General features: G+C 46.4%; 1 protein-coding gene across 1 annotated transcript; it reads right to left on the bottom strand.

Annotated features, from left to right (window-relative positions):
* Positions 1-39,640: 39,640 nt before the first annotated feature.
* Positions 39,641-64,767, bottom strand: LOC147698334 (uncharacterized). The gene is made up of 2 exons (XM_086936226.1): positions 64,275-64,767; positions 39,641-39,915 (listed from the first exon to the last, which is right to left on the bottom strand). Exons 1-2 carry the CDS (start codon positions 64,765-64,767, stop codon positions 39,641-39,643), a joined length of 768 nt encoding a protein of 255 aa, XP_086792352.1.
* Between the last annotated feature and the right edge of the window lie 7,322 nt (positions 64,768-72,089).

Raw genomic sequence — 72,089 nt, 5'->3', positions numbered from 1 at the left:
TACTTATTTGCCTATTTTATTATCCTTTGCTGGATGCGACTCCATGATTTTCTTAAGCACACAATGCTAGTTAGTTATCTTGATTTAGACCACGCCCCTACTCGGATAGGCCACACCCCTTTAAGAAATTTGTCACACCCCTTTTAGAGCACCCCCAGTTTTTTCCCCACTTAAAGCCCTGCAAGCATCATAAATGCTGTGCTGCGTGAGAGGAGCAGCCTACAGGGATTACATCATTGGGTGGCGGGTATCATTGCAGGAAGGCCAAGCTGAACCTTAGAGGCATGCCCTGCCTGTTCAGAAGATTAGAGCATGACACGCAACGGTGAATGACTGGCTGTGACCAGTCCAGCCAACCTTATATAATTTTATTTACACCACACATTGTACATGGTGCGTGGCGAGCACAGATGCGTGGTCTTCCGGGTGGGGCAGGCCGGCAGTGGTGAGACTGTATTGTGTCATGCACAGTGTAAACTGCATGTGCGCCGTCTCGTGCAGTAGGATAGGACCAATGTGCCAACGTCTGCACCTGTACGGGCCACCGAAGCTGCAGGTCAGAGTTAAGACGAGTAGTTGGTAGTCACTTTAATATACTGATAATGTTTTGTTCTCTGCGGTGAGGCCAGGCTGCTGTATCCAGGCCACACAGCAGGGGTTATGAAACTTGAGCCATCATGATATTGCAACTGACTGTGAGCCTGCGGCTTTGTGAGTGAATTGCATGCCATTGATGCTTTTTAATAACTTATTGGAGGGTCCAGAAGCTGCACAGGAGAGGTAAGACTGGCTAGGTGTTCTAAAAATGTCTGTGCACTAGAGTAAATGTCCCATGTGGTGAAACAAAATCGTATGTGGAAGTAGTATGATCAAAGTCCCACAGGGCCAAGGACCATGTGATCAATGTCCCTCTGGTAAAGGTCTCGTGGAAAGACACGTGTGATATAACAAGCTGACACATACCAGTTTAGTAAAGTTTCCAGTGTAAGGAGTAAGTTCCATCTGTGTGGTAAAAAGCCTGATGTGGCAAATATCTGTATGGTTAAGTAAGTCACTGGGTTTGGGTTAAGATCCTGCCTCGTGATTGTATGTTAAACGGCAGAGTACCAAGGCATGTATTCAAAAAATGTCTTGTATGATGCATGTTACCTTCCATGTGGTAAATGTTTGTGTGGATAAAAGGCCCCTTGTGCTGTAGGGTCCCACTTGGTAAAAGTGTGTTTTGAGTATTGTGAAGTGTTACTGCCCATCAGACAGACTGGTGTTGAAGCACTGCATGCACCATGAGGCACTGGGACCCACTGTATCTGTTTGGTGACACTGACAGTGCACCCATTGTTCCTCAGAGACCAGCCTCAAAGCACTATGTGCTAGGTGAGGCTTTATCTGTGATGTGACACACATCCATTGTTCCTGGCACAACCTAGATCTGTAGTAGACACATTTAAGGTGCTTACTAAACCTGTATGCAAAAACCACAGTTGATGGACAGAATGCAGAACAATGTCATACATTCACCCCAGTACAGAGATCTGGGCCTAAATCCATCCTTTTTTTCACTCCACACCACCCCAGTTCAGACATGGCCATATGCAAATCAGCCTTGACCCTGTGCCTCATGGGAACAGTCCAGCCCGAACTGCTAAGCCATGTCTTTCCTGGACCGGAATCAAGCATCCTTGGACCGGTTTCTGGCTATCAGCCGTCTTCAGCCAGGATAGCCTGACTCCAGTGGTGTGGAGAGCATGGGACTCACGTCTGAGCATACCCATCCCACTCGGGGTGACAAATGCAACAAGCATTTGCAATGCAATAGGTCTCGTATTAGGAAAGTTTGAGGTATTGGTATTGTAAATGACACATTTTTTATTTTGGTTTTGTTTTTGAAAATAGCTAAATTAATAGCTTTGTCATTTACCATGCCAATAGTTATAACTTTCGCAAATGTGACACCTATCGCATTTGTAATGCAATATGTGTTGTATTTACGTGACTTACATGTATTGATATTACAAATAACAATGGTTTTTAATTTTTTTTAATAATTAATACTTAAATAAAAGTTATTGTAATTTATAATGGCAATAGCTTAAACTTTTGTAAATAACATTTGTGAAGATTATGTTCAGTGTATTTTATTGTGACGAAAATCCAAGAACATATGTCAAATATTAACATCTTTTTGTTACATTTGTAATAAAGCTTGAAACATTGAGATAACATATTTGAACCAGTTGTTGTTGAATGGTTGCACAGATTGATGCTGTGGTGGAGCTCAGTGATGTTGTGGTGCCACTGAGTGATGCTGTGGTGGTGCTGAGTGATGCTGTATGCTATGCTATGTTTTGTTTTGCTATCCTATGTTTTGTTTTGTTATGCTATGCTATGCTGTTTTGTTATGCTATGCTATGTTTTGATATGCTATGCTATGCTATGTTTTGCTATGCTATGCTATGTTATGCTATGCTATGTTTTGTTATGCTATGCTATGCTTTGTTATGCTATGCTATGTTTTTCTCTGCTATGCATTGTTATGCTATGCCATGTGTTGTTGTGTTTTATTTTGCTATGCTTTGTTTTCCTATGCTATGTTTTGTTATGCTATGCTATGTTTTGTTGTGTTGGTATGCTATGCTGTGTTTTGCTATGCTATTATGTTTTGTTATGTTTTGTTCAGCCATGCTATGTTTTGTTTTGTTAAGCTATGCTGATTTGTTGTGTTTTGTTATGCTATGTCTTGTTATGTTATGCTATGTTTTGGTATGCTATGCTATGTTTTGTTTTGCTATCCTATGCTTTGTTTTGTTATGCTATGCTATGTTTAGTTTTGCTATCCTATGCTTTGTTTTGTTATGCTATGCTATGTTTTGTTGTGTTTTGTTATGCTATGCTATGTTTTGTTGTGTTTTGCTAGGCTATGCTTTGTTATGCTATGCTATGTTTTGTTATGCTATGCTATGTTTTGCTCTGCTATGCTTTGTTATGCTATGTTTTGTTATGCTATGCTATGCTTTGTTGTGTTTTATTATGCTATGCTTTGTTTTGCTATGCTATGTTTTGTTAAGCCATGCTATGTTTTGTTGTGTTTTGTTAAGCTATACTGTTTTGTTATGCTATGTGTTGTTGTGTTTTGTTATGCTATGTTTTGTTATGATATGCTATGTTTTGATATGCTATGCTATGTTTTGTTATGCTATGCTATGCTTTGTTTTGTTATGCTTTGTTTTGTTATGCTATGCTATGTTTTGTTGTGTTTTGCTATGCTATGTTTTTATGCTATGCTGTTTTGCTCTGCTATGCTTTGTTATGCTCTGCTATGTTTTGTTGTGTTTTATTATGCTATGCTATGTTTTGTTATGCTATGTTTTGTTATGCTATTCTAAGCTTTGTTTTGTTATGCTATGTTGTGTTGTGTTTTGTTCTGCTATGCTAAGCTTTGTTTTGTTATGCTATGTTGTGTTGTGTTTTGTTATGCTATGCTATGTTGTGTTTTGTTATGCTATGCTATGTTTTGCTATGCTATATTTTGTTATGTATGCTATGTTTTGTTATGCTATGGTTTGTTGTGTTTTGCTATGTTTTGTTATGCTATGTTTTGTTATGCTATGCTTTGTTATACTATGCTATGTTTTGTGTTGCTATGCTTTGTTTTGATATGCTATCCTATGCTTTGTTTTTTTATGCTCTGCTATGCTTTGTTTTGTTATGCTATGCTATGTTTTGTTGTATTTTGTTATGCTATGTTTTGTTGTGTTTTGCTATATTTTGTTATGCTATGTGTTATTGTGTTTTGTTATGCTATGTTTTGTTATGTTATGTTATGCTATGGTTTGTTTTGCTATCCTATGCTTTTTTTGTGAAGCTATGCTATGTTTAGTTTTGCTATCCTATGCTTTGTTTTGTTATGCTATGCTATGTTTTGTTATGCTATGTTTTGTTGTGTTTTGCTATGCTATGCTTTGTTATGCAATGCAATGTTTTGTTGTGTTTTATTATGCTATGCTTTGTTATGCAATGCAATGTTTTGTTGTGTTTTATTATGCTATGCTTAGTTTTGCTATGCTATGTTTTGTTATGCTATGTTTTGTTATGCTATGTTTTGTTGTGCTATGCTAAGCTTTGTTTTGTTATGCTATGTTTTGTTGTGTTGTGTTTTGTTATGCTAAGTTATGTTATGTTTTGATATGCTTTGTTATGCTATGTTTTGTTGTGTTTTGCTATGCTATGCTTTGTTATGCAATGCAATGTTTTGTTGTGTTTTATTATGCAATGCTTAGTTTTGCTATGCTATGTTTTGTTATGCTATGTTTTGTTGTGCTATGCTAAGCTTTGTTTTGTTATGCTATGCTAAGCTTTGTTTTGTTATGCTATGTTTTGTTGTGTTGTGTTTTGTTATGCTAAGTTATGTTATGTTTTGATATGCTTTGTTATGCTATGTTTTGTTATGTATGCTGTGTTTTGTTATACTATGCTTTGTGTTTTGCTATGTTTTGTTATGCAATGCTTTGTTTTGTTATGCTATGTTTTATCTTATGATATGTTTTATTTGTGTATTGTTATGCTATGTTTTGTTTTGCTATGCTTTGTTATGTTTTGTTATGCTATGTTTTGTTGTGTTTTGTTATGCTATGCTTTGTTGTGTTTTGCTATGCTATTTCTTGTTTTGTTTTGTTATGCTAGGTTTGGTTTTGCTATCCTATGCTAGGTTGTGTTATGCTATGCTGGTGAGGGTGTGTAAGGGTGAGTGAGGTGTGTGAGGGTTAGGGAGTGTGAGGGTGAGGGTGTGTGAGGGTGAGGGGTGTGAGGGTGAGAAGTGTGAGGGTGGGTGGGTGAGGGTGGGTGAGGGGGTGTGAGGGTGAGTGAGGGGGTGTGAGGGTGAGTGAGGGTGAGGGTGAGGGTGAGTGAGGGTGAGAGGGTCGTGAGGGTGAGTGAGGGTGGGTGAGGGTGAGGGGGGGTGAGGGGTGTGAGGGTGAGGGGGTGTGAAGGTGTTTGAGGGTGGGTGAGGGTGAGTGAGGGGGTGTGAGGGTGAGTGAGGGGGTGTGAGGGTGAGGGTGACTGAGGGTGAGGGTGTGAGGGTAAGGGTGTGTGAGGGTGAGGGTGTGAGGGTGAGGGGGTGTGAGGGTGAGCGTGGGTGAGGGTGAGGGTGGGTGAGGGTGAGAGGGTTGTGAGGGGGGTGAGGGTGTGAGTGTGAGTGAGGGTGTGTGAGGATGAGGGGGTGAGGATGAGTGAGGGTGAGGGGGTGTGAGGGTGTGAGAGTGAGGGGGTGTGAGGGTGAGGGTGAGGGGGTGTGAGGGTGGGTGAGGGTGTGTGAGGGTGAGAGGATGTGAGGGTATGTGATGGTGAGGAGGTGTGAGGGTGAGGGTGGGTGAGGGTGAGGGGGTGTGAGGGGTGTGAGGGTGAGGGGGGGGTGAGGGTGACGATGAGTGGGTGTTTGAGGGGGTGTGCGGGTGAGGGTGAGTGAGGGGGTTTGAGGGTGAGGGTGTGTGAGGGTGTGTGAGGGTGAGTGAGGGTGTGTGAGGGTTAGGGAGTGTGAGGGTGAGGGTGTGTGAGGGTGAGAGGGTCGTGAGGGTGAGTGAGGGTGTGAGGGTGAGGGGGTGTGAGGGTGAGGGGGTGTGAGGGTGAGGGGTGTGAGGGTGAGTGAGGGTGTGTGAGGGTTAGGGAGTGTGAGGGTGAGGGTGTGTGAGGGTGAGAGGGTCGTGAGGGTGAGTGAGGGTGAGGGTGTGAGGGTGAGGGGGTGTGAGGGTGAGGGGGTGTGAGGGTGAGGGGTGTGAGGGTGAGAAGTGTGAGGGTGTGTGAGGGTGAGTGGGTGTGTGAGGGTGGGTGAGGCTGGGTGAGGGGGTGTGAGGGTGAGTGAGGGGGTGTGAGGGTGAGTGAGGGTGAGGGGGTGTGAGGGTGAGAGGGTCCTGAGGGTGAGTGAGGGTGGGTGAGGGTGAGGGGGGGTGAGGGGTGTGAGGGTGAGGGGGTGTGAAGGTGTGTGAGAGTGGGTGAGGGTGAGTGAGGGGGTGTGAGGGTGAGTGAGGGGGTGTGAGGGTGAGTGAGGGGGTGTGAGGGTGAGGGTGACTGAGGGTGAGGGTGTGAGGGTAAGGGTGTGTGAGGGTGAGGGTGTGAGGGTGTGAGGGTGAGGGGGTGTGAGGGTGAGGGTGGGTGAGGGTGAGAGGGTTGTGAGGGGGGTGAGGGTGTGAGTGTGAGTGAGGGTGTGTGAGGATGAGGGGGTGAGGGTGAGTGAGGGTGAGGGGGTCTGAGGGTGTGAGAGTGAGGGGGTGTGAGGGTGAGGGGGTGTGAGGGTGGGTGAGGGTGTGTGAGGGTGAGAGGATGTGAGGGTATGTGATGGTGAGGAGGTGTGAGGGTGAGAGTGGGTGAGGGTGAGGGGGTGTGAGGGTGAGGGGTGTGAGGGTGAGGGGGGTGAGGGGTGTGAGGGTGACGATGAGTGGGTGTGTGAGGGGGTGTGCGGGTGAGGGTGAGTGAGGGTGTGTGAGGGTGAGGGTGTGTGAGGGGGTGTGAGGGTGAGGGTGTGTGGGGGTGAGGGGGAGGGGGTGAGGGTTAGGGGGTGTGAGGGTGACTGAGGGTGTGTGAGGGCGAGGGGGTGAGGGTAAGGGTATGTGAGGGTGAGTGGGTGTGTGAGGGTGTGTGAAGGTGTGTGAGGGTGAGTGAGGGGTGTGAGGGTGAGTGAGGGGGTGTGAGGGTGAGTGAGGGTGCATAAGGGGGTGTGAGGGTGATGGTGTGAGGTGATGGGGTATGTCAGGGTGTGGGTAAGGGTGTGTGAGGGTGAGGGGGTGAGGGTGAGGGGGTGTGAGGGTGAGTGAGGGGGTGTGAGGATGAGGGGGTGAGGGGGTGAGGGTGAGTGAGGGTGCGAGGGTGAGGGGTGTGAGGGTGGGTGAGGGTGTGAGGGTGGGTGAGGGTGAGGGTGTGAGGGTGAGTGGATGTGAGGGTGTGTGATGGTGAGGAGGGGTGACCAGAGACAGACAGAGGCCACTGGAGACAGTCAGAGAGCAGCCTAGACAGGGGAGAGAGAGCGGAGAGAGGGAAGAGAGAGCGGAGAGTGAGAGGGAAGAGAGAGTGGAGAGTGAGAGGGGAGAGAGAGTGGAAAGTGAGAGGGGAGAGAGAACGGAGAGTGAGAGGGGAGAGAGAGTGGAGAGAGAGCGGAGATTGAGAGGGGAGAGAGAGGGGAGGAGAGAGTGGAGAGTGAGAGGGGAGAGAGCGTGGAGAGTGAGAGGGGAGAAAGAGTGGAGAGTGAGAGGGGAGAGAGAGTGGAGAGTGAGAGGGGAGAGAGAGCGGAGAGAGGGAAGAGAGAGCGGAGAGTGAGAGGGAAGAGAGAGTGGAGAGTGAGAGGGGAGACAGAGCGGAGAGTGAGAGGTAAGAGAGAGCAGAGAGTGAGAGGGGAGAGAGGTCTGACACCGAGATGAGAGCGGAGAGTAAGGGGGGAGGTCTGACACACACTGAGACGAGAGTGAGAGAGGTCTGACACTGAGACGAGCATAAGAGAGGTCTGACACTGAGACGAGAGTGCAGGGACGGTGACAGCAGAGTGCGCTCTGACTCAGAGGTGACAAGCGGGTGAGTGCGCCGGAGGTCGAGTCTCCGGCGATGGTCGGGGTCCGAGATGAGACAGAGGCCGGGACTCAGTAGTGCTGCGCTCTACCTGTTGCCATCTTCATATGAAAATGCCAATAAAGCGATTTAAACTGTAACATCAAATCCAAAGTATTACAAAGAAAGGCTGAGGATGATCACATTTTTTCCCCAAATAAAGGCAGCAAGAATCATTACCAGTCTTATCAGTCTGATTATATAGTTGTGGCAAGAAGACATTGGGCTCATGTAGTTATTATGATGCCATGATTAATTACAAAAACACTTACTTTCACTAGCGGTTGATGTGGGGGAGAGAGATCAAAGCAAGCCTCGATCTCGTTTTTTTTTTTCTGGGAGGGAGCATGAGCAGTATGGCTGCTTCATATGAAATGGACTATACAGGAACACGTGACTACTGCTATTATGACTGAGATGAATCTGTATGGCATCTTCTGTCAATGGCCACATTCCTTAACAGTTTAATAGTCCTGAAGGCAAGCCACTGAATCAAAGAACATAATTAGAAAAAGCATCAAAGCAGCTCTTCTAACAGACGGTCCTAGAAAACTATGTGCTGGTAAAAATCACATGGGAAATGTATTTCTAGTAAAACCTACATCACTAAGCAGGGGCAGAAGTGTCACGTGTTCTTCCTAAGTGAGTGGGGGGGGGGGAAACACAAGCTGCTTCACTGCATGATGGGAGTGAGCAACGTGCGGAGTTCTTAAGTGTCAGGGTCGAAGTTCATTGTTTTAGCAAAAAGTACTGAAACACCACACCACGTTTCCTTTTTTCTTTTACAATCCTGTTGTCAAAGTGGTGTTTTCAGTAACATGTATCCCAGAACGACTCATCTGGTAGACTGGACTCTGCATAATAAAGGATGAAATGAAACCATGCATATTTAAAAATGTATTCCGTGAGAACACGCATGGCAGGAAACACTACCATTTATGAATTCAGATACAATTCCACTATGACAAACTAAACCTGCTGGCTTTACAGCTCTCTGAGCAGGATTCGCTGGCCAACATGTATCTAAACAGACAGCTCGCAGGTGTGAACGGTTGACAGCAGAAAACCACAGAAGTGAAGCTAGTGGGAGAGAAAAGGAGATAAGGAGAGAGGTGAGAAAGGCTCAATAGACAGGACAAGCGGCAGGGGGGGGAGGCGGGAGGCGGGGAGCGGATCCCTTTGAAGTAGCTCATGGCCTCGCGGCCGTGATAAGGGAAAGCAATTAGGGGGGAGGTGGGAGGGAGGCTGAAGGCTTTGTGTGAAGCAGGCTCGGGAAGCAAATGGAGAGCGCGTGCACGGACACACATGCACTCGGCAAAATCCGCCTTGGTTCAACGGCAATACGTCTCTCTACGAGCCCTAAACAGTTGATGGACAGAATGCAGAACAATGTCATACATTCACCCCAGTACAGAGATCTGGGCCTAAATACATCGTTTTTTTGCACTCCACACCACCCCAGTTCAGACATGGCCATATCCAAATCAGCCTTGACCCTCATGGGAACAGTCCAGCCCGAACTGCTAAGCCATGTCTTTCCTGGACTGGAATCAAGCATCCTAGGATCGGTTTCTGGCTATCAGCCGTCTTCAGCCAGGATAGCTTGACTCCAGTGGTGTGGAGAGCATGCGACTCACGTCTGAGCATACCAATCCCACTTGGAGTGACCAATGCAAAAACCACAGTTGATGGACAGAATACAGAACAATGTCATAAATTCAACCCAGTACAGAGATCTCGGCTTAAATCCATCGTTTTTTTGCACTCCACACCACCCCAGTTTAGACATGGCCATATGCAAATCAGCCTTGACCCTGTGCCTCATGGGAACAGTCCAGCCCGAACTGCTCAGCCATGTCTTTCCTGGACCGGAATCAAGCATCCTAGGATCGGTTTCTGGCTATCAGCCGTCTTCAGCCATGATAGCTTGACTCCAGTGGTGTGGAGAGCATGGGACTGACGTCTGAGCATACCCAGCCCACTCGGGGTGACAAATGCAAAAACCAGTTGATGGACAGAATGCAGAACAATGTCACACATTCACCCCGGTACAGAGATCTGGGCCTAAATACATCGTTTTTTTGCACTCCACACCACCCCTGTTCAGACATGGCCATATGCAAATCAGCCTTGACCCTGTGCCTCATGAGAACAGTCCAGCCCGAACTGCTAAGCCATGTCTTTCCTGGACCGGAATCAAGCATCCTAGGACTGTAAAGGAGACAATAGAAATGATGGGGCTTGGTTATTAAGCCTGGATGGAAAACAATCGAAAACTTTATTTATTGGGGCCACAACTATTGATATGATGAATGCCATTAGGAGCGTGATCGCTCATTACTGAACTGCAAGTGTGCTTATATACATCCGGGCTACCTTCCATCCGCAAGAGAAACGCATTTCATGAAAATTTCACAATCTCAGGTCTTGGAGTTACCATCAAAAGCCTTGAGAAAGCTCTGTGGGCGAAACGCTCGTCGGCTGCTGTGGTGCTTCTTGTGAATTGTGGAAATTAAAAACAGACCTCAACATAGGAGATCTGATTGGACTACTTGATTTTTTTTTTCTTTTTTTGAGACATTACGGATCTATAATATACAGGGCATTGAGACACTGTTGGAACGCTTGGAGAAATACCTATACGTCCTTTTTTTTTGGAAATAATGATATTATTGTGCTCAGGTGTTTCATGTTTATATGTATGACCTGGGTTCGGCTGAATCCTAGGACTGATTGACACTTTGGTGGGTAGGTGTCATACACCTTTAGAGCACCCCGGCCATAGGCGTTTTTGATATTAACAGATTTTTTCATCAAAACTGGCATGACACTGAGATGTGCGGCTCAACATAAGCAAACCCATACTCTGTAAACGTTAATGACTTGTTGTATATAGCAGCGGTGGCCGGCATGCTCGAGGGAGGGAGGGGGCCTGCAGATGGGGAATTATAAACAATTAAAATAACACTTACTTGAGTGCCGGGACACCGCCTCTGCTCCAGGCCAGTCAAGCTCTACTAGTGGGTCCGCATGTTCCTGCTGCAGGAAGCAGCCAGCAGGCAACTTCCCTCCCGTTGGGCAAGCCAATCATAACGCTGGTAGGCGAGGAGGAGAGCGCCCCAGACGGGACATTTTCTCCGCACAGAGAACAAGGAAAAGTGGGCGGTCCCGCGTGAGGGCAGGGGGGGAGTGGCTTACCCACTGTTGTGGGTACTGACTGTTTGGTCGGCTCCTGGGCCGACCAAACAGTCAGTACCCACAACAGTGGGCAAGCCAATCCCCCCCTGCCCTCGGGCTGGACTGCCCGCCCACCCGCCCACAACCAGGCACAGAGGCACTTAAGGCAGAAACATAAATGGTAGTTTTTACCGTTTATGTTTCTGTCTTCTCCCAGCGCGAGAAAGCAGTAGGGCAACGCCCCCACGCCCCAATGGGGGAGCCGCCACTGCCAACCAGCCCGGGTGTAAGTTGGTCAGGTAATATTCTCAAGAGCACCGGGAAGGTGACGGCAGATGGCATTGTTGCTGGCCAGCTTCATGGAATACCCTACCCCCCCCCCAGCTTACAACCGGTGTGTACAAGGCATGATAGAGAGGCAAGGTGGCAGAGCAACATGTGTGTAAAGAAAGCATGGCATTAACTATTTGTCTCTCAGTTTCAGAATCAACTAGCACACCGATATAACACGGAAACAAGGGGAGCAGCCACAGAGACAAGGCACCTTAGGTAAGAGCAAGATTTGCGCCAGTGCAGATCAAAAAGCTGTATTGTCATTCAGTGAAATAACTTCAACTGCATAGAGAAAAGTCCCGACTGGGCACACAAGGGTGGGGCTCTGGAACCCTTGGCCAACCCAGGGCCTTCTTTCGGCATGACAGCTTTATGATTTGCTTTCTAATTTCAGACAAACTGTAACAGTTTTGGAGGGCGATGGCACCCCTTCAAGAGGTATTGCAGGCAAGCTCACACTATCCAAGTAGTAAGTACCGGATAAGGGGAAGATGGTAAATTTTGTAACAAGCAAGGTTAGGGGCCCCAACAAAGCACTTGGCCAGCCAGATAACGGGGCAGCTTTGGGGCAGCTTGGGGGGCAACCAACGCACAAGTGGTGCAGTTAGAATAGAGGTATATGAAGTAATTATGACAATTACATTGTTTATTTCAGACAAGTGGCAGTGAAGCAAAAGGATACCCTAACCATCGCGACACTGAGCCAAGGCAAGAACGAAGGATCAAAGCTCTCCTACCCTATTCTCAATTGAAGACACCCTGAACCTAGGGGTCGAAACCAGCGTAGCTCCTGACGCAGCTTTCTGGGCCGAATTCACTGCATTGTCGCAGGCAGGGGTGGCCAACTGGGCCATACGGCTTTGGCTGATCAAGGGACAGTAGTGTCCGAAGCACCACAAAACACAGCTACATCTCATGACTCTTCTATGCAGCACCACAGAGAATCAGGGATGGCTTTCTTGAGTCAGGACGCACCTACCATTCTGAAGAGGAAAAAGGTGGCAGGATCAAGCAATGCCCCCAAGCAGAGGAAAGCGAGGAAGGCATCTCTAGCCATCCCTGATTCTAGCACGGAGAATCAGGGATGGCTTTCTTGAGTCAGGACGCACCTACCATTCTGAAGAGGAAAAAGGTGGCAGGATCAAGCAATGCCCCCAAGCAGAGGAAAGCGAGGAAGGCCTCTCTAGCCATCCCTGATTCTAGCACGGAGAATCAGGGATGGCTTTCTTGAGTCAGGACGCACCTACCATTCTGAAGAGGAAAAAGGTGGCAGGATCAAGCAATGCCCCCAAGCAGAGGAAAGCGAGGAAGGCATCTCTAGCCATCCCTGATTCTAGCACGGAGAATCAGGGATGGCTTTCTTGAGTCAGGACGCACCTACCATTCTGAAGAGGAAAAAGGTGGCAGGATCAAGCAATGCCCCCAAGCAGAGGAAAGCGAGGAAGGCATCTCTAGATTCAGCTCCCTCAGCAGTCCCATCACCAGAGCCCAGCACAGCGAGCCAACCCATCACGAGACTGCTCGCCACCTGAAGCAAGTGCCCAGGTGAAGAAGCCCAAGGACCTAAATAAATCCATGATACAGTGGCAGTTGGGTAAGATGATGGACGTGATGCAAGGGCTCATGGACAAGGTAACAACCCTGGTGGAGTCTAGACCTTTGGCAGTGAGAAAAAGTGACACAGGGGGGCAAGGCCTGAACACAGTGTGGGAGCAAGGCAAGACACCACTGCTGTCGAACCCCGATAGGATGGACATACCTCCAATCAATACCGCAGGCACCACAGTAGACAGCGGCTTAGGGACAACTGAAATAGGCCTGGGAGGGAATAAACAAAGTTGCCCCAGCACTAGAATGCACACCACCAGCCCCCATCTTATCTGCCGGGACATTGTTCACATAGAGGATTCCCTTAGCCGCAAAAGAAAGGATTTTGAAAAGAGAATTTATAGATATCTTCTCGCGATTGGTGCACAGCAAGGAGGGCACTGACCCAACCTTGCTGACAGGAAAGGAAACCAAAGCAGAGAACCAGGCCTGAGCATAACATGGACAACTGGCTTTAGGCGTTCTCTTTTTTATTAAAGACAAACTTGGACATGACAGACATCATACAATCAAGTACATGTGGAGGTACACACTTTACAAAAGACGCACGACTATTACAAGGTCACATATATTTTCATACAGATTAACATTTAAATATCTTAAGGAAGATTGTCTGGCTCAGTATCGCGTCTGGGCTGCAGGGGATCACAGAGTCCTCCCCTGTAGTCATTCCATTTCCCTCAGATATGCATCCATTTGGTAGGGCAACCCCTGGATTCATACATCGTTCTTTCTGACACCATGCACCAGTCCATGTCTTTTCCCCACTCGTTCAAAGATGGTGGTTCCTGCGCCCTCCATTTCCTTGCAATGTTCCTTTTAGCTATCATCATTCCGAGTGTCACCCATATTCTCTCTTTAGTATTGAAGTTTATGAGACTTAATTTGATATTGCAGTCAATTTTATAGCCCATTATTTGTTCCATTTGATGCGTTACCGCGGACCAATATCTCTGGATAACCGGGCATTCCCAGAGAATATGTATAAAGGTGCCCTCTTGCCCACACATTCTAATTTCTAATTTCTAATTTCTAGGTTTGGTGAAGCGCAACAGCTACCCCAGCAATGGGGCGTCCCGGCGCTGAGAGACATGCTCACACCTACAAGACGGGGGAGTGGATAAGGGCCCTAGAGAGCAGGAAAGAGGTGGGTCTTGATTCTAAGGCAATCAGTTTCATTACTGAACCTCATCCTTACCAACGTCGGTCCCACTAGGTATATTCTATGAGGTATTTTTAACTGTACAACTCTGAGCCTAGCGGAAATTGCAGTCTCTCTAGGAGGCTTGAGGCTTTCTCAATCCTCTCAACTATAATTATGGAAAAGTTCCCAGAGCATCGCCCAGCACTATGTAATTCTAATAGGACCATCTATGATGAAGGCAAGCTTAATGGGGGACACCGTGGTTAACCTACGATAGGGAATTCAGACAGATAATGGAATACACCCACACATTGACACTGGGCACAGCAAATCCGTCGAGCTCTGGATGCAGCACGTGGGGGCCAGAAATGCGCTTGCAACCAGGGATTGGGTATACAAGGCCCATGCATCCAGGCCAGGATTCGACAAGGGCATCTACTATAGAAGGATTTCAAGCAGCTCTTTCGAGGGAGCAAAGGGGGTTTTGGTGCGGGCAGACAAAAATGTTCCCAACATACTGGTGATACACCTAGGGGGAAATAACCTTACCACACTTGGGAGGGGTCAGCTGCACGATGACATGTAGGCTAAAATGGTTAGATTGGCAGATGGGCTAGTCCCCTGCGACGTAATTTTGGCAGAGGTAATCCCCAATGGCGAATGGCGGGGGCGCGGTCACACTAAGCAGTGGACACTTCAAAGAGAAGGGTGAATGCAACAATGCAGAAGTTCATGGGGAACTCTGGATTCAGCATTGTATGACAAGGCCTGCTTTGCACCATGGCACTTCGCACAGAATGGGGTGCACTGTCAGACTTGGGCAATGAAGTATTTGTAAGGAGTATTTGGGATCAGTTGATTGAGTTGAATGAGCCCTACAGCTACAGAGGTGGGGGGCTCAGAATCCGAGTAGGCCATCCTGAGCCATGGCAGGATTTTCGTGTGATCCTCATGCAAAAAGTGAATAATACTTCATAAGATGGAAATGGGGCCACTAACTATGATATCCTCAAGCCATAGGGGGCTGTGAGAAGAATCTGACGAAGAACCGTTATCCAGCAAGGGAGAGTTAGTATCTTGTCAGTTAGGGGTTGGCCTTACTTCGCAAGTATAAATTGTATTCGGCTGCACCTCCAATGCAAAATACAGAGCACTAGATGGTTAAGAAGGTATCACTGTAATTCCCGGTGTCTTGATATTGGTTCGGGAGGTTGATCACCTGTAAGTTAACCCTACCTGTAATCTGCATAAAGAAAATATTAATAAACTGGCTACATATTTTCCCCTAAATAGAGTGTGGTCTGTTTTTTGGGACGGAACCTGTGTGTCTGTCACAGAAAGTATGCATGCCAAATGACAGTTGGGATGTTCAGTTGGGGGAGGTCCACGCAGCTTAGTCAGTTGGTGTAATGCCTGCACTGCCACCTGTTGCTATAAAGGAGTTACTTCTTATTGTGTGTGAGTATTCACTACAAAGGGCTTAGCCATAATTTATACCACCCTTGTGGGGTGGGATCATGTCATGGCCACTCCTGCTTTCTGGTTTTGGTCCTTTGCATGATGTGAGATCACCTCACAAGAAAATGACTGGAATGAGGACATTAGGACGTAGGGATATAGTGCTTTATCCTACTAGGAAACCTGAAGACTGCACTATATGTTACCTTTTCAAAATCCCTGGATTTTAACCACCAAAAATAAATAGCCTGGAATAACAATTAACAGCAGCATAATCACTTGTGTCAGCTGACCCGAAGATAACAAGCTCTGTTCAAGTGGTCGTAGTGCATTAAAAAAAGTAAGGGAATTATGATGCTGCCCACAAAAGAAGTGGGGTGAGTGAGCGTGGGGGTGGGGTCAAAGGCATAGCTAAAAATATTCCTTAACTCTTTTTGGTCTTTCACCTTCAGGTAACTACATACAAAATAACACACAGATTAAGTGAAAACTAAATTCAAGTTAATTTATTTATTGGGAAATGCACAATCATACATTATGAAACGTCTATCCGTTAATGCACTGCAGAGGTCTGTGTGTGTAACCAGAGACCCACAGAATTGGATCCTGGTTGGTGCAGTGGAGAATAGTGACTTGTGTATGCTTAGTGCTACGAGGGCCCAGTCTACGACAGAAAGCACTGTGAACATATAAGTCATTATTTTAGACTTGCATTACACACAGTAGAAGATAGGCTGCTACGAAATTCACAAAAAGGTTTAAGATAAAAAATAGCTTCTAACATATACATTTCATTAATACCCAGATGGCACGTAGTGCATTTGTTTTCTGTCCTTTAAAAGCACACTCTTCACTGCTCAGTTGGTAAGTCTCTTGCAATATCACTCAAAAAGAATAAATCTGTGTCACCAAGAAGCTTTAAGTGATTCCATTAGTTCAGTTCAAAAGACTTTATTCGGTTTATGGCAAGCCATAAAAGCACATATATAAAATACAAAACAGTTAAAATAGTGAAAACAGAGCATAAAAAGGAGAATTTCTTTTAAAAAACAGTATCAATCATGCAAATAGTCTAGTGGGATGCCGTATAATTATTTAATAAACTGACTTTTTACAAGAAAGGGATAAAATCTAACAGTATAGATCATTTTTAAATAATATCTTACAATACGTTCGAATGAATTGCCTTACAATCACATAATAAAATTGCTTAGTACTCGGCAGGGTTAAAATCAAAGAACACAGTTACAGTTTGGGCCGCTCATTGGCACGCCTCTATTTCCCAATTAGTCTCATGTGTTTAACCACAGCAGCAATTAATCTATAAACAGTTTGGCATTCCACGTCAGTTTGGAACAACTGCACTGCAGATGCTCCAAACCAGCTTTACATTTCCTGATGTTTAAATACCTCAGGAGAGGTCTCAATATTTGTATTCTCTGTTCTTTATACTGCTCGCAAAAGAAGAACATATGCAATTTAGACGGAGGCTCTACTGAATTTTAGGGGCTCATTGTCAGGTCTTTCCCGGATACAAATTGGAAGTTTAGGACACCAGAAAATGGTCCGGGCCAGGCCGAGCCTAAATCTTAAGAGATGATGTCTCTGTTGGCCAGGGACCTTAAGCAGGTATGGCGCAATGCTGGGTGTGTGCACAGGGGGAGATATAAATCCACCAACCTTTTCCTCAATTCGCCCACCAGTCTCTTTCCATTAAAAGACCCAAGTAGTTCACTTTTAATCAATGATTTGGTCAGTTGATCAATACAGGGTGGGTTTTGAAACAATTCCAGATGATTAATTACTCGTAGATCATCTTTTACCAACGTGAACCAGTTAATTTTATGGGCCAGACAGACTTAAACTAAACAGTCTGTGATCACCGTTAGTCTGAACCCTGCTTCAGGCCTCGACTAGACAGACATCAACAGCATAGTAGAATCCAGTCTTATTACATTTCCCAGATGCTGTGGTCCTAGTTCCTCATGAGCTATGTGTTACACATGTGTGTGCGCATTTTCTGATTGTGTTTATCTTCTAGCTGTGAGGGTGACACGAGAGCGATTCTCCATGTGTGTGTGCCATCCTAATAGCTGCAGCAAGTGGTTGCTATGCCGGTTTGTATGATGCCTTTTTAGGTCTCGCGTCAGCGAAAGACCTATTGCTGCCCGTATTTGGGAATGTGGACACGAGAGGGGCACGAGCGCAGAACGCAGATTTCACCTCGTGGGCGCGCACGGGGCCGCGCCATGCCCCTCTCGTGCCTCATATTCCCATGCGCAAACACACTCACACAGCCACACTCACGCATGCGCACATACACAGCCATACACAGGCACACACACACCGCATACACACACGCACCCCCCCTTAAACAGACACACGCGCACACAGACAGACGCACGCACAGACACACTCGAACAGACATACGCAGACACACGCGCATACACCCCCACCCTCACCCACCGGGCTCCTCTCCCCTTAGGCATGTTCGCCCCTTTCCGATGTTCTTCACGACGGGAGCTGCCGGACCTGGTAGAGCGGGGGCTTCCCGCCGATGTTCTTCACGAAGGGAGCTGCCGGACCTGGTGGAGCGGGGGCTGCCACGCATGCGCGGCATTTCGCGTTCGCGGGCTTCCAGAGACGGAAGTCCCACCCCACGGAAGGTTTCGGTTTTATATTCACTGGTGTTCCCTGGTCACACTGCACGGGGTCGGTCATTAGTTACTCTGCATCATTACGGGCTGCTGTGCATTCATTGAGTGTACTCTGAGGCACTAATGCCTGTTGTGCATTGAAGGAGGAAAGCTAAGTTGATGGTGGGAACTAACATTATCTTTCTATTTGCGTTTAGCACGTTATTAACTGCTTGCACATCACCTATGAGGAACCTGCTTGTTAATTTTAGGCGTTCAGTTAGCCTGTTGGGTCACATTTTTTGTTAGCGCTGAAGGTTGCCATGAATTGGTAATGAGGCTCCGCTTTGCTCATGAATTTTGCCCCCGCGCCAAAACCAACTTCCCAATGGCGAGCTTTCTGTAAGAGAACCCGAAGCTTTTTTTTTCTTTTTTCTTTGTGTGTGATTTGGAATTCTGTCTGAAAGCTGCCTCGGCTAGTTCTGTAGGCATGTCAAAATGACTCTATGCAGCGCTCGGGGAGCCATTCGCTTTCTCTGGATTTTGTCCTGTTGCACAGAACTTTTGCCGCGCTCTTTGGCCACTGTCGAAAGCGTCTCTGCAAGTCCGGGCGTTGTGTGAGCAGCATGGTCGGACCGTGCTCTATGCGGCGCACACTCATACGTCCACTCTTCCGCAGAAATACAATGGGGCATATTACCAAGGGCACTATCGCCGCTTTAGCGGGGAAAATCCCCGCTAAAGCGGCGAAAAGATTATCGCCCTATTACGAAGCTGCCGCTAACTACTGTTAGCGACAGTTCCCATGCATTAGCAGGAAGTCTGCGCTCTGCGCTCGTGCCCCTCTCGTGTCCACATTCCCAAATACGGGCAGCAATAGGTCTTTCGCTGAGCAGGGGAAAAAAATATCGCAATGCGCGGAAGCGATAAATATCGCTAATGATATGCGAGGTAGGCGTACCCTCGCTAAATTCCACTAAAAAAGTTGCTAACACGCTAGCGCACTATTATCAACTATCGCCTAGACATGCTTAGCGGCAAATAAATTCCCGCTAAGGCCCCTTAGCTGGAGATAAATAAGAACTGCTAAAACCAGTTTTAAAAAAGCAAAACTGGAGATAAAAAGACCATATAAAAGGAGACCTAGCCAAGCCCAGCCCCACCACAAATCTGAGGACCTGCAGACGCCATGGAGGCAGTAATCTGTCTGTGTGCGCGTGTGTCTGTTTAAGGGGGGTGCGTGTGTGTATGCAGTGTGTGTGTGCCTGTGTATGGCTGTGTATGTGCGCATGCGTGAGTGTGGCTGTGTGAGTGTGTTTGCGCATGGGAATATGAGGCACGAGAGGGGCATGGCGCGGCGCCGTGCGCGCCCACGAGGTGAAATCTGCGTTCTGCGCTCGTGCCCCTCTCGTGTCCACATTCCCAAATACGGGCAGCAATAGGTCTTTCGCTGACGCGAGACCTAAAAAGGCATCATACAAACCGGCATAGCAACCACTTGCTACAGCTATTAGGATGGCACACACACATGGAGAATCGCTCTCGTGTCACCCTCACAGCTAGAAGATAAACACACAGCTTGGAGTCCCACAAAGGCCACAGCCTCCACCGCCACCACCACCACCGCCTCCACCACCACCGCCTCCAGGACCACCACCAAGGCAGCGCCAAAGACGACGGCGGCCAATGCGCACTCGACCTGTCCTTGGAGATCTACAACCACAGGACATCATAGCCCACTACAGGCTCAAACGGACATCCATTGACTTTATACTGAACCACATAGGCCACAGGCTCACACCACCAACCCAGCGGATAACCAATATCCCCCGCAAACAAAGCTACTGGCTGTGCTGCATTTCCTGGCCTCCGGGACTTTTCAACCCACAACATCCAGAGTGGGTGGTGTCTCACAGGCAGCCTTTTCTAGATTCCTCCCAATTGTGTTGGATGGCATAATCAGCCTGATACCCCAGGAACTTCACTTCCCCAATACTGTGCGTGAACAGCTCCTGGTCAAGCAGGGTTTCTACGCCATAGCTGGAATCCCACAAGTACTGGGTGCAATAGACTGCACACATATCCAATTTGTGCCACCTGCGGACAGGGCACACATATATAGAAACAGAAAGCACACGCACTCAATGAATGTGCAGGCAATAGTGGACCACCGTGGAATGTTCACAAATGTCATAGCAAAGTTCCCAGGGAGTGTGCATGATTCGTATATTTTCCAGCAGTCAGTCATCAACCAGCGCTTCCAGGATGGAACATATGGGAATGCAGTCCTAGTTGGTAAGTAGTAATCCAACATACCACTTGCATCTACAGCACATACATGCAAAACTGAAATCTACCAATATCAATGTCACTGTATCACATACAAGGGGGCACATTTACAATAACTGGCGCATTCCTGCTAATCAGCAAGGATGCGCCAGTTATTGTGCGCCACATCTCCGCCATCATGGATGGGCGCCATTTACAATGCGATGCACCATGGTGCCAAAATGGCACAGATGCGTGATGCATCTGTGCCGTAAAAGTGACGCATTGCTGGAATTGCGTTACAAGTGCAACGCAGATCCAGCAATGCTCTGGGTGCCATATCTAGTTAATGCTGCGTCAATCCTCATGCCTGCTTCAGACAGGCGCAGGGTTTTGACACAGCATGGGCCTAAAAGTGACTGAGTGAAATCTTGTAGATTTCACTCTGCAACTTTTAGGAGGTGTGCCAGCGGCGGAAGGCCCCCCCTGCACAGGAACGCCTACATGTGGTGCAGGCCATTACAACGTGCCGCATCTCCCAGATGCGTCACCTTGTAAGTACCCCTGCACAAAAGTGACGCTACAGCGTTGTAAATGAGATGCAAGGGGCTCGTAAATCTGCCCCAAGATGTCCAAAAACATCACCGCACACCAGACACATTCACACCATGAACTGTGGGCACTGTAGCCAGATACATAGACCAAAATCACTGCAAGTTGTACATCCCTGTCCCCCTCCCCAAAGTTGCAAGATGTGTGAAACATGCATGTGTGACGGAGAAACATCACTCACAAGCAAACTTGCAACACAACTCCCACTGTGCATGTCCTGTGCTGGACAGGCATGATGAATACTACAGGAGAGTCTGACATGTTGCCATTTAGTGTGCTAGTGTAGTACTGCTGCATGCCACTTACCGTCAGTGACCCAGTAGCACACTACAATGTGTGCAAAATTGCTAAGGCTGTATGGAGGACGCCGACACATGTGAGGCAGATGCAGACTACCTGGTAAACCTCTAGGTATATGGAGACTGACCCTCACATATGGAGCTGATACAGGACCGTTCCCTCATTACATTGTTATTTTACCTATTCACAACATAACCCAGTAATACTGCAATCTACGACAGTACATACTTGAAAACAAGAGACGTCAGTGGATAAAACAGCATGGGCATGCACAAAAACAAAAGGTTCATACCTCATATTATTTCTTGCATAATAACATAGGTGTCGCATCAACCACGGTTTACAATTAACTATGGAAAGTATGACGCGTGGAAGAATGTTTGGTGACACTTGCAGGTGAAGGAGGAGAAAGGAAACTCAGCAGTGGACCCCAGTTGTACTTGGGTTGAGATGTCCTCAGCAGTTCTTCAGGATAAGTTGACAGGGCCTTTACAGTAATCCAAGTCATCCAGCCAGCACTCCATACCTGGCTACGCCCTACTATCCCATGTAAATAAGATGTGGCGTATATGCAGTCTGAGACCAATTCTGATCAACCTGGCCACTGTCCCCTTAATGTGCAGAGTATGAGGAAGTATTTTATTTATCGCCCCCGTGGGCATCGCCGGATTTTCCTGACTCATTCCTGAGATTAGCTCAGGATATGCGCTTAAGATATGATAAGGTGATTATCATGGGTGATTTTAATTATCACTGGGAGAAAGTACCAAAGGAAGGACAGGCTCTTCAGATTGATGAGGCATTGATGTCTTTGGAGTTTGTCCAACTAGTGAAGGGTCCCACACACGTCAAGGGTCACACCCTGGACTTGATTTGGACAACGCCTCCTGTACAGGATACGGTGGTGGCCCAGCCATGTGTTTGGTCTGATCACTTTCTGGTGAGAGGCGAGTTCCTGCTGGACAAACAAAAAATGAAGCCTAGGGAAGGATGGAAGGCGGTTAGGAAATGGAAAAACATTAATGGAGATATGGTGTTAGACCATCTCCGAGCCCATCCATCTCCCAACACGAAGACAGAAAACTCTGAGGTCCTCTGTAAAGAATTATTGGACAAATTTAGGAAGACTCTGGACCACGTGGCACCTATACGTAGGCTGAATGTAACAAGTAGAGGACACGGGGCCCCCTGGTACAACGAACTCCTTAGGGAGAGGAAACGAGGACTTCGGAAATTAGAAAGAGCCTGGCGGAAGCATTATGATTCCGACTCACGGATACAGTACATACAGGCACTCGCTCTATATAAACAAGCGATTGTAGCCAGAAAAGCAGAGTTCTTTGAAGAGAGAATAACTACTGCGAATAACCCTCAGAAAGAAGTATTTAAAGTCCTCACGGAACTCAGGAAAAACAAAGAACAAACTCTGGAGTTCATGCAAGAGGACTGCCAAAAATTTCAAGACTTCTTTGTCAATAAAATCTTCAACCTAGTAGCTGAAATTGGCACAACCCCCGAGTTTGACTGTCCCTTGTTGGATACACCCGACAGAACATCGGTGACTAGTCTGTTAATGGCCTTTTCCTTGATTACGAAGGAAAGGCTGCCAGCTCTGTTGAGCCGGGTTAAATCGGGTTCCTCAGCAGACCCGTGCCCACCAGAGGTGTTTAAACTAGCACTGCCAGGTATAGAGGACGAAATGTTGAACTTACTAAATACTTCTTTACTAACAGGCCAAGTCCCGTCCTTCTTAAAGGAAGCCCGGTTGATTCCTCTGCTGAAAAAAGCCGGGGCGGATGTGAAATGCCTAAAAAATTTCAGGCCCATATCTCAGCTGCCGTTTCTGACGAAGGTGGTTGAGCAACACGTACTTACTATCCTGTCGGAACATCTGGAAAATAACAATCTATTTGAGCCAAACCAAGCTGGGTTCCGTGCGAATCACAGCACGGAACTCATTATGCTGTCTATTCTGGATGATTTGAGGAATAGGGCAGATAAGAAAGCTCCAAGTGCCCTGGTGCTGTTAGACCTCTCCGCGGCATTTGATACTGTCTGTCATAAGCAATTATTGTCGCGGATGATGGATTTCGGCATCGTGGGTACAGCACACGCCTGGCTCTCCTCCTTTCTTGAAGGGGGGTCTCAGAGAGTACAGCTTGGTGACCTTCTTTCCACCTCTACACCGATCACCTGCGGAGTGCCACAAGGGTCTGCCTTGTCGCCCCTATTTTTTAACATCTATTTATAACCCCTGATCAGATTGCTCAACCAGATGGACTGCCATGTATATAACTATGCGGATGACACCCAAATAGTGATCCAGCTTGACCAGGGTCCGGGTGGTCTCGTAAGACTACAGAACATCTTGAAGTACACAGCCAACTGGATGTCCAGAAATTCATTAAAAATCAATCCGGATAAGACCGAGGTACTGCCAATCACCATCGCAGGGAACCCATGGATTGAGGATTTCTGGCCAAGAGAATTAGGGCCACCTCCGGAACCAGCTGCTGTGGTCAAGAGTTTAGGCATCCAGGTGGACAGCAGGCTATCTATGCAAAAGCAAGTGAGGACGGTGGTAGGGACCTGCACTGGCTCTCCTTCGACAACTTAGGAAAGTTGCACCTTTGTTGTCCTTTTCCACCATGAGGCGGGCAGTCTCTGCCACGATCTTGGCTAGGCTAGATTATGGCAATTCGCTATATATAGGACTGCCACAGAAACTCTTGTATAACCTGCAGGTTGTCATGAACGACGCTGCTAGGCTTATTTTAAAAAAAACAAGGAATACCCATGCATCTCCCCTTATGCAAGAACTGCACTGGCTGCCGGTTAAGCAGAGGGTGATGTTCAAAGGACTGTGTATTGTTCACAAAGCCCTGTACGGTAAGGCTCCAATGTACATAAAATCTCGGCTTGTTCCCTACAGCCCAGCACGGACACTTCGATTCGCTGACGCCTCTCTATTTATTCAACCACGTTGTAGATTGGCCACAGTAGGTGGACGTGCCTTTTCATTTTTGCTTCCAACAGCCTCGAATAAGCTGCCAATTGAACTACGGAAGGAGACTAATTTGTTGGCCTTCCGAAAGAAACTAAAAACAGTGCTTTTCCAGCAAGCATGGGGTGTTCTGTAACTTTTTATTAACAGTTGTCCTTCACAGTACCTGATGTTTGGACCCTGACCCTGATAAAGCGCTTAGAGACCCCTGGGATATAACACGCTATATAAGTCGAATAAATAAATAAATAAAATAAAGTAGTCAAACCAGAGGTGTACACGGCAACTGCAAACCCAGTGTGCTGTGCAAGTATCTCCCAGTATAGATGACCAGGAATACAGCCCCAGGACAAAGTAATAAAGACTGCCCCGGATTGTTCACAGCACTTGCAATGATCATTTCCCCTGAGACCTAATCTATGGAGCTCAACGGGTGGGTGGCATGTTTGGTGCCCAGTTGGTAAATTTATGAGCACAAAGTTGCGATTGGGGGTGAGGCAGCTCGTCAGCTGGCACACTTTGCCGGTGCTAGCGCATCCGGGCTTGTCATTCCCCATGCTGCCACCCGTGTCACACCGCGCCCTGGATCCCATTGGCTGTCCTCGTCTCACGCCTCCCAGCTGACCCCTCCTCCCCTCCTCCCCTGATATCGCAGCCGCTGCGAAGTGGAGACAGCGACCCTTGACCCTTGGATAAGCCGGTTACCCACTGCTGCTGCTTCACCTGCCCTGTCCACTCTTCCAGCTTTTACCCTATCTCAGATCAACGGTGATTCACCTGTGTCATTGCTGCCTGGCCCCCCTTGACTGCCTGTGCCCCTTGCCTTCTGGGTCCCCTTGTGCCTGCCCTCATCCCTTCTGATTTAGTACCCCGTGTGAGTGTTGAGTGGTATTAATTTTCATACAATATTGCAAGTTTGCTGTTGTGCAGCGGAGGCACCGCTGTAGTGCCGAAGGCGCAACAAAGGTAAGCCCATCTGGGTCCGTCCGCGCATGGACGGCGCACAGCGCCAGGACCCCTGGCCCTCAACGATACCAGGCCACCGGTCTGAACAACGATGCTTCCACCCTCCACGCACTCAACGCCGGCTGGAACACCACCTGCCACCAAGCCAGCCGAAAATGCACACTAAGCATGGGCGAATTTTGCGAATCTCGCGTTCGCGAATTTTGCGGATTTGCGAACTCGCAATCCGCAAAATCCGCGAATTCTCGCGAATTTTTTTTTTTGTGTTCGCGCGGGTTTCTGCCAGTTCGCGAGGGTTTTGTACAATTTCGCAAATGCGAACTTACCTGTGGGGTCGCAAGTTTTGCGAACTTGTTGTTTCTACGTGTCCAGCCTGTTTGGGACACTCTTCTTCATCACTGCCACTCTCTGTCACCACTGCCACTCTCTGACTACTCATGCCACCCTCTGGCCCACCCATGCCACCCTCTGTTTCATCACAGCACCCTCTGGTGTACATTATTGTGGCAAAGCAAAGCACACCTTCCCTGCCTCAAGTGACCTGAATTAATTTGGGGCTGATTAATGTGTCACAGAATATTTTTTTAGCTGGCACCTGCTTCCTTAGTGCTTCCTGATTAGTGATCTTTTGCACTTGCTAAGTGCTTTCATTGTTGCAAAATTAGTTACAACACCTGCTCTGCCCCAACTGACAATAATGAATTAGGGGCTGATTAATGTGTCACTGGATTTGAACTTCCAGCCTGGCTCCTGCTTGTCTGCCTTAGCTGTAATTCAGGGCCTTTGTGTAACTATTCTGAGGGTCAGAGCAGGGTCACATAATAGTTGCAAGTAGGCAACTGAACTCTGGAGGGGCCCCTCAGGAAGCACTACAGGAAATGGCTACTAATGATGAGCTTGAACTTTTGAACCTGGTAAGTAGTTTCAGTTTTGCTAAGATCGTATTTCTGCAATTTAGCTCTTATTCGCGGGGCGCGAAGTTGAACTGGGAAGCCGCGAACTCACGCGAACAGTGCGAGCAAGCCATAAAATCCGCTGCTCGCGGATTTGCGGATTTTGCGGGAAATTTGCAAATCTCGCGGATTGCGAATTTACCGAAAATCCGCAAAATCCGCGAGCGGAACGGATTTTCCGCCCATACTTAATGCACACACAGAACCTTCACCTGCCAACCCTGCAAGTTCACCTGCCTCCGGACCAGCACCGCATCCGCCAGGCCAGGCCCCAGCAACAACCACCTCAAGTGCATCCTGCTCAACACCCGCTCTGTACCCCAGCACACTGTTGAACTCTGGAACCTCTTCGACACAACATCACCAGATGTTGCCATGCTCACATAAAACTGGATGAATGCCTCCTCTGCCCCCCACATCGCCATAGCCATTCTGGATGGCTCCAACACCACCCTAAGAGGCACTCTCATCTACAGAGCCCTGTGACCACGCACACAATTCAGAAAACCCATTGCAGACTTTGTCAGCTCGCAGGGCCTAACCACCTCAGACTACATCCTCCTTGGGGACCTCAACTTCCAACGGGAGAACAATAATGACTAAAACACCACCACCACCCTGCTGGACAACCTCGCCAACCTCGGACTCAAGCAAGTGGTGAACACCCCCACCCACTACGCCGGCCACACGCTTGACCCCGTCTCCTCCTCCAGCAAGCACATCTCCTTCAGCCACTCCACCGTACTACACTGGACAGATCACAGCTGCTTCCACTTCTACTTCAGGAGAACCACGACCCACCACCACCTGCTACAGGTCCCCCATAGAAGCTGGAGCAAGATCACTGCTGACCAGCTCACCACCTCCCGTAGCTAGAACCCTCCACCAACAGGACAGAGACCAACGAAGCTGCCCGCAACCTCACACAGTGGCTCAAAAACTTTGCAAACGAGCTTGCACTGCTGAAGTATCCTCCCAGCAGACCTGGCAGCAACAAATCCTCGTTGTACAACAACATAAAAATCCAAAGAAAACATGCAGCACCCTCGAGAAAGCCTGGCGCAATGACAAGTAAACAGGAAACATGACAGCCCTCAAGAACGCAGTCTGCGAACAACACAAGCTTATTCCAAACACCAAAAGGACAACAGTCAGAGAACCACTAGACAAAAACACCCACAACAGCAAAGAACTCTTCAGCATCGTCAAATAGCTCACCAACCACTACGTCTGCAACAACGACATCACACCCTCACAAGACCTCTGCGACTCACTTGCCTCGTTCTTCCACCGCAAGATCGCCGACATACACAACAGCTTCAGCACACAGACAACGCAGCAAACCACCAAACATGCGCCACCCACCACCACCCTCTGCACCTGGACATCGGTCAGCTCCGAAGACACCACCCGCATGATGAACACCATACACTCCCGCTTGCCAACCAACCCCTGTCCACAACACGTCTTTAACAAAGTCTACTCCATTATCGCACCCCAACTCTGGGACATCATTAACAGCTCCCTCGCATCCGCCACCTTCCCGGAGAACTGGAAACATGCTGAGCTCAGCGCCCTCCTGGAGAAACCCATTGCGGAGCTCACGGACCTCAAGAACTCCCGCACCATCTTGCACCTCCCTTTTACTGCCTAACTCATCGAGAAGACTGTCAACAAACAACTCTCCGCCTTCCTCGAGACTAACGGATCCCTAGACCCCTCGCAGTCCCGTTTCCAAGCTAACCACAGCACAGACAACACCCTCATCGCAGCTACCGATGACATCAGGTCCCTGCTCCACAACGGGGAAACAGCTGCCCCTATCCTCCTGGCCATCTCGGCAGCCTTCCACACCGTATGCCACAGCACACTGATACTGCGCCTCAGCAACACCGGAATCCAAGGGATGGCCTTGGAGTGGATCATCTTGTTCCTCGCCGGAATAACCCAGAGAGTCCGCCTCCCCCCCTTACGATCCGTGGCCAGCAAAGTCATCTGCGGCGTCCATCAAGGATCCTCACTCAACCCCACCCTCTTCAACGTCAACATGAGCCCCCTCGTAGCCATCGCACGCCAACACAACATAAACAGCATCTCCTATGCTGATGTCACCCAGCTGATCCTCTCACTCACCAACGACCACGCCGCTGCCAGAGCCAGGTACCAGGAAGGAATGAAAGACATTGCAGAATGGATGAAGCTTAGCCGTCTCATACTGAACTCAGACAAGACGGGAGTCCACATCCAGGGACACTCCCCCTCTGCCTGGGATGTCTCCTGGTGGCCTCCTGCACTGGGCACCGCCCCCAAGCCCACGGACCATGCACGCAACCTGTGCGTCAACCTGGACTCCTCCCTCACGATGACTAAGCAAGTCAACGCCGTCATGTCATCCTGTTTCAACACCCTGCACATGCTCAAAAATATCTTCCGGTACATGGTCACCCAGGCCCTCGTCAACAGCCGACTGGACTACGGGAACACCCTCCACGCTGGAACCACAGCCAAACTCCTGTCAAAACTCAAGCCCATACCGAACGCTTGTGCACGACTCATCTTGGACATCCCCCGTCACAGCCACATCTCTGCCCATCTGTGAGACCTGTACTGCCTACCCATCAGCAAGAGGATCAGGTTCAGACTCCTCACCCACGCACACAAGTCTCTCCACCACATGTTCCCCAAATACCTCAACAGCCGTCTCACATTCTACACACCCACACGCCAGCTCTGATCTGCCAGCCTGGCCTTTGCCACCGTCCTACAAAATTGCAGAGCCACCGCCGGAGGAAGATGCTCCTCCTACCTGGCAGCCAAGACATTGAACTCCCTCCCCACCCACCGACGGCTGACACAGGACCTTCTCTCCTTCAGGAAACAACTCAAGACCTGGCTCTCGGAGCAGTAGTGGCTCCCCCTCCTCCCAGCGCCTTGAGACCCTAATGGGTGAGTAGCGCACTCTACAAATTCTTTTCATTGACGTTCACCCACTCCTCCTCAGATACATGCTGATACAATACGGTATTCCATTTGTGTAAGCCTTTGTCTGTACCCCTGCCCGTCTCCTCCTGCACCGCCTACTAAAGGTAGGAAATTAAGTACATCATTGAGGGAAAGACAAGGAGCAACTGCAGGGCCTGTAGTGTTGGTGGTTCTGAGGGGGAGTCTGGGTATTGATCGTGTATAGGCCGCTGTAGGCAAAAGCAGGAATAGTGAAAAAGGGGAGAGGGCGTATGGATATAGCCTAAGTCATTGTCTGTCATGTAGTGCCCTTCAGGAAATAAGTCCCCCATCTGCACAATGCTAACCTCACGGAGAGACTGCAAAGGACCCTAATCCTGTGTAACGGACAGTGCTGCGTCACATGGCAGGGGGAGTGCAGGTGCATATGAAGTTACTTTATTCTGCTTAGCAATCACGTGACACACTGCTATAGTGGTGTGTATTGTCTTCATACCTGTTTTTTGTGTATGACTGTTCACATGTGTGAGTACGCTCAATAGTGGGGTAGGACATGCATCCCTGTCTACTACGGCTACATGAGGCGGAAAGGCATGTGTTAATACCCAGTTGTATGCATACTGTGTTTGGCCACAAAGGTAGTAGACATACAAATGTATGGAACTTGAAACCACCCTTCTCACATGGCAATGTCAGTGCCTGCTCCATTGGCAGTACCTACTGTGAGTACATGTTGTTTTTGTGTGTAGACATCATAGCTGCCCTGGCATTGTCAGTGAACCATGGTGCCAACTCATTGTGTGCCAATGTGAAGCAGGTGTATAGTCCTCTGTAGGCTATGTCAATGTGTGGAACCAACATGCTTTCACAACCATGTAAACCGCTACAAAATGTGCTTGTCATCCCACTGCCTGTGGGCCACTGTTTGATTGGTCATGCATGGTGTTACAAGTAGACATGGCATGTGAAAAATGTTGGTAGGACCATGGAAATGGGCACGAGCAAAAACCATTCCATGGTAGTCATGTCAGTGAAGAATGCTACCTGGAAGTGGAGTGCTTGTTGTGTGTGAGCAATGTCCAATTTGCTTCATGTGCTGTACCATGAGCACGTCACACAATAATGGTACCCCTGTATTCCCAAATCCTACTAAGTGTATGTACAGATAATCTGGGATGAGGAACATTTTGCTAAGTGTCCCTCAATGTAGATAAATGAATACCTACAGCCAATGACGTCATGTGAGATCCTGGCCCGCTGCTGTTGCAACTCAGAAAACATGCAGTGTAATTTCCATCAATGATGTTGAGTGTGGAAACACATCCTCAACATCTTTGCATGGCACTCTATCACATTTAGCATGTGCTATCAAGTCCCAAATACATTGCTAGACTATCCCTCCTTGTCGCACATGATCCAAACTTGTAAACCCCTAGCCACCAGGTACAGCATTGAGGATTACAGGGCTGGAATAATTAACAAGCAACGTCTTTGCAATGTGCATCTCACGTCGCCTTGTGTCCCTTGTGTCCCTCGTGTATGGTGTTGCATACAGAATCATGGAAGCTAATGTGTAGAATATTCAGCTTGTGGAAGGACTGGTCTCTAGCCAGTTGTGTGACCATAATCAAGTGTGTCATGTCATTGTTGCTGTATCCACCATATGAAGTTTACTTGTCTACATTTCACCAATGCTGACATACATGTATAAACGTGGCAGCCCTGCTCTGTAGTTCATTGGCTGTGTACCCAATGCTCTGATGGTGTGTATGACTTGTACGTTCCTTAAGAAGTGGCCCGGACTGTGTGTAGACAGGTGCCAAGGTGATGGCCCGAGCTGTGCATAATGCCAACTCCAAGGTGTTGCCTGCATTGTGGATCACTGTGGTGATGGCGGTGGTCAGCCTAATGTCAGAGATGTGATATGGCACCTGGTGCGTGGTGAAACATACAACAAAGCAGACCAGGTCAAACGATGGTGTGTAACTATACCAGTGACTGAGAAACAAATAGAATGCATGTGTGCATCAGTGCCGTTGGTAGTTATTGGCAACATATAACTAGAAAGAATCCCATCAGACCACCCTTATTGGTGGAGTTTACGTCACGTGGGAGTCATTGATCATACCATACCACATATGGCCATATAGTGCCGTAGTGGAAATGGATATCAGTAATCTAGCCATAGTGTTTGCCATAAAGTGGACATAATGATGTGCAGTGCTCGAGTGATAATGGTGAAATAAAATTGACTACCCTAGTTCTGACAAAGTGTACATACAGAAACCTTGGTGTCAAAAATTAAAAACGCCTGGTGGAAAGTCTACCCTATGGCGCTGTGCAGGACGGTCGACATGTTTCAGCCTATGGGACGTTATCCCGGCTTTCTTCAGGACCATAGATATAAGGAAGCTACTGCAACTATAACCACAAACGTTGTGTTGGGTAAAAAACTGATACATATCTACCAGAAATTCAAACGTTTTAGGCGTCCACTGGTGGGAGAAGATTGTCTTCTTCCTGTCAACAAACAAAAGATGATTGTACAACAACATTGAATTACACCAACACAACCACCTGGATACAGAGAGACCGTATACAGGAACACACCTGCATGAATACATTATATTCCGCATATATAAGATAAAGCATAATAGCTTAATCACCTAGAGGCATTTCCTCTAAGTGATACTCACCCAGCCTTGTGTGGGTGAAGACCTCACCTCACCCGGCAACCGCTCGGGAGTAGGAGGCCCCGCTCTATGGTGTAGAAAAAGAGCACAGTAAGTACAACTTTACGGTGCCCAAGCCAATCGCTCTACACACTGAACCTAACCAACGTGTGGTGTGTACCCCTCTGCCAAACCAAAGTCCTCACAGCCCATCCCTGGTGACATATTAGAAATCGCATATATTGCGAAATGTCTCATGTCGCGAGACTTAATGTAGACCCTAGGGAGTGTCTATGAACAATTTTTTCATACAGTTATATGAACATATAACTACTACATCCCAAGCATATGCTAATGGTAGGAGAAGTTAGAAGTAGTCCAATGGTGACCAAATAGACTACCCAGAAGCACGGGCTTCTTCAGTGTAATGGAATGTGGGTCATATAAGTCCCCTTAGGCTGCCCAACCATATAGAGAGCTGGGACCATTTAAACTCCATTTAGTCTTGAATTCTTGATGCAGCTGTCTGGTCTAAAATCACCAGGAAGACAAAGCATCAAGACACTCACCTGTCCGTCGGTGCCCCGGTGTGTAAGCCAAGCGGAAGAGGAGGTATCGATAGGGACGCCCCAAACATTTAAATAACTTCCTGGCGGTAACGTGTAGCAAGGAGAAAACGCGATAGGAGACACTGCTCCGTCGCGCGTGCGCAGACGGTAGTGAGGCGCCAATAATAAATACTCGTTACTATCCACATTACATTGCGCAGTGGAGAAAAGAGAAGAATCCATCTTCAAAACCAAGAGTAGATGCAACAATAAACCCCCTTTGAGAGGGCTGCCCTGCATTATTATTCAATATTTACCAGAGCGCCCGAGCGCATGACCAGCGCGCGAGACACTGTTCTCTGGAGCGTGCGCCCGGCGACCTCTGATGCATTCAGCCCACAGTCTATATACAAATTCTGCAAATGCACAGCGTATATCTGCCGATAGGAGAGCTGCCACTGTACCAAAGAGCAGCTAACTTTGCTTAATGTTAAGATAGGTACAACTATTAAATTTAATGTGTGCTCTCATCATAGAAATATCCACCCTGAGTTTGGTGGAAAATTCATTATCATTGTATTATGGATGCAGATAAGCAGTCAGCATACTGTTTGAATTGAATTCACATACTCATAAAGGAACAGGACCAGAATGTGCCTATGGCTGTATTTTTAAATTAAGTACTTCAATGGTCTGAAAAATATATGCGCTAACGCCAATCACTTAATGCTAAAAATCGACTTGACTTAGGGGTCATCATATTCGCAAGCAAAATGACATGGGAATAAGAAGTAAATGTGAAGTTGTTATCTTCAAATGTCATTGAGGGAGGGGGGATGTGGAGGAGAGGAGGTAGGCAGAAAAAGGGGACACACACAATTAAGTTAGGTGAGCTATCAAGGTGCGAATAACCAATGATTCCACCTATATTCAATGGACCCGCAACTAAAAAGTTGCTCTCAATACTAACAAAAACAAAAATGTGTGTGGAGGGTCAAGGGGCATATTTACCGACCTGTCTGCTAACACCCCTACTCAGACTATGAAACATACAACAAAGCAGACCAGGTCAAACGATGGTGTGTAACTATACCAGTGACTGAGAAACAAATAGAATGCATGTGTGCATCAGTGCCGTTGGTAGTTATTGGCAACATATAACTAGAAAGAATCCCATCAGACCACCCTTATTGGTGGAGTTTACGTCACGTGGGAGTCGTTGATCATACCATACCACAGATGGCCATATAGTGCCGTAGTGGAAATGGATGTCAGTAATCTAGCCATAGTGTTTGCCATAAAGTGGACATAATGATGTGCAGTGCTCTAGTGATAATGGTGAAATAAAATTGACTACCCTAGTTCTGACAAAGTGTACATACAGAAACCTTGGTGTCAAAAATTAAAAACGCCTGGTGGAAAGTCTACCCTATGGCGCTGTGCAGGACGGTCGACATGTTTCAGCCTATGGGACGTTATCCCGGCTTTCTTCAGGACCATAGATATAAGGAAGCTACTGCAACTATAACCACAAACGATGTGTTGGGTAAAAAACTGATACATATCTACCAGAAATTCAAACGTTTTAGGCGTCCACTGGTGGGAGAAGATTGTCTTCTTCCTGTCAACAAACAAAAGATGATTGTACAACAACATTGAATTACACCAACACAACCACCTGGATACAGAGAGACCGTATACAGGAACACACCTGCATGAATACATTATATTCCGCATATATAAGATAAAGCATAATAGCTTAATCACCTAGAGGCATTTCCTCTAAGTGATACTCACCCAGCCTTGTGTGGGTGAAGACCTCACCTCACCCGGCAACCGCTCGGGAGTAGGAGGCCCCGCTCTATGGTGTAGAAAAAGAGCACAGTAAGTACAACTTTACGGTGCCCAAGCCAATCGCTCTACACACTGAACCTAACCAACGTGTGGTGTGTACCCCTCTGCCAAACCAAAGTCCTCACAGCCCATCCCTGGTGACATATTAGAAATCGCATATATTGCGAAATGTCTCATGTCGCGAGACTTAATGTAGACCCTAGGGAGTGTCTATGAACAATTTTTTCATACAGTTATATGAACATATAACTACTACATCCCAAGCATATGCTAATGGTAGGAGAAGTTAGAAGTAGTCCAATGGTGACCAAATAGACTACCCAGAAGCACGGGCTTCTTCAGTGTAATGGAATGTGGGTCATATAAGTCCCCTTAGGCTGCCCAACCATATAGAGAGCTGGGACCATTTAAACTCCATTTAGTCTTGAATTCTTGATGCAGCTGTCTGGTCTAAAATCACCAGGAAGACAAAGCATCAAGACACTCACCTGTCCGTCGGTGCCCCGGTGTGTAAGCCAAGCGGAAGAGGAGGTATCGATAGGGACGCCCCAAACATTTAAATAACTTCCTGGCGGTAACGTGTAGCAAGGAGAAAACGCGATAGGAGACACTGCTCCCTCGCGCGTGCGCAGACGGTAGTGAGGCGCCGATAATAAATACTCGTTACTATCCACATTACATTGCGCAGTGGAGAAAAGAGAAGAATCCATCTTCAAAACCAAGAGTAGATGCAACAATAAACCCCCTTTGAGAGGGCTGCCCTGCATTATTATTCAATATTTACCAGAGCGCCCGAGCGCATGACCAGCGCGCGAGACACTGTTCTCTGGAGCGTGCGCCCGGCGACCTGTGATGCATTCAGCCCACAGTCTATATACAAATGCTGCAAATGCACAGCGTATATCTCCCGATAGGAGAGCTGCCACTGTACCAGAGAGCAGCTAACTTTGCTTAATGTTAAGATAGGTACAACTATTAAATTTAATGTGTGCTCTCATCATAGAAATATCCACCCTGAGTTTGGTGGAAAATCCATTATCATTGTATTATGGATGCAGATAAGAAGTCAGCATACTGTTTGAATTGAATTCACATACTCATAAAGGAACAGGACCAGAATGCGCCTATGGCTGTATTTTTAAATTAAGTACATCAATGGTCTGAAAAATATATGCGCTAACGCCAATCACTTAATGCTAAAAAGCGACTTGACTTAGGGGTCATCATATTCGCAAGCAAAATGACATGGGAATAAGAAGTAAATGTGAAGTTGTTATCTTCAAATGTCATTGAGGGAGGGGGGATGTGGAGGAGAGGAGGTAGGCAGAAAAAGGGGACACACACAATTAAGTTAGGTGAGCTATCAAGGTGCGAATAACCAATGATTCCACCTATATTCAATGGACCCGCAACTAAAAAGTTGCTCTCAATAGTAACAAAAACAAAAATGTGTGTGGAAGGTCAAGGGGCATATTTACCGACCTGTCTGCTAACACCCCTACTCAGACTATGAAACATACAACAAAGCAGACCAGGTCAAACGATGGTGTGTAACTATACCAGTGACTGAGAAACAAATAGAATGCATGTGTGCATCAGTGCCGTTGGTAGTTATTGGCAACATATAACTAGAATGAATCCCATCAGACCACCCTTATTGGTGGAGTTTACGTCACGTGGGAGTCGTTGATCATACCACACCACATATGGCCATATAGTGCCGTAGTGGAAATGGATGTCAGTAATCTAGCCATAGTGTTTGCCATAAAGTGGACATAATGATGTGCAGTGCTCGAGTGATAATGGTGAAATAAAATTGACTACCCTAGTTCTGACAAAGTGTACATACAGAAACCTTGGTGTCAAAAATTAAAAACGCCTGGTGGAAAGTCTACCCTATGGCGCTGTGCAGGACGGTCGACATGTTTCAGCCTATGGGGCGTTATCCCGGCTTTCTTCAGGACCATAGATATAAGGAAGCTACTGCAACTATAACCACAAACGATGTGTTGGGTAAAAAACTGATACATATCTACCAGAAATTCAATAATCCAATAAGGGTGGTCTGATGGGATTCTTTCTAGTTATATGTTGCCAATAACTACCAACGGCACTGATGCACACATGCATTCTATTTGTTTCTCAGTCACTGGTATAGTTACACACCATCGTTTGACCTGGTCTGCTTTGTTGTATGTTTCATAGTCTGAGTAGGGGTGCTAGCAGACAGGTCGGTAAATATGCCCCTTGACCCTCCACACACATTTTTGTTTTTGTTAGTATTGAGAGCAACTTTTTAGTTGCGGGTCCATTGAATATAGGTGGAATCATTGGTTATTCGCACCTTGATAGCTCACCTAACTTAATTGTGTGTGTCCCCTTTTTCAGCCTACCTCCTCTCCTCCACATCCCCCCTCCCTCAATGACATTTGAAGATAACAACTTCACATTTACTTCTTATTCCCATGTCATTTTGCTTGCGAATATGATGACCCCTAAGTCAAGTCGCTTTTTAGCATTAAGTGATTGGCGTTAGCGCATATATTTTTCAGACCATTGATGTACTTAATTTAAAAATACAGCCATAGGCGCATTCTGGTCCTGTTCCTTTATGAGTATGTGAATTCAATTCAAACAGTATGCTGACTGCTTATCTGCATCCATAATACAATGATAATGAATTTTCCACCAAACTCAGGGTGGATATTTCTATGATGAGAGCACACATTAAATTTAATAGTTGTACCTATCTTAACATTAAGCAAAGTTAGCTGCTCTTTGGTACAGTGGCAGCTCTCCTATCGGGAGATACACGCTGTGCATTTGCAGCATTTGTATATAGACTGTGGGCTGAATGCATCACAGGTCGCCGGGCGCACGCTCCAGAGAACAGTGTCTCGCGCGCTGGTCATGGGCTCGGGCGCTCTGGTAAATATTGAATAATAATGCAGGGCAGCCCTCTCAAAGGGGGTTTATTGTTGCATCTACTCTTGGTTTTGAAGATGGATTCTTCTCTTTTCTCCACTGCGCAATGTAATGTGGATAGTAACGAGTATTTATTATCGGCGCCTCACTACCGTCTGCGCACGCGCGAGGGAGCAGTGTCTCCTATCGCGTTTTCTCCTTGCTACACGTTACCGCCAGGAAGTTATTTAAATGTTTGGGGCGTCCCTATCGATACCTCCTCTTCCGCTTGGCTTACACACCGGGGCACCGACGGACAGGTGAGTGTCTTGATGCTTTGTCTTCCTGGTGATTTTAGGCCAGACAGCTGCATCAAGAATTCAAGACTAAATGGAGTTTAAATGGTCCCAGCTCTCTATATGGTTGGGCAGCCTAAGGGGACCTATATAACCCACATTCCATTACACTGAAGTAGCCAGTGCTTCTGGGTAGTCTATTTGGTCACCATTGGACTACTTCTAACTGCTCCTACCATTAGCATATGCTTAGGATGTAGTAGTTATATGTTCATATAACTGTATGAAAAAATTGTTCATAGACACTCCCTAGGGTCTACATTAAGTCTCGCGACATGAGACATTTCGCAATATATGCGATTTCTAATATGTCACCAGGGATGGGCTTTGAGGACTTTGGTTTGGCAGAGGGGTACACACCACACGTTGGTTAGGTTCAGTGTGTAGAGCGATTGGCTTGGGCACCGTAAAGTTGTACTTACTGTGCTCTTTTTCTACACCATAGAGCGGGGCCTCCTACTCCCGAGCGGTTGCCGGGTGAGGTGAGGTCTTCACCCACACAAGGCTGGGTGAGTATCACTTAGAGGAAATGCCTCTAGGTGATTAAGCTATTATGCTTTATCTTATATATGCGGAATATAATGTATTCATGCAGGTGTGTTCCTGTATACGGTCTCTCTGTATCCAGGTGGTTGTGTTGGTGTAATTCAATGTTGTTGTACAATCATCTTTTGTTTGTTGACAGGAAGAAGACAATCTTCTCCCACCAGTGGACGCCTAAAACGTTTGAATTTCTGGTAGATATGTATCAGTTTTTTACCCAACACATCGTTTGTGGTTATAGTTGCAGTAGCTTCCTTATATCTATGGTCCTGAAGAAAGCCGGGATAACGTCCCATAGGCTGAAACATGTCGACCGCCCTGCACAGCGCCATAGGGTAGACTTTCCACCAGGCGTTTTTAATTTTTGACACCAAGGTTTCTGTATGTACACTTTGTCAGAACTAGGGTAGTCAATTTTATTTCACCATTATCACTCGAGCACTGCACATCATTATGTCCACTTTATGGCAAACACTATGGCTAGATTACTGACATCCATTTCCACTACGGCACTATATGGCCATATGTGGTATGGTATGATCAACGACTCCCACGTGACGTAAACTCCACCAATAAGGGTGGTATGATGGGATTCTTTCTAGTTATATGTTGCCAATAACTACCAACGGCACTGATGCACACATGCATTCTATTTGTTTCTCAGTCACTGGTATAGTTACACACCATCGTTTGACCTGGTCTGCTTTGTTGTATGTTTCATAGTCTGAGTAGGGGTGTTAGCAGACAGGTCGGTAAATATGCCCCTTGACCCTCCACACACATTTTTGTTTTTGTTACCTGGTGCGTGGTATCTGTGCCGATGTGGAAGGCTGACTGAGCGCTGACCTCCGCACCTAATCCCCCATAGTAATCCTAGGATTTATGCCTCCTGACTCCACAACCATAGCCACAGGAGCGGGGGCGGCCTGTCGCAGAGGGGCACCGAGACTTGCCCAAAGAGGAGCGAGTGGCAGCCGCACGAACTGCGTGATGGAGTGGGGGTACCAGCTGCCACCCACATTCATATGGTGCCGGGGCAAAGTCTTGGTTATGGCTGTGCCCAGCTGTGACGCCGCTAATATAGGAGTGTGGACCTGTGGCTTTGCTCCCGGCTGCCTGGGGAGCGCTGGCACCCTCACATGACAGGGTGGGGGGTCAGTGTGATGCGGCCGACAGCAGGAATGGCGCCTTGATAGCAAAAATTGGAGCACACACACCCGGGACTATGTGTGCAGCCACTCTGGCCTCTGTAAATAGAGGTGGGACCTGATGTGGATCACAGCTCTGCGAATGCTGACTGTGGAGCCTTGATCGCACGGCGGTTGCGCAGCCCCAGCAAGGAGGGCAACGAGAGAGGACGGGGCTCCGAGAGACACCCTCCCGCACTGACAGTGACTTGACCCCCGGCACGGCAGAGATACGGGCAGGGCCTGAGGTGACTGGTGCGGCTGGCCACGAGCTGGGGATGCGCTGGTGAAGGGAGCGGCAGGCGGTTGCCCTAAAGAGCGGAGCAAGCCAACTGCGGACTACACCGCTCAGCCCTCCATGTGATATGCCCCGCGAACGTTGCAGAGGCTCCCCCGGTGACTACAGTGGGGCGCATCTGAAGCCTGCTACTAACGGCCCCTGCCCTGAAACTGCAGATCATGACTGTGGAGGCTGAGCAGGTGGAGTTTGGACTTATTGTAGGGCAAAGCGAGCTGGCCTGTAGACTTGCGGCTGGGTGGGAGCCCCCCCCTGCCCCAATGTAACTGAGTCAAAGCTGTGCAGGTTGGAGGTTGACGGACCCTCGAGAAGCTGCTGTTGGATCTGGCCCCAGGGAAGTGGCTGGGGTGGTGGATGCCTGCTGCTCGTTGGTGTGAGCAGGGGGTGGGCTCTGCCGAGAGCTACTGGGTTGCTCTGCACCGGAGGCTGGGGAGGCAATGTCATTGAGTATGAGTTGCAGGTCGTCGATGTCGATTGTAGCATAGACATCCGGGTCATCAGTGAGTGCCTGTCCAGGTTGCTCTTCAGGAGGTGCTGTCTCGCCCTCTGCAATGTGACATGGGAGATGAATTACATCACTGTTTGTCACAAACAATCATGCATTTGAACATTACACCTTGATACAGCCTGACATTGTCTGATCATTCTTGTTTAGAGGAAAGGACCTGTGTTTGACAAATGGGGAATTATCTGAGGAGATTTCACGTGAGAAGTAGTAGTGGTACATGGTCGTCTCACAGTGCCCTATCTCCTATGGGACATACCAAAATGGCTCTGCCTTGGCACTAGGAAATAGCCTAATGAGTGTGTAGTGTATCTTGACACAATCCTTGATTATTTGGACTGTGATGCATATTTACACTGACTATCTGGCAGCCCTTGTGGGACTTCATCTCATACGCTCATAATTCCACACAATACTGTGACTGACATCACCTCCCCCTTAGTGGGTGGCTCATCTTAGTTCTGCTTTTGGTTCATGCTGTATGGCATTTGGATGAAAGATACCTATCTGGACGCACCAGCCACATCCTTAGTGTGGACTGAGTAATGGAAGGCTGATACATGTCCTGGTGTAATAATGACTTACTGCAAAACTACCACCCATTCTAAAATCTGTATTCCAATAGGGGAGTAGCTATGTGTCCAGCTATCCACAATGGCCATGCCATGGTTGCCTGCATTACGTTATGGCGTACTACATGTCTCCTATGGCCCACAGTGTCCGACAATAAGGTGCAGTATTCCAATACCTGTTGGCTCCCTGCATGTCTGCAGGGATGCCACAGTAATTGTGCAGAACGCCACAGCCAGCATGGATGTGATGCGTATTACGTGTTGTGCAGCCTGGGCCCTAAAATGACAGTATGTGTGAGAGCCATCTATGCCGTAAATGTGTGGCATTGCTGGAGTGTTTTTGCAAGTGCAAGTCAGCCATGTGCAGGTGCAAGTGGTAGTATGTGCAGGGTTAGACATATGCAGGTGGGGGAGTAGTATTGTCGGGTGACTCTATGCAAATGAACATCACTCGGAGTCATAGCCCTCCACGTACCAGTCCTTACTATTGTGCAGATTGCTAAACAAGAATTGGATTCACACAGTAGCAAAACAGACTGAAGCAGCACAAGCAGCAAGTTACCCAAGCATTAAACAACACTGCGTACCCAAAGCCAGGAAACACAGTCCCACACATCACCCTATGTCCACATGACATTAGAGTGTGCTGAGAACACCCCACGGCATCCATGCACAACATGGCCAGGGATTTCCTCCAGAGGCAAGCACAATGAACTGCCACACCCAACGCAAGCAACCTCCAAACGGCCCATGTCACACACCACAAGCCCAAACACAGGCCCCACAGCCAACACAGCCACTGATGGAGAGTAGGCACAGAAGACCACAGATAATGGCAAGCCAGGCCAAAGGGATAATCACCCTACAACAAAGGCACAGCATGAAGGAGGCACACCTCCAGAGTGTGCACAAATGCTAAACTGAGCACCTGCACATATACATCAGTAAGAGGTACACAACAGAACAATACTAGAACCATATACTGTGACAATGTGCAAAGGAATAACAATACCTGCCCCAGGAGGTATTAACTCAAGGTCCATCTGGACAACAAGGGGCTCACATGCTCAACCCACAAACCGCCAAAGGGCCATCCGGCCACACACAGAGCTTGCAGGGAGGACAGAGCCCGACCATAGTTGAAGCCAAACACCACGTAATCCTAAACACACCCCGGATTCTAATGTGGACACACCCCGTGTTGGACAGCACTCCTGGTAAAATGACCACATGACTGGCATGGAACTAAGAGGGGCCAAGGGCTACCAAACCCAGGTCCAAACTCACCCATAGTAGGAGGACAGGCCAACACAAGGAGGTCCAGACCCACCACAGCCACCCCACAAGCAGAGCAGACACCCCGAGACAGATGTGAAACAACAAGGGGTCTCCGGCAAGCCGCAGCAAGCAGGGCCGGACTGGGAACCAAAACCCGCTCCGGGTTGGGTGTGCAACAGAGCTCCTTGCCGGGTCCGGTTTTCGTCCGACTTCGTTACAGGGACGAGCTTGCAGCTATGCTGCATAAACGGCCCTGTAGGTAAAAGGGACCCCAGGGGCCCGAAACCGGCCCCTACCCTTGCGGCGCACCGGGGGATTGCCCGGTGCCCGCAACGGTCAGTCCAGGCCTGGCAGCAAGGCCCCACTGCCAAACACAATGTAGGGAGTCAGACCCACCCCAACCAAACTCGATGCCTCCCCACATTATTATTATTTTTTTTTAATATATATTTCTTATAAAGCGCAGGAATTCGATCTCCGAGGAGATATCTCCGCGCTGTGTTGTTCCGAAGATAAGTAAGGACAGAAAGTTTGTGTGACATATCTAAGATTGCTGGGTAGGAAACAAGTACGTCTTCAGGTATTTTCTGAAAGTGGCAAGATTGGAATTTTGTCTTAGGAAAAGGGGTAATGAATTCCATAAAGTAGGACCTCTAAATGCAAGGGCCCAACCTCCTTGTCTTTCTCTTTTGATCCTAGGGATCTGTAGCAGAGCTTGATTTTCAGATCTTAGGGATCTTCCTGGTTGATAGGGTTGGAAGATTTCAGTCAAATACCTAGGGCCAGTTCCGTACAAGCATTTGTGGATGGTACAACATATCTTAAATTGTACTCTCTGGCGTATTGGAAGCCAGTGTACCTTGCTCAGTAAGGGATGTGAGGGGGATCTCGCAGGAACATTAAGGATCAATCTGGCAGCAGTATTTTGAACAACCTGCAGTCTCTTCAGCTGTTCTGCATTAGCGGATATAAGCAATCCGTTGCAGTAATCAAGCCTGCTCATAACTAAAGTTTGTACTAGTGTTCTCCGATGATAGTCAGCTAAGTATGGGAACACCCTCCTGAGTAGGCCAATGACTCTCATGCAGGTTCCCGTGACCTGTGTGGCATGATCTTTTAGCACCAGGGATTGATCTAGCTTGACACCCAGATTTTTCACACTTTCCTTGGGACAAGGAGCTGTACCCAATTCTGGAGGCCACCACTCAGGTGACCAAAGGAGTGGGGCATTTCCAAAGAGCATGACCTCCGTCTTGCCCACATTACACTGTAGGCAATTGGAGGTCATCCATCCAGCTATGGCTCTCATTCCAGCAGCAAAGGAATTCCTTACTGCAGAGGTCATGTTTTGGAATGGGAACAGCAGCTGGGTGTCGTCTGCATAGGATATTGGTGTGAACCCAAATTTCCTTGCGACCTTCGCCATGGGGGCCACATACACATTAAATAATGTGGGGCTTAGACATGAGCCCTGTGGAACCCCCTTGGTGAGCTCCCTGGAGGTGGAATAGTGAGAGCCCAGGCGAACATTTTGGGATCGGTTGGAGATTAAACTTTTCAACCATGATAGAGCAGTTCCCTGCACTCCTACTCCCTCCAGACGACTGATCAAGGTGTCATGAGACACCGTGTCGAAGGCAGCGGACAAATCTAATAGCACCAGAATCATAGAGCCTCCTCTATCCTGTGCCATTCGGATGGTATTGGTCACGGAGAGGAGAGCTGATTCTGTGCTATGATTTGGCCTGAACTCAGATTGAGAAGGGTCCAGACCGTCCGCTGCCTCGATGAATTTAGAGAGATGAGTGTTGACATGTCTCTCCGTCATCTTGCTGATGTAGGGTAGGAGGGATATGGGACGCAGGTTATTGAGGTCTGACCATGGTAGCGTGGTATTTTTGCGAATGGGGTTCACTACCGCCATTTTCCAATCATGAGAGATCCTTCCTTCCTTGAGGGAAATATTGATCAATGCTCTAAGGCTTGGAGCCAGAATGCTGCCCAATGGCGCAACCATCATGGCTGGTAGTAGATCAGTCGGTGATCCAGATTTAATTAAATTAAGAAGCATGTCTACTTCGGTGTGACTGATTTCTGGAATCGAAGTCAGGGTGAGTCTACATGTTCCATTATGGGTGGATTCATCTCTAAGACTATCTATGATATCTCTGTTGTTGTGTGGAGTTTGAGTAATTTTGTCATAGATTAGGTCTATCTTTTTCTCAAAAAACATCGAGATCTCATCACATAGGTTTTGGTTAAAATCATCTGGACTCTCACAAGCTGTAGTTTTGACAAAGGATTGTAGGACTTTGAACAATTCCCTAGTGGAATTTCCTGCCTCCGTAATTTGTGAGTCTAGTTTATGCCTCCGAGCTTTTTTTATGTTTTTAAGGTAGTTGGAGTGGGCTTCTAGATAAAGGGTTTTACTCATAGGAGTGTGAGTTTTTCTCCATTTTTTCTCCAAACTGCTGCATTTTTGTTTTTCGACTCTTAGTTCCTCTGTATACCATATTTCTGTCTTTGGCCTAATGCGTTGTTTATGTAATTCTAGTGGAGCAATTTGATCAATGGCCTCTAATAGTGGTTTATTAAATTTGGCCAATCCACTTTCAATATTATCCTCTTCAAGAAAGTTAGGTTCTTTCCATATTTGCTGCAGTGCTTCAGGTCTTATTTTATGCCATTTTCTTTTCCATGTAGGTGGAAGAGGTTTTTGGGACCGTGAGTATGAGCCAAGTAATTGGAAGGACAATAGGTAATGATCTGACCAATGAATAGGAGTAGGTGAACAACATGTTATTTTCGGGCAGTTAGTTAGAATTAAGTCTAATGTATGACCTCCTATATGTGTTGAGCCATTGTTTTGAATTTTGAGTCCTAAACTGGATAGATCATCAAGTAAAGATCTGGTATCAGGATTGTTTGATACATCAACATGAATATTAAAATCTCCGAGGAGGATAAAGTCTTCATTGGCTCTAAAATATGGGGCTAATAGTTCCATAAGATTTAAGGAAAAATCCAGACAGGAGGCAGGGGGGCGATATAATAATGCCCCTTTCCACTGTAATTTGGGGGAAGAGGAGAATCTAAAAATCATTATTTCCATCTGGTCGTTGCTACACTGGTCAAGTGTTGAGACCTTTAAGTTATCACATAGGAGGCTCAAGCCAGTCCAACCTGCAGCAGGATCCACAAATCGTGTGCAATTGGTGGGAACGCACACATGTGGCATTACGCACCACCATGACACAGTGTGACCGGAACATCAACATCCTCAGGAGGTACAAAGGCAGTAAGAGCCCAGAGCAAACGAAGCAACCATGGGATATACATAAGGCATAGGCTGCAATCACACACTAGACCTGTGCCAGCCTGCGCCACCAGAGGCCCAAGCCATGTACATTCGCACACGGATATCAATGAAAGCACCATGTGACCCCACAGCCGCCCTGCATGAAGCATCACGCATGCTGAAAGCAAGTGCAGGGATAGGACGCAGCATTGGTCCAAGAGTGAGTGGCTGGTATCATTCTAAATTACATCAGCCAATGGAATGACGCGTAGCAACGCCAGTACACTACCTCCTGTGCATTTGTGCCACCCCCGGTGGCAGCCCTTAGTGACGGTACACCTCTCTTCATGAGGCAAGACCTTGGGGATATGCCACAGCATTGGGCATCCTTTGCACCACATATGCTGCACATGGATTGCCCTACAGCAGCCGCACAAAATGTAAAGCTGATGCTGACTTTCAGGGGTGCAAGGAACTTGTAAATCTGCACCATGATGTATGGTTTGTGGTGTTCTGATCTCTCCTATTGTGTGTTGCCTTTCTACGTCTGCATGATGTTATGTCATCTTTCTACGCTCTGCATGACATGTAGAGGCAAAACAAAGACTTTGACCAGTAACGTCTATTTAAATGCATTTAGAAGTGAATCATTGAACATCCTTCCATACTTTTCTACAGAACCATGATGAAACAGCATTGTAGCATTAATTGTAAATATTTTTCCTGTAGGAAATCTGTGCATGATCACGTTCCCTGACCCCTATCTCTTGTGTAGATTTTATTTTATGTTAAGATTAATCTTGTAATTTGTGTTTACACCTATAAATCAAAAAAAGAAAAAAAGATTTGGTGGGATTAAAAATATAGTCAAAATGTTTCCTATATTTTCTGGTATTTATTTATATTTTTACCTTGAAATCCATGATATTATTCATTTAGGAATCATAAATAATTATTATTTCGCTTAGCGACATTTAGCGAGTATATTTTTATCGCAAATACAAAAAACGGGTCGCATTTCAATCGGTTTTGTATATGACTACCATAGCGATATATATATATATATATATATATATATATATATATATATATATATATATATATATATATATATATATATATAATTATTTTGTCGCTAAGTCGGAATTTTTAGCAGCAAACACAGGAAGTGGTGTATTACTGCTTCCTGTCACATGGGTGTGGTTTTTACTTTCACTTTCTCTTTTCTGCAATTGGTGGTGCATAGGCTGAGTGGAGGAGGTGTATGGTGGTTGCTGTGTTGGAAGTTGGTTTTGGAGAGTGGTGCTGCATGCGCTGTCCTGTCTGAAGTGTCTGTTTGTACTTTTTGTTGTATATTATACAGTTTGTGTGTCTACTGTCCTCTGGTTTGTCTGCAGTGTCTGTTAGTTGTGTTTGTTGTATTGTACACAGTTTGTGTGTCTAGTGTCCTCTGCTTTGTAGAGTTTATTTAGGGGTTAGTTTGTATATTTTTATAGAGAGTTTGTTAAGTGGGTTATTATTTATTAGTTTTAAGTGGGTACGGGGGTCAGGGAGATGCTTGCTGTTGGGAGGTCGGGGAGGATGAGTGAGGAGGCATTGGGGGGGTTTTTATGGCTGATAAAATGTTATTTGCCAAATATGTTGGAGGCGGGGGGGGGGAGTATCCTGCAGGGTTATGCTGTGGGGGCACGGAATGTGCGCTGGGAGCGTGTGAGGCCCCAAATGGAGCACTACTTTAAGATAGCACGCTCTGTGAACCAGTGGAAGCACCGCTGGCAGGACATGACTGCACGGGAGGCTGACCTCCTGGATTACACCGGAGTGATGCCAGGCATACAGGGTGGTAAGTCCAAAAGCCATTGTTTCACTTTAATGTTCAAATGTAATGTAAGTGAGTTACGTGTGTGACATGTGTGTATGGCATGTACATGCTGACTCGTTACTGTGATACTGTGACAAGGTGTTGATGACAATGTCATTTCCCTATGGGCCATATGTATCAAGGCAAAAATAGTTTGCTAACGCAGACATTAGCTGATTTGCGGCGTCAGCGAACCCTTTTTCGGTAAATGGTATTTATGTGACATTATTTGTGCAAAGTTAGGAATTGCAAAATTTTCATTTCCTTATTTAGCGATAGCATTTGAGGAATGGCTACTTTAGCAATTCCTTACATGCAATGTATCAGGGCAAATAACATTCCAAATTGCCATTTAGGATTCACAAATTACCACCTACTTCTAGTTGGTGGTAAGTAGCGCTATTTTTGAAATGTGCTCTTTTTTTTTTACATCAAAAGCAGCCATGTGACGCTCATACATGCCCTTAGGGCATGTATGTGCGCCATATGTGCACACATGTCATTTTCACGGGTGCTGCAGGGTGTTCTTGTGACACCCCTGCACCATTGGAAACATTCTCAATTTGCAATTAGCAAATTGGTAATTGCTAACTTTCCCATTAATTCCTATGGGCCTCCTGGCACATAGAAATGAATGGGAAGTTTGAGATTAGCAATTTGCTAATCGCAATGTAGGAATGTTGATGGATCGCTAACAAAAAGCAATTGCCTACATACTTACCATTTTGCGATTTCAAATTAGCGAATCCTTAAAAATCGCTATTTAGTAATCGCAAAAGGGAATGTTGATACATCTGTCCCTATGTGATTTGCACATGATTTGCTTCAGTTAAGATTAATTTGGACTCCCACTTCCCGGCACATTTTAGCAGATTTACATGCCTCTTAGGGTTATTTGGCGGCGCAGTTGCATTACTTATGTGACTAAGCGGCAACGCAAAAGTAGCGCCATGGTGCAGGGTATGTACAATATCACAATTCTGGGAGAATCGTCACTTTCTAAAGTTATGCACCTTTAGGGTGCGTTCTGCCGCAGGGGAGGGCATTCATACACAGGAACACCTCTGTAAAGTGACAGAGTGAAATATTTCAGGTTTCAGTCATTCACTTTCATGGCAATGCTGCGTCTTAACTCTGGGCCTGCCTGAAGCCGGCATGAGGATTGACGCAGCATTGACAAGATTGGGCCAACAAGAGCATTGCTGGAGCTGCGCCCCACATGCTTCACAACTCCTGCAATGCACTGCATTTACAGCACAGATGCCTGATGTATAAGTGCCATTTTAGCAGCATGGTGCGCAGCATGGGACATGCAGCTCACCATGTGAGTTGGGCCATGGTGCACATTTACTATTGCCTCCATGCTGATTTGGTGGGATGCACCATTACCTGTAATACTGTCCCTTGGTGTGCTACAGTACAGTAGGTGTGTGAGTAGTCAATGCTAATGTCCCTATTTGTATGGCTCCATGATTTGACAGTTGGAGTGAGTAGTCACGTTCTCAGTGAGGTGTGAACACATATTTGCAGTATGCAGACCAGATGTGGGACTGAGGCTTTCTGTGTGTCACTTGCAGTCACATTACTATGTGATGGTGAATGACCACATGCCAGTAAGGGTGCCAAGGCACAGAGGATGTTAGCATTTATGAGCCCATCACGGCTGTAGTCAGTCAAAGAGATGTGAGCAGCGACTGTGTGCCGGATGATGTGTGTGTGTCCAGTATGTGTAACTGTACATATCTGAGCAGTGCCAGTGTGTGTGTGACCTATGTGCAGGACAGTACACAGTGTGACAGATGCTCAAATCCATGAGCAGCAGGACTGTATCTACACGGCCCCTGTACATGGGTCATTTGTAGATATATCCTTGCCAGGTGATTATGCAATGTGTGAGTTTGACAGCTCCAGAGTGTTTTACATCCCAAAGGACTGTGTATCAGCCTCTTACTAAATGCATAGTTACCATCATACGCAGTACAACGTACACATGATGCCTGTGTGGACATGGTGCTTATAAATGGCATAACCCAACTGTTATGTGCATGTATGACTGTGGGTATGTTATGTTTGGCCACCACTGCATTAGCAAGCCCATGTGTGCATGCCAATCAAAGTGCACAGAGTCATTAGAACAATGTGTGAATCTCCTACAAAGTGATGTAGCATTTCCTGTGACTGAAAAGTTGTTCCTCATGTTTATGTAACGTCTCTGGATGCGATGCAATGACACATATTTTATTTGGTTCACTCACAGATGGTCGGCGACCCATCACGCAGGGTGACGTGGATCGTTTCAAGGACCCAAAAGCCACTGGTGAGTAATTATAATGTAAATTGCCATGTGTGATGTAATGGATGTCATTGAGTAAGGCAACACAAAGTAGTTTTGCAATGCTGGTGTGTTCCGCATGTCACTGGGCCACAAGGTGCTGAGTATTGTTTTTTTTCTTCTTTTTTTTGTCCTCATCTGCCTTCCCCTTTAGACGGATAATACCAACCACCTTGCACGACATTGCTGACGTGATGTATACTGTTGGTGGGAGAGATATACCAAGAACAACAGTTAGGGGTACATTCTTTTGACTCCATCTAGGTATGTTTCAACCTGCCGGACCTTATTCGGAACTGTCCTAGCCCTTGGTCCAAAGGAGTAAAGATGGCATAATCATCGGACCCGGGGGGAAAAAAAAAACAAAAAAAACCCGGATCATCTCCAGTTGGTCAGGAGGTCCCAGAAAGCCAACTTTCTCTTACGTACAGATCTTTTTAGTTCTCTTTTGGATGTCTCGTATAATGATGTGAGCCATGAACAGTGTAAAGGAGGTGTCTTCTCTACCCATTGATTGCAAATCTGTCTTCTTGCTAATAAAATTGCGTAAAAAAGAAATGACTTCTCCTTGCCTGTGGTGTTGTCTTCCGTCCCAAAGATGACAAGTGGGAGGGTTATTGACAGGGATGTGTTTAGTATGGAATTTAGAGTGTTTTTCACGTCTTCCCAGAATTTTGCTATATTAGGGCATTCTAGGAACATATGTACATCGCATGCATCTGCTAAATTACATTTATTACATTTCTTGTCCGTTTGATATTTAGAGAGTTTCCGTGGTGTTAAATATGCCAGATGTATCGAGAAAATGCGATTTCGTACTAGCCAAGAAGGCTTTACGATTTTACGTAATAGTTCGAATGAATTTATCCACCTCTCCTCGCATGGAATCCCAGTTTCTGCCCCCCATAACTCATCCGGGAGTTTAAACTCCCCTTTGCTTTCCTCCAACAGAAGCCAATACCATCTAGCTACTTCTTTTCCTCTAGTTGGTCTTTCTACCATTTGTTGTTCCGTTTCACTTATTTTCCCAATATTACTATCTATGCGGGTTTCAGATCTTGCCCAGCTATCCAGTTGAATATATTTAAATCTGGAAAGCCCAGGGCCTACTTGATAATATAGCTCGTCCCAAGTTATCAGTTTTTTTTCTTTAAATAATTTGCCCCATTTACTAATGCCTGCTTGTTCTATTATAATGGACAGATTGTCTTTCAGGCATAGGGGTAAACTGGGAGAGTCCCAAATTGGGGAATAGTTTGAGTAATAGGATAATCCCAGTTTTTTCCTAATGTTAAACCAATTTTTGGCACATGAGTGTAATATTTTCAATTTTATGTTTTTGAAGAATGTCTGACTTCCGAATTTAAACATAAAGCCATCTGCTGCTAGGTTTGTCCCCTTAGCATGGCCCCGTACATGGATGTATTAGGTAAATTTGATGGCATTTTGAGAAGCATTCTAGAATAAGACATCTGAAAGGCCCATGAATAGTACATTAGGTCCGGTAATGCAAGGCCCCCTTTTTCTCTCCTTCTGAGCTTCTTCCATGCTATTCTTGTGGTCTTGTAGTTCCATATAAAAGAGTTGATTTCTCTTTGACATTTTTCCATCATTTTTGTGTCCATAGCGATTGGGATAGTGTTAAAAAGAAAGGTGAATTTTGGGAGAATACACATTTTGACTAAGTTTACCCTTCCTGTTATAGAAAGAGGCAGATGTGTCCAAGATTTCATAAGTCTTTTACTTTCACTGTGTATTCTTTCCAAATTAGTTTGTGCAAGACTGCCCACATCTTGGGTTATTTTGATTCCCAGATACCGCATTGAGGATGAGATGTTTATCCCAACATCTAAGTTGGGTAGGTTCTATGCCATAATCTCGCTCTTGCTCGAGTTTATGTCGTAGCCCGAGACATGGCCGAATTCTTCAGCCCGTTGTATGACCACTGGGAATGCCTTGACTGGATCAGATGTAAACACTAAGATGTCGTCTGCATATAGTGCTGCCCATCTTTCCCACTCTCCGAAACAAAAAGATGGAATATTAGCCTCTTCCCTTAACACCTGGGCAAAAGGCTCAATGTACAGATCAAATAAGAGAGGGGAAAGCGGGCAGCCCTGCCTTGTTCCTCGAGTAATGCTAAATGCTTCAGTCAGGGACCCATTAACCAGCAGCCTAGCTGATGGTGCATTGTATAGCTGCTTAATAGTTCTGCAGAACACAATTTTTTTAAGACGTCATTTAGGTAGAGCCAATTAACTCTGTCAAACGCCTTAGTTGCGTCTAGAGTCAGGGTGGCCAAGGGCAGAGAGAAAGCAGTGGCAATATCTATAGCCCCAATTAGTTCACGCGTTAGCTCAGCTAATTGTCGCCCCTTTATAAACCCTTTCTGATCTTGATGGACTACAGTACCAATAACGCTAGCCAATCTTGTGGCGATTATAGTTGTAAAAATGTTATAGTCGTTATTAAGTAACGATATTGGTCTGTATGACCCGCACTCTAATGGGGATTTCCCTGGTTTTGGGATGAGAACAATTGTGGCTTCACCCCAAGATTTAGGCATTGGCTGTTCTTCCATTAGAATGCTGTTAAAGAGTTCAGTTAGCACAGGTGTAATGGCGTTCTCAAGAGCTCTATAGATTTCTCCCGGCAAACCATCCGGGCCTGCTGCTTTGCCTTTCTTAGTTTGACTAATAGCTTTTTTCACCTCCTCTTGTGTGATGTCTGATTCTAATGATTTGCTCTGGGTTGTTGAGAAAGTAGGTAGTGTAATGGCTTCCAACCAGCTATCTCTTGCGTTTGGATCGTTGGGGAGATCCTCTTTGTAAATATCCGGAAAAAATTCAAGAAATGCTCTCCCTATCTCAGGACTGGTGGTTTATCTCTGGCTCACCTTCTATCTTGATTTCCCTGATGTAGTTTAGGGCTTTATCAGATTTGATTTTCCAAGCCAGAATTTTTCCTGCACTTTCTCAAAACTCAAATTGAGAAGATTTACTCGCTTCCCATCTCTTATTTATTCTCTCCTGCAGTGTATGTTCTAACTCAGCTTTCAATTCAGCCAGTTTTTCTTGCTCTTCAGCTGTTCTTGAAGGCGAGACCATTTTTGACTCTAAAGTTTTCATATCTTGTTCTATTCTATTTATCTTGTCAAAATAACCTTCCGCCTATGGGAGGCTCTATTAGTAATTTGCCCTCTTAAAAACGCTTTAAATGTCTCCCAAATGATTGTTGGGGTTGCTGAGTTTCTATTTAAATCGAAGAAGGTTATAGATTCCTTAACTAGGAAGTTAATTTCTTCTTCCTCAAGCAGGAGTGTCCTGTCAAAGGACCATGAAGGGTGTTTGAGAGTGGTGTCAGACTTAAGAGTAAACTCTAACGCCGAATGGTCTGATAGATGTGATGGTAAATATTCTATTGATTCAAGAGTGTCTTTTAGACAGTAACTAAAAAAGGCATAGCCTATTCTGGATTTATGTTTAAACCGGCTGTTCCTATAAGACACCCCCCCATTTACCCACTTTTTCTCTCCAAAGATCTGCCAGACCCATGTGTGTCATTATTGCTTTAAGTGTTTCTCTAGATTTGATAGAGCCAATGGTTTTAGACCTTATTGATTTATCTAGTTTGGGATCAAGAACGATATTAAAATCACCCATCCAGATTATTGGCTCTTGCGCTGTTATTAATTGGGTCCTTATTGCGTCTAGGTGTGATGGGTCATCCGAATTTGGGCCATAGTAGCCCACCAAAGTTCTAGTCTGACCATCAAGCGAAACTCTTACTAATAGCCATCTCCCTGTTTGGTCTTCCCTGCAATCTAGTATTTCTGCTTTTGCAGATTTTTTAAAAATGAACACTACCCCTCGTATATTAGCATTATGGTCTGTGGAACAAAGTTTATCAATCCACCTATGTTTTTTTAATATATTATTTGCCTCTGTTCTGAGAAGGTGTGTTTCCTGCAACGCTATGACCTGCGCCTGTGAGTCTCTCAGGTATTGTAGTATGCGCTCACGTCTTCCTCTCACGCGCAGACCATTTACGTTCCAGGACAAAAATTTAGTACATGTCATATTTTGCTTCTATCCCTTCGTTTTCTTAGACCTGGCATGGAAAAAGCCTGTTTTAGTAAAAATGGTAAAGATTGGATGTTTAAACCAGCAGTAGAGGAGCACAAATGAGGATTATTTTTTTCTTCTATTCTACCACCCCCCCCGCCCCCCCTACCCTTACCCCGGGAAACCCCCCTTGTTTACTCTGGCTTGATCTATAGCCAGGTTAACGCCCATCTACAGCCCATCCATGAGCTACTACTGCTACCTAATCTTGCAGGATTATGTTAGTCTATGAGCGAGTAGAGAAAAAATTGGACCTCAAGTAGATAAAAAAAAATATTTTATTTTTTTGAACTTTTTTTTCCTATTTAGAGATAATCGTAGGCGGGAGTTATGTGCTATTTTCATTTTGTTTTATATATATATATATATATATATATATATATATATATATTTTTTTTTTTTTGGGGGGGGGGGAAATTTATTTAATTATTCAATGTAAATGTAAATGTGGCGTATTTGTATAGCGCGAACAGTGACCCGGAGGCATCCCGGCGCTTGTACTCCTACCACAAGGGAACCCCTCCTGGCTTTTCCTTGTGGGGTGTCCACTCCTGGGCATCCCATGGTGAAACCAGGCATCCCTTGTATATCAGGGGGCCTTTGTGGAGACTAAGCAAGCTATTGCCCAGAGTTGCAGCGTGGGACCCATGCTTAGAATCGGCACTGAGGCGAGAATATCCGGTCAGAGGAATTTAAGCCCGAAACCCGCCGAGGCAGGAATCGAACCCTGGTCCCTGGCCAGCGTTCTGCATCAAGGTCTGCCGCTCTAAGCATTGAGCCACACTTCTCCACAATCCTGACAATCCTCCCCTTCCCTGTGCATGATCTCCAGTGAATATCTATATTTATTGTGCGTGGTTTTTTTTTTCTTGGTTTTTTTTCCTCTCTTTCTTTTTTTCCTTCCTTTTTTTTTCCTCTGCTTTCCCCTTTTCCCTTTTATGTTACCGATTTCCCTATTTGATCTCTTCCTTTTTCATTTGTTTATATAAGTTTGATTTCTAAACGTTATGAGAGTGAGCCTGGTCGTGGGCTTGAGCTTGGGTATGATCTCGGATGGATTCTAACAGCTCATCTGCATCATGTGTAGTGCGGACATTATGCATCTTATTATTATACATGATGCAAAGGAATGCAGGGAATCTCATCTGCACCGTAGCCCCGTAAGATCTAAATTTATCCATGCGCTGACCCAATTCCCACTGTCTGTCCAGTGTAGTTTTTGAGAGGTCAGAGCGAATCTCAAAAGAAAAATCAGGACCTTTTATTGTACCAGCTTTCAGGGCTAAATTTTGTATTTTCTCTTTAAGGGTATACGTCAGGAAGTTAACTAACACTTTCCTAGGTTTAGTCCTTGCTGGGTTCATACAAAATGGATCTCTATGTATCCGTTGGATGTCCTTATCGAGTTCTTCAACCGTTTCCTCCAAGTTGAGTGCCTCTTTTATTAATTTTGTTATGTATCCCTTGAGATCTCCACTTTCTTTCCCTTCCGGAATCTTCAAAAGTCGAATGTTGTTGCGTCTAAAAAAGTTTTCCAACACTTCTATTCGCTCTTTCATGTTTTCTCCCTCTTTTTGGAGGTTATATATTTTTGACCTGGCGCACTCCAAGTTGTTAGTTAGTAGACCCACAGAGCTTTCTAGAGTCTCGGTCCTTTCATAAAGGCCATCAACCTTGTGACCTAGTTCCTCACAATTTGCTCTTATTTCATTTTGATTTACTTTAGAGACTACAAATAACTTGTTTCTTTGTTGCTTTTTAGTATCTAAGGCTAATTCCGATTTTTTTTTAGCTCCTGTGCTTTCCTGTGAACCTCCCCCCAAGTGCACCCCGGGCCCTGTAGTTAATTTCCTGAAGTTTCTAAAGTTTTAGCCTTACTCCTTGTTGTTCTCACTTGAGACTCGCTGGTCAGATCCTCGCTATAGCCTCTTTTACAGTCACTATTTGTGGGCCCCCTTGCATCAATTAATCCCACCTTACTTGAGCAAGCGTTGATGTCACCTTGATCCTCCAGCTCGGCCGACTCTCTCTCAGCTCCTATCGCTTTCTCGGCTATCTCAGTATCTACTGCATCTACTGCCTTGCGGTGCTTTTTCTTGCTCCCTCTGCCACTCTCTGCCACCGTATGGAGTCTCCGTGCCGTGGCCACCCGGCCGCGTCTTATCTCCGCTGCCGCCCGCCACCAACACAGTCGAGAAGCGGAGATCAGCAAAGCAAATACTGCCGGCGGACACATCCACAAATGCAAACCCCCAGTGGCAGAAGCCAAAACATGAAAGAAAAAGAAGACCGGGTCAGCGTACAGCTTCTATGCTTCTTATCGCAAACCTCCACCGGCAGACACCTCCGCAGCCGAGAGCCGAAAGCCTGCATATGCGGAGGGCTCCGCCCCCCCCTCTCCGTGCTCTGAACCCGAGCCTGTCCACAATGTCGTTAATGGCGAAAGAAAAAACCGCCGAGAGCTACAGATGAAATACCAGTCAGTACACGACTTCAAGGGGGCCGGTTCTTCTCTTTTTCTCCCGCTTTCCTCGCTCATATTACAATCGTAGCGGTAGCGGTAGCAGTGTAGGTTCTGGATCGGCTGCTCTCAGGAGCGTGCGCGCCGCTCTAACCCGCGGCCGCCATGTTTCCCCTAGATGTGCAGCCTCCGAAGGTGCTGAGTATTGTTATGTTATTATTCAGACAATATGTATAAGAGTGTGGTTAGATGCATATCTATCTAAGTCAGAGGTCTTCAAACTTTTGGGTGCTGAGACCCCCCTGTCAACATTTTCAGTCATAAGGACCCCCTCCTGCCAAACATTTCTAAACCTGTAGGCATCGCTTCTGGAATTATGAGGCAGGTGAGGACCAAATTACACGGAAGGCTTGACTAAATTGTGTGAGAGGAAAATGTAAATGTTATGTGATGCCACGTTATTTTGGGATAGAATTGCTTCATTATTTTGACATTTTTTTGCTCACAATAAAACAGTACCAGTTTACAACCAAAATACAGCAATTAACATCAGAAAGATGTCTAGTCAACCTTTGTGATGGGCCTTCCACTCCGCAGGAATACGTGCTGCCACATTAGAAGCTCACCTGGCACTGTCCGGGAGCAGCAGGGGTCCCTAAAACCCTGCCCTCTGTGGATGAGAAGAGTGCCCATGTGAGTGCACGGTGAGCGATGCAACAGTATGAGAGTAGGGAAAGAGGAGTGACTGCAGGGTGAGTGAGGTGGCCATATGAATTTGAGTGTGGATATAAGTGCAGAGTGGGATGAAAGAATGCATGGTTAATGATGGGCTTGTTTGAGCGAGTTGCAAATTGAGCAGTGAGGGGGCAGGTGAATGAGGTGTCACATGAGTGCAGGATGAGTGCAGATGAGTAGCGTGACTGCAGGTTGAGGTACAGGGAGAACATTGCAAGTGCATTGTGATTGCAGAGTGATCACTGTGAGTGCAGGGTGAGAGGGTGAATGATGTGAGTGCATGGTGATCAGTGTGAGTGCATTGTGATCGCTGTGAATGCAGGGGGAGCATGAAAGTGAAGTGCTAGAATGAGGAGTGAGTTCTCTGAATGCAGGGTGCATTTCCAGACACTTGAAGTAACTCAACATATTATTGACTGCGGCGTAGGGTTTAAGATATAGGTTAAACTATTGCTATTATGACATTAATCAGGGATCGAGGGTGGAGGAAATAAATATTCTGATCTTGCAACATACTTCCAGTCCTATGATTAGGGTTGCCTGCTCAATATTTTGATGTCCCAGATGGTACAAAAATAAGCAGTCACGTAAAGCTGTATATTTCAGCACTCATCTGTGCATACTTGGAACAGCAAATATAAATAGAAAGCACTTTTAATTGTGTTCTAGGGTTGCCACAATGATCCATGACTGATAAAGGGAACAGAGACCGAAAAGTCACATTACGAATGTATTTATTTATGTGTTTTTATATAGCGCGGACTTTACCCGAAGGTGTCAGAGTGCTTCACAATAGGAACAGTAATGTTACATGAGGAGAAAATTACAAGTCAACAAAGTACAAAAGCAAACGTTAAGTTACATGAGGCAAAAGTGACAATAGCGAGCAACCAAAATACAAGAGGTAGCAAACGGTACATTACAGGAGGAAAAAATGATATGTGTGCAGGTTACAAAAGCGTACAAAGTAAAAGTAGAGGTATAATACTGCAATAAATGGCACACTCAAACACAAGAACAAATGTTACGTAGGCAATGGTGGCACTTGTGCAAGTATATAAAGCAAACAAAATGTGAGAGGTAGCAAACAGTGTGTTACAAGAGAAATGGCTGGTATTTTTTTCTTCTGGCAACTCTACTTTTTATTATATCTTTTCATGAAATACATTCTCACACTATTTCAGTAAATGTAAAATACCAATGTAAGGGAAAGGCTGAGTTGGGGCCCAGGGGGTACTGGAACTATAAAAAAAAAAACTAAGCCTCAGTGACCAGTTTTCAAAAGCTATGTAAATATGCAAATGGCTGTTAATGACCTGTGAAAAACTCAGGGGTGCCGGGCTGTGCTGGAGATAAGACTGCTGACACAGCCCAGCGCAGCTCACAGCAGCTCGAGCTGAGACACACTATGGGGGGGGGGAGGGGGGGCTGAATCCCTGTAGTCAGATGGGCCTGGGGAAGAAGTGTGATCGGGAATGCGCGACCCCCTTTCAATCACTCCGTGGCCCCCCTGGGGGTCGTGCCCCACACTTTGAAGACCCCTGATCTAAGTTGTGACTTTGTCCATGAAGGGACAATGCAACTGCTCTGATTACCTGTGCATGACATCCAGCAAAGATTATAGCTAAATAGACAATGATCCAGGGATCATGCAGGCATTACACTACAGGATTTTCACACATGGCTACATATTATCAAGACCAGCCAGAAGATGTATCCACGCTTCATCTGCAGTACACTGCCACTGAAGCGGACATTGATGTTTACTTATATGCCCTGGGACATACCCATATCATGCCCAGTTAAGGTCATGTCATGTGTAAGGTATGATTAGATCACACATCATCCACACAAGGTTTGAAGGTCCTTTTGCAGTGTAAATCAGATGAAACTGTGCCATCGAGGTTCAAGGCAATGTTGCACCACATATTGGGAACAGCAAGTTTACCAACTTTCACAGGAGAGTTTGTGTTGATAGATGGATAATGGGTGAGGGGGCAGTTCATTACACCGCCAAGGGGCAAGAGAAGTTACCTAGCGTAGCCATGTTGAGAGGGACTGACACCAGACTGGGTCATGAATGTTTTATACCAGGATCTAAGTGGTCTATTTTGACCATCCCAGTTCTTCTCCTTTATGAGGTCTTTAGGTCCTGGGTTAGACAGGGTGTAATGCATGCAACTCTGATTCTTAAACTTCCTTTTCTGTCGCATGATGAGCCGGTGGTGTATTTTCTATGTAGGTGTGGAAGGGGTTATAGGCGACAGGTCGTGAGTCAGTGTGGCTGGCAGATTCTGCAGGGTCTGCTGTTTGACACAAATTTTTAAATGTAGTCATAAAATCAGAGGATTGCTGTCATCGGTGTGGCTGATGGGCAGGCCCTGCAGCAAAGGGTTCCTTGGTTCAATAGGATGGCATTTGGAGTTATTCCATATTTTACACATGAACCCGTAGCAGGTGAAAATTACCTAGCTGACGGGCTTTGTCCAGGACAGGGCATGTTGTTTTGTTAGTCGTAGGTGTAAGATCACATGTTTGCAAGGGGGACAGGAGCACAGTTCCAGCTGCCACCTTTCATGTGACCAAGATACCTCAGGGCTGCCAAACGGAATGAGGTATGTTTTACTGCTGTTTCGTTTGAGTTTGTTGATGCTCTTCTAGTTACTCATGTTAAACATGCTGTTTGTACAACAGAGACGTGTGTCAGTGTAGTTTGTCCCACATGTACTCAGTTATTGGTTATTGTCAGCATACAATACGCTTAGATGAGCCATACAATTTCCCAACGTTGCCCAGCAGGCTCAAGTATAGATTGTACAGCATTGGACTTAGGATAGATCCTTGCCCCATGACCAGGACAGCTATGTGATTTCTCAGGTGCATATTGTCAAGGCCTTTATGGCGTGTTTTGCAGCTGTTTCCTGCCGATGTACGCAGCAATATTGTGGAGAACTTTCTTGATATTCTTGACACCTGTTGTTGGTAGGGGTGTCCTGGTCTTCTTCCCATGCATGTAGGCTGAGCTTACATTGAGTTTCAATTGACATATTCATACAGCCACACTGGCAAACATGTAAAAGAGTGACTGTCTTGTCAGTGACTACATGACCTGTACACATTTTCAGATAGACACACATGTCTGCACATGTGCATCGTACAGCAGTAGCAGCAGTGTGTCACAAGGTCAGATGAGGGTGGTGCTGCCCATGGAGGGGTAGTGCCACACTACTAATGTTCATTGGACTACTTGCACACTCTCAGGATGCACAAAGGTGACATGTTATCACTGTCTCATTTGGCGTCTAATTTGTCAGTACATCACACCTGCCATGTACTGTCATGTCACGTTCCAGGGCCTGTATTGTGGAAAGTAGGGCTTGTCAATTATGTGGTCAGGTCACTTTGAGACATTACAGGATGTGACATGTGTGATGCCTCCCATGTGGTATGTGAGTTGTGCCAAATAATATGATGATAGGCAAATGAACCAGTGTCATTGGTTTGGGATTGACATTTCCTATTTTTTTCAGACAACATGAATGCAGAGGAGACACATGCCTTCAATGTGGCTAAGGAACGGTGGGTTCACATCCGCAGGGTTAAGAAGGGGTACAGGTCCATGGCACAGAAATACGCGGCTGCTCGGTAGGATGGGACCTGGCACACAATGCCAGAGGCTGTGGGACACAGAGACAAGTCAAAGGAATCCAAGGCTGGTGGCAAGGCTGGTGGTGCTAAGACATCTAAGACAGTGGTCTCACCTGTTATTCCCATCCCAACCACTGCAGCAATTCCGAGTACCAGCAGCCAGGGGCCAGCTCAAGCTGCACCAAGCCACGGAGCAGCCCAGTACACAACAGCCCAGGATCTGGCGGCACCCACCACAACGCCGCCAATGGCTGAGACCCATAAAGAGATACTAATTGAGCTGGCCAGGAACAACAACTTGCTCCTCGACGAGCGCAATGAACTGATAACCCTGAACCGGCGGGTGAATGACATTGTTGTTAAACTTGGAATACCGTAAACCTGGACTTCTTCTGCCCCACACCCCTCTTCTGCCTTCACTCCTTGTTCTTAGTTATTTGGTTGTATATAGTTGTATAATAGGATTTAGATGTAGAATAGTTTTAGATTAGGTATAGTTAGTTTAGTGTAGTGCGATATTGTTAGGTTAAGATAGTGTTGGGGCTAAGTTTATTTTCTCTTTGGGTGGGGGTTTATGTCCTTTTGTAGTTTGTGTAGTAGGGTGTAGTCAGTATTACATGTGTAGTTTAGTTTATTATGTGTGTAGGGATTTTAGATATAGTGTTAGTTTTAGTGTTTAGTGTAGTTTTAGATAGGTTATTTTCATACAATAAATACTTTTGAATTGGTTACTACATGCGTTGGTGTCAGGTAGGTTGCAGAGTGTGGGTCTTCACACATTGTATGCTTCTCAGGTCATCAGTGGTATGGTCCCTGTATGTGTGACTATGGATGCAACCTGTTACTGGGATGCATGTATAGTGTTCAGTACACCTTAGGTGTGGTATCTGTTGACTTGCATGGTTGACAGATTACATAGGATTTATTGTGCATGGGCAAAATCTGGGGGCATATTACCAAGAGCATTCTCGCCGCATTAGGTGGACTTTTTCCCGCTCATGCAGCAATAATTTTGTCGCCCTATTACCAAGCTGTCGCTAACACCAGTTAGCAACAGCTTGTAGGCGATAGGAGGCATTTAGGTGCCCACTTTGCATGTCTGCGATAATTATCGCTAATGACATGCAAAGTGGGCGTGCCAAGATGTTAGCGACTGAAAACAGTTGCTAGCATCTCTGACTCCTATTAATTACTTTTGGAAATATTTGCGCTAAGCGCAAATATCACAAAAAGCTAACGCCTGCTAAAATCAGTTCTTAGCGATGTTATCCAATGGAAGGTGGATAACATGGCTAAGAGCATTGTCATGATAATGCATGTATTTAGCTGATTTTTCTACCATATTCATGCATTTCGCAGGATTTTTACCGCTTTTGAGATGAACCTTGATAATATCACTGTATCTCAGCGGTAAACACTCCTTGGTGCTCAGAGATAATTATCGCTATTGCTTGGTAATATACCCCCAGCTACTTAGCGTTCTGCTATATTGCACTGAATGGCAAGACAGTCCACAATTTTGCTAAGTTGCTGGCGTACTTGTGCATTTGTTTGCAATATGAACAAATATGTGCCCACATGGGCCTGTCACTTTGTCAGCAAACCATAATGCAACAAGGTCCCTTGAGTGTACTGCCCGTTATAGTGTGTACGGCCGAGAAGATGTTTCATACTGCCTGTGTGTGGTGGAGGTTGCCAAACAGGTAGACGTTCTATGTGAGTTCACATGCATCTTGTTTAGAAGGGATCAGAGACCAAGCAGAGCAGCAGGTGAGGAGAATGCAGGCACCTTGTCACAGGAGCTTCACAGGGATGGGGCTTGGGAAAGTAATGGATGCTAATATATGTTTGGCTCTGGACCCCAGAATCCTACAGATGTCCAAGATTGCTCTGCTGCACGTGTTGGTACATAGCCATTCAGATCCAGCTCAGTGTGCTCATGCGCATGCAGCTGCTGCTGCTGGACAATGTCCCATCTCATACTTAAATGCCCCATACAGGACTATGCTGGAGCTGGGCAGTAGGGTGCAGGGGCATGCAGGTGCTGCACGCATGGTACATGCACATACCTGTGCCAAGGGGGACAGATGTTTGTTGGTGCTGTGTAGGTAGTTATGACTTTACATTTTGACTGCACTGACGGTGTTACCACCCACACAGATATGGAGCATCCAGGCACAAGACTTTATGGTGCAAGGGCATGATCGTGCTGTGCGTTACGGGTATATATGTACTGGGGGCAGGGGGTAACTTGGCACAATATGTGCTCACACCCTGAGGGACCACAGGCAATTGTGCAAAATATTATTTTCACACTGGGAGGGATCAGGGGCAGTTATGCAGCACGGGGCTCAGACACACAGGTCTCCCAGGCAGTTTAGGTACGCCACCCTATGGTTCCTCACAGCACCCTCTGGTTCACACCTGCCACCATTTTGTTCTTCACACTACCCTCTGGTTCACCACTGCCACCCTCAAGCTCACCACCCACACAGATGTATTCCTCAACACTGCCAGACATCTCCACTTCCAGATCGACACCAACTCCAACGCCACCCTCAGAGGTACACTCATCTCCAGCTCCCCCAGACCACATTGTCAATTGAGCAAATCCCTCGTCTACCTCGCCTGCAACCATGCACTCACCTCCACAGACTACATCCTCCTCGTGGAGCGGACATTCCAGCTCAGGAAGAAGAACAACACCAACTCCAGAAGCCTGTCGGCCACACTAACCAACCTCAGCCTCAGCCAACTCGTCACACCACCCACCCACCCACACTTCCACCCACGACGCTGGTCACACATTGGACACCACCTTCTACACAGGCACCCACGTTACTTTAGTACACAACACCTGTTTCCAAAGGACTGTACCGTGCTGCATCCATTCCGCCTTCAATGTACAGTCCACAGACCACCGCACACAACGGGTAACTCACCACTGCTGGAGGAGAGTGACTGTAGACCAGCTAATCACCACCCTTACCCATAGGCCACACAACAACTCCACCAACTCCAACGCTGCAGGCCGCCACCTCAGGCAGTGTATGTACAACTGTGACAACACACTTGTGCCACTCAAGGAACCCTGTAAAACCCACACCAGCAGGCCAGCCGCCACGTTCACCAATGTGCTGGTGTGTAACCTGAGTTGGATGCCGGAAACAGGAGTGGTTATTGGTCACCATATATATACTCCAGACAACCACGCAGACCACAAGGATGCCATACACATACATCTCCACCTCTTGGGATTGGCCAAGGGTTGCTCCTTCTAAACCTAACTGGATGACAACACACACAGGAGCAAGGGTCTCTTCTGCATCATAAGGGAACTCTCGGGCTCCAGCTCCAACAACAACAACATGACTCCCTGAGTACAACTGTGCAACTCACTAGCCATCTTCTTCTACTGCTAGCTTGCTGATATCCATGACAGCTTCAACACGACACCCACCCAAACTATGCCAGGGCCCACCTCCCCTGTATACACCAGCAGCGCATGCCACCTGACCTCCCGGTCCAATGTCAACGGCTACAAGATACACAAGGTTATGTACTCCATCCACTCACGCTACCTGTCACACCTATTCCCACACCACGTATGTAACATGGCAGATGCTGCTATCTGAGCTGACTACATTACAGCAATATTTCCATGGAGCTTGGAACACAATTTATTCTACACCCTCCTCAACTAGCCGAAGCCAGGCCACATGGACCTGAAGTGCTTCCAGCATTTCTCCCTGCTCCTGTTTCCAGGGCCGATCACTGGGAATTGTTCAACATGCAACTGGCCCACCACCTGGTAGACAACAACATCCAGTACCCATCCCAGGCCTGCATCATTCAAGTGCACAGCACCCTGCCAGTACTCATCTCTGCCACTGACGACATTATGTGCCAACTGTGCAACAGCAAAACATCTGCCCTCATCCTCCTGGTGATGTGTCCCTATGCCAGCATGACCCGGGCTCTCCAGGACTTGCTCTACAGTACATGAGGGTATGCACTGTAAAGACTTGCATGGTACATGAATGCGACTGTGCCCATCCACCCACTTCCACCTGTTCCTGTTTGACACTCACCCTGGTGTTGTTGTGTGACTTCCAGTACAGCAGAATCCTGGCCTGTGGCTCCGATGACAGTCTCCTCACTGATGACGTTCGCTACCAGCTCCTCCAACTCATCCAGCTCCTCCTGTGGAGCTGGTCCACCGCCTCCCGTCACACTTGCTGCCCTTAGGTTTGCTCCTAGTTTCTTTTTTGTTTTGCTTTTTGTATCGTGCCACCGCTTCTTACACTCTTCCACTGTCCTCTTGTGCTCCCCCACGGCATTGACCTTGGTCATTATGTCCTGCCATATGTCCCTTTTCCTCACCATGGTGATGGTGGAACTCACGAAGAGTTCCTGCTGGTGTCGCGTCACCTCCTTAACCAGTACCTGGTTCTCATCTGGAGTGAACTTTGGGTTCCTCTTCCTCTTGCCCCTTCCCTGGGTCTCTGCTTGGCCTTCCTGGGTTGTGTTTGTGCCCTCTGCACTAGTCACTGGCTGCTCACCATCATTTTGAATATTCTCCATGTTTAGCAACGATTTTCGGTTTAGCGGGCATTTTTTCGTCCCGCTAACGCGTTATATGAAAACCTTGGGCCTATTGGTTTAGCGATAATCATCGCTGATAGGCCCAACGTGAATTTTTTCACGTTAGCGTGCGACGGCTTAGCGTGTTCACGCTAGTTTTACCGCACGCTTTTATCGCATTTCTGGGGAAATATCGCCGCCTTCCGGGGTATTGGTAATACCTCGCTACGGCGGCGATATTTCCAGGCGATGCTTGGCGATAAAATTTGTCGCGATAAATATCGTTAGCGATATTTTTCGCCTGTTATTGGTAATATGCCTCATGATTCTAAAAGTTTGTTTCTGATTCCAGCGATTGTTTGTTTGGTTTTTGGATGCAAGAGTAACATACTTGTGCTGTCACCTGCTTTGCACGTAACTGATGGAAAATATGTACATTCTTGCTTGCTACTTGGGTGAGTGTTAACCTTTAAAAAAAGTTTTGTACAGCTTTCAAGAAAGATTCACAAGTTATGGGTTTTTATGCATAAAAAGAACGTTATTTGACTCTACCTAGGCGTGGAGTACTTGACCTCTGTTTGCATATTATGCGACTTTCCCTTGTTATACATGCTTGCTCTGCCACTGTCTTTTTGTTTCGTCTGTGTCATCTTTGGCTTCGTTTTTCTACCGGGGGTAGTTTCAGTGTTTCATTGTATTCAGAGTTGACACGTGAGCATAAGTAATTTGTAATTGTACTGTATTTTAAGGAAAAATAATAAAAAATGATATAACAAAATTAGAAAAAAATATCTTGTGCTCTTTCGAACAAACAACGGACTGACATAGGTAGTTGGGGATATTTGGTTGCAGCAGGCGAACTTGAAGGAAACGTGTGCGAGGAACAAGCCTGCATTGTAGGGTTTCCGCATCGGAAATATTCCGTGGACTTTGTTAAATGATTTGGTTTAACTCTTATTTCCCTATTCTAATCCACCATTATACTTTTGGCTACTTGCCGAAAAGCACTTCGAAGACTCGGCAGGGGTACTAAGCGCTATATAAATGCAAGCGCAATTACATTGATGCAAACCCTGACGTAAAAGGGCAGACCAGTCCTTTTTTGTATCCACGACATGGCTGCAAATGCCGACCAAGCTCCATACGAACTATATAGTAGAGTGCATCACAAGGCCTAAGTCTTACAAATATGTGTGCAACTCTATGTGAAGTCTACGGGAAACGTTGTGATTCTTAAATCCGCTTCTGCTGGGTTCTTTTTTCAACTAGTGTGGGTGCACTGCCTCGCTTCATGAGAATATTTCCAACTGGCAGCACACTGTACACATTACCTATGAGGTCAGAGCAAACAACGCCTGCTTTCTTTTCACCCTTCATTAGGAGTGAGACCATTTCAAGAAGGTAGTAATGATTGGCCTAATATGCATATGTTCTCTCAATGTTTCAAGCTTTATTACAAATGCCACAAAAAGAGGTTAATATTTCACTTCTGTTCTTGTTTTATATGAGCCATCAACGGGTGCTAAACTGCTGGCTCTGGGGCGGGGAGGATGCAAGGTTTGAAAAGCTCTGGGGGGGGGAGGGGGGGGGGGGGGGGACATATGCATGGTTAGCAGTTTGTACGCCATTGTACTGCTTGATCTTTGCTGTATGCATATCGTGCTGTTTTGTGAAACGTTATTGGAATAAGTCCATGGATTACCTGCAGTCTTCTTTACAATTTACTCAAGCTTTACTTTGTTTGGTATTTCCAACACTGGCGACGAGCGGGCGGAACTACGTTTGTTGTTTGAAGGATTCATTATTGGCACCTGCAACTGAGTTCAGCCTCTAATTTGGATTGGCTGAAATTGCTTCCAATTGGACCTTTTGGATAGGGCACGGAGTTTCCTCACTGTATTTTGCTTTAACCCCTTGCCTGCTTATGACGGAACCATGCTGTCATGAGCCACGGGTGGCGTGTGCTTATGGCGGCGTGGTTCCGTCATGCGGCTGCCGCTCCGCCCACGTGGCATTAATTCCCCGCCTGTGCGGGCAAATGAATGAGCGGGCGGGGCAGTGACGGAACTACGCCATCATGAGCACAGCCCGCCCGTGACTCATGGCGGTGTGGTGGGTCGTCACGAGCATGGCGGTGCCGCGCTCACTCCCAGCCCCCCACACCCCCCTGGGCCGTGGTGAAATTCGCTCCGCGGACAAGGGGTTAACTCTGGCTTTTATAGGCGTTTGTGTTTTTATTGGCTACGTCAACTTTTGTCATTTGTCAATTTTCCACCCCGCTTTTGGATTCGTGAAGAAGAATTGACGTCACTCCTCTCTCAATGTGTGTTTTGTTGTCAAGTAAAAGAAACGGAACTGGTCCAGCGCAGCTCTTTCAGGGTTGTTTTGCCAAAGTGTGCATTCTGTTCTGCTGCATGCCATCCCGACATGAACAAAGCCATCTAAGTGAACACTGACAATCATTTCACATAGCACCCTATATTCTGAGGAGTTTCTATGGTATTACACGTTGCTACATTGGATGTATGTACCGGTGTGTGTGGTTGCTACGGTGATGCACACACCAGCTTAACTTTTGTCTTCTAGACAATGCTGGCCACTTTTGTTATTCTATCCAGCATTATTAACCATTTTAATTTTCAAGAATGTCTATTTTCCATCATAACTTGTTGTATTTTTCCAGCTGGTTTTTTTCAGCATGTCTGGAATTGTACCACCTCCATCTTTTCTCTCTGTGCCAGGAGAACCTCCCATGGATTGGGAAATATGGGAACCTGTATTTTTAGCCTATGTGGCAGGCTTAGAATGAGAGGAATGCGAACCAGAGAGAAAACATACACTATTAAAGCACTGCTTGGGTGGAATGGGGTAAAAACATGTACCTGCCTTAATCACGCCAGGTATTATTGATGTATATCAATATGCATCTAAACAATTAGCTCTGAGATATAGTAAGAAAACCAATATAGTTTTGAAGAGGTGTATATTCTACTGTAGGAAACAACATATCTATGAGCCTATTGAGGAGTGTGTTTGTGTTTTGAGATCTTTCGCGGTCACTTGCGGGATCAGATTTTAATGAGAACTCATTTCAAGAAGGATTATGGACATCTTCTGACATGCCTTTAATTGCTGCTATTGACATTGCAAAAGCTATTGAGAACTCCGAAATGTTTGTACAAGAAATAAGAGGTACTGAAAAAAATGAGGTACATATTGTGTCTAAAAATTCAGAGAAAGAAGGAAGTACTATTCACCTAAGAATGATGTCATACAAAGGAATGCACAAGATAAGTACAAAGGGATAAAACAAGATGGCAGGAGGAATGTCAACCTATGCTATAGATGTGGTAGTAGTAATCATTTACGCAATGCAAAAATATATCAGACAGCTGATAAAATTTGTTCTAGATGTGTCAAGAAAGGGCATTTCAGTAAAGTTTGTCGATCAGCGCCTAAAAGAGTGAATCTCACCCAGCGTAATGAAGACAACGAATGTATGAATGATTATTATGGAGAAAATTTTAATACTGTCCTCAACATTTGCGCGAATGAAAAGATGACTGAATTTCCTTTCTGTGATGTTAATATTGATGGTGTCAGCATGCATGTAATAGTAGATTTGTGTGCTTGGTATACCATTATTTCTCTTGATATTATTAAGAAGAACTGGCCAGATAAGTGTTTAATTGCTTCAGATATTGCTCCGGGAGGTTACACTGGTCGCAAAATTGATTTGGTAAGATACTTTTGGGCTACTTTAGAAATTCACAGGACGTCACACATTTGGCAAAGTCTATGTAGCAAGGAAAGGACAATGATTATTAGGATGGCCACACTAGGAGGAAATGGGAAAATGGTTAAATCCCAGAGCCAATCCCCAAGTGTTTGCCATTGGTTCTTACACTATCAAGGGTGACGATAATGCTGTATTTATCCAAACATTATAAACATAATTTCCTAAGGTATTCAGTAATCAATTAAAAGAATATCATGGATTCCGACATTGCATCAAGCTCATGAAGGTGCTATCCCTATTTGTCATAGAGTTTAAAATGTACCCTTATCCTATAGAGGAAACCTTAAGGATATTTTACATGATATGTGCAACAAAAACATTTATTGAACCAGTGGTTTCATCACCATGGGTATCTCCGGTGGTGACTGCGGTCAAACATTTTGGCGAATTGACTTTGTGTGTTGACTTACGCAGTCTCAATAATGTCATTTGGGTTGATGCCCATCTCCTTCCCAATTTACACAAAATGGTTTCCACCTTAGCAGGAGTGAAAGTGTTTTCCTGTATTAATCTTGCCAGTGCTTACCACCAAGTTGTCCTTGATGATGATTCCAAGAATCTGACTGCTTTTATTACACCTGAAAGATTTATTCAGATACTGTTGCATGCCTTTTGGATTCGCCAGTGCAGCTTCAGTGTTTCAGAGGCTCATGAAAGAAACCATTGAGGGCGTAACTGGCACTGTGGCATTCCAGGATGACATGCTTGTTTTTGGAAAGGATAATAAAGATCATGACAGTAATCTGAAAAAAGTCCTTTCTGCCTTGTCATGAAACGGTCTTACATTACGTGATGGCAAATAAAGGTTCAGGTTCATACTTATGGCACAACATAAGTGGGAATGGTATTAAACCAAAGTAAAGTAATGTTGATAAAATCGTCAAGGCTCCAGTTCCAAGTAGGTGGAAGCATTACTCACACATATGACACAGCCTCTGGTGGCCCTCCTCATGAAGTGGGAGGCAGACAGTGGGAATCCATGGTCAGATAATGAATGGGATATCATTCTAGCCACCCCTACATATATACCATGGAATTCCAGATTAAGGCTCATACAGACATATATTACACACAGAGCATACCTTTCCGCGGACAAATACTTTCACATGACCACCTCGACATGTCCCCGCTGCTTACAGACAAACACAGACCTCCTTCACATGCTATGGCCCTGTACCTTTCTACATACATATTGGCAAGATGTCACTGCGGCACTCGTGACATGCACTTACAGATCACTGCCACACACATCGGAGGCATGCATCCTGGGCTTCTACCCTAGGCCGAAGAAACATAAGGTTACATCCAGATTTATCGACGTTGGCCTCATAGTAGCGAAAAGGATGATCACTAAAAGATGGAAGCATGCCGACCCGCTCGCTGTTGCAAGCTGGAAAAAATCACTCCTCGTATGGGCATGGGAGGAGAGCATGTCACTACACAGGGAGGAAATAGCCACGTTGCGTAAATACCCTATTGCACAATTCTGGGACACAATACTCGCATACCTGTAACACGCAGAGGGGGAAACCGGGAAAAGAAGCGGATGGCGGGCGGGGCACAAACACTGACCCCCAGATTCATGACACTCTAGGCATGTAATTAACCGAGTGACGACATGGGAGGAGGAGAGATTTCCAAGGTCCATGTGCGTCAGGGAGGGTGAGGCTCAGCTGCTTATCTCCTTGGGCACTAGGGGGACTGGGCAATGAGCTTAATACAGCTTAGATGTTAAGTTATGTTATGTTAATAGTGTCTTGTAGAGCGCACGTACACCGTAAGGTTTCATGGCGCTGAGTCTAGTATGTGCCGGGGCCTGCAGAGGGCTATACGTGGGCCTGTGTGAATAGGCACGTTCTAAGCAGTCTTCTAAAATCTAGGAGTTTGTTGCAGGACCGAATTTCCAGAGGGAGGGAATTCCAAAGTCTGGGTGCCAGAGTCGCAAACCTGGCTGCCTGATTCTGGGCCAGTTGGATACGCTTGGTGAGGCAGAGTGGAAGGCCTAAGTAGATTGAATTAGCATAGTCCAGGTGAGATAATGCCAGGGCAAATACAGCCTGGATTAGGGCTAATTGAGTGAGCATCCGACTGATCTTCCGGATCTTGCGTAGCTGAAAGAAGCAGGAGGACACGACAGCGCCTATTTGGGCTTCTAGGGAGAGATCCTTGTCGATGATGACTCCTAGGCTTTTAGCAGAGGGAGAAGGGATCGGAGCGGGCCGAGTTCTGGGGGCCAGTAGTGTGGGCCCCAGAGTGTCTGACCTTTACCAAAGAGGACTAGCTTGGTTAAGTTTTATATGGTTGAGATCCATCCATTGGCAGATGTGAAGCAGAGTGTCCTGGAACACCCGGATGGATTCAGGGGCATTGTCTATAGTAAAGATCAATTGAAGGTCATCAGCATAGTAAAACGTGGTGGCCTTGTAATCCTTCAGGAACCGTATCAGGGGAGAGAGGTACAGATTGAACAGTAGGGGATACAGAGAAGATCCCTGAGGGACCCCGCAGGAAGTGGGGAGCTTAGGAGCGTTGAAAGGGGCTAAACGGACCGCTTGAGTGCATTCCCTGAGGAAGGATCTGATCCAATTGTAGGCCGAGTCACAGACACCAGCCTGTTTGACACGGTCCAATAGGATGGTATGATCGACCGTGTCAAATGCGGCCGACAGGTCCAGAAGGACCAGGGCCTGAGGTATCCCTTTATCGGCATTTCTTCGGAGTGCGTCCATGACTGCGGTGATGACTGTCTTGGTGGAGTGGGCAGGGTGAAACCCAGCCTGTGGGGGTCTAGGTAGTTGGACTGTTCTATGAAGTTGGACAGATGAGTGGTTATGTGTGCCTCAAGGACTTTGGCCAGGTAGGGGAGAAGGGAAATCGGCCTGTGATTTGAGGGGTTTGCGGGGTCTGCGCCTGGCTTTTTCAGGAGGGGGACAACGACCGCCTCCTTGAAGGCAATAGGGACCCTTCCCTTGGACAGGGATTCATTGAGGAGCGTCAGGATAGGAGGTGGAAGGACCAAGAGGGTATCCTTTAAGATGTGCGGGGGGCAGCAGTCCCTGGGAGAGCCAGATTTCACCCTCGCCAGTAGGGCCTGTAAGGAGTGGGTATCTATGGGTGGAAAGTGGTTGAAAGTGTGGGCACTACATGCTGCGGCGGGGGGAACCGTGTTGGGGTCGGCGACTGGGATGCTGGCTTTAATGGTAGCGATCTTATCTAGGAAGTAGTTGTTGAGAGAGTCACACAATTGTTGGGTGGGCGCGACTTTGGGGAGGATTCTCTCGGAGTTGGTTAGCTCATTGACTATAGAAAAGATGTCTTTAGATTTGTTGTTTGATTTCTCGATTTTTTCCGAAAAGTAGGTGGCTTTCGCTAAGATAATGGCTTTTTTATAGTCTGAGCGGGCAGCTAGATATGAAAGTTTTTCATCCAACGCATAGGTCTGCCTCCATTTCCGCTCTTTTTGGCGGGAATCTAATTTCAGAGCCCTGAGGTTCTGAGAGAACCATCTTTGGGCATCCGAGTG

This window comes from Lissotriton vulgaris, chromosome 8, assembly GCF_964263255.1.
Source record: "Lissotriton vulgaris chromosome 8, aLisVul1.2, whole genome shotgun sequence".
NCBI lineage: Eukaryota > Metazoa > Chordata > Amphibia > Caudata > Salamandridae > Lissotriton > Lissotriton vulgaris.
Note: the sequence above shows the minus strand (reverse complement) of the source record. Positions and strands in the feature narration are given on the sequence as shown.

Coding starts and splice junctions, on each gene's coding strand:
- LOC147698334 (XM_086936226.1), bottom strand. CDS start 64,767: ATGGAGAATATTCAAAATGATGGTGAGCAGCCAGTGACTAGTGCAGAG. Junction 39,916..64,274: donor AGTCACACAACAACACCAGG/GTGAGTGTCAAA, acceptor GTCACATTGCAG/AGGGCGAGACAGCACCTCCT.